Consider the following 72,089-nt stretch of genomic DNA (forward strand, 5'->3'; position numbering starts at 1 on the left):
GAAATATAACCTGTGATAACGCTCCCTGCCGTGCTAAACACACGTTCAGACAACACACTGGCTGCAGGGCAGGCCAGCACCTCCAAGGGGTAAACAGCAAGCTTAGGCCATGTGCCCAATTTGGAGACCCAGAAGTTTCAGGGGCTGACCCCTGTCAGTCAGTTTGTGTAGGCATGTGCACACTTACTGCCCCACCATGTCGCACGTCCTCATGATGTCCACGATCCAATTTGATATCTGCTCTATCAGCTTTCGATGTTCTTTTATGCGCCTACCATGGTGATTACGGGTGGCGGGGAATGAGGGTTCCAGGCCGGAGAGGGAGCCTGAGAAAAAGATGTCACATGCAAGGGAGGTGAATGGATGAAATTAAATGTAATTGAGCGGAAATGTGGGACAAAGTATTGAAGCATAAGCTTCCAAGTTAAGGATGGTGCGCGCGGCAATTACCTACTCCCGACTCGGGGAAGTAGTGACAATAAATAACAATACGGGACTCTTAAGATGCCCTATTATTCGAATGATTAATAAAAAATTATAGGGATTGAATCTGGGGTATTTTGAATTTGTAAACGTTAACAAGGAGAGGCCCTGCTGCTGCTTTGCTGACTCTAGCTAACTTCTGCCTGATCGCACGTCCCTGTAAAGTCCACCATCCATTTGGATATCTTCTCTATCAACTTTCGATGTTTTTTTCTGAGCCTACCATGCTGATCACGGTTATCGGCGAATCAGGGTTCCACGCCGGAGAGGGAGCGTGAGAAAGAGAGACCACATCCAAGGGAGGATTCATTTTTTCAAATTTAAAATTATAGAGCGGAAATATGGGACAAATTATTAAAGCGTAAAAGGGGGACAACTTTTTAAAGTTTAAGCATTGTATGAAAGGATGTGGTGCGCATCAATTAATGAAGAATTTATTAAATATTATTCACTGTCAACTATGCAGAGCAGGGGTTTCTATCCGGCAAAATTTGAAAAATGTCACCTGACAATGTAATTGACAATTTTTTTTTATTTATGTTCCTGTCACCTATGTAGAGGTGCCCCAGTGACATCCACCATCCATTTGGATATCTTCTCTATCAACTTTCAATGTTCTTTTCTGAGCTTACCATGTTGATCACAGTTATCGGGGAATCAGGGTTCCACGCCGGAGAGGGAGCGTGAGAAAGAGAGACCACATTTAAGGGAGATAAATTTATAAAAAAAATTGGGATCGAGCGGAAATATGGGAAAAGTTATTAAGGCGCAAATGTGGGACAAATTACAGAAGCGCAAATGTGGGAAAAGTTATTTAAGTGCAAATGTTGTACAAATTAGTAAAGCGCAAATGTGGTACAACTTGTTAAAGTTTAAGCATTGAATGAAAGGAGGTAGCACGCATCAATTAAAGAAGAATTTCTGAAATTTTATTCCCTGTCACCTATGCAGAGCAGGGGTTTATTCACGTCTAAAATTGTAAAATGTCAACCCAAGAATGTAACCCAAATTACAGAAATTTATTAACCTGTCTACTTGGTAGAGCAGGGGTCTATAACAGAAAAAAATAGTTTATTGTCACCCGAAAATGTAAAAGAAAAATTATTGAAATGTATTAAGCTGTCAACTAGGTAGAGGAGGAGTATATTACACCAAAAAATGTGTGAATTTCACCAGAAAATATAACTGACAATTTTTTTTTAACCTATCTACTAGGTATAGCAGTGGTACATCACACCCAAAAATTGGTGAATTTCACCCGAAAGTGTAACTGACAATTTTTTGGGTTTTACCGGTTTAATAGGTATATCAGTGGTACTTCACACCCAAAAATTGGTGAATTTCACCATAAAATATAACTGATAACGTAGTGAAATTACATAAAATAAAATACGTATAAAGTACGTTAGGGTACTGTACACTCCAAAAGAGTGTGAAATATCCAAAATACAAGAATGAGCAATTCCGCTGCAGTATAACAATAGCTGGTTAAGGCCGGCATACATGTCTGTTCTGCACAAGGTATGGACAAGTCCTCTGGGATCCATGGTTCATTTTAATGAATGTGAGCATGTCCACATTGGCTGTGGACAGGCGACTGTGCTTGTCTGTGATGGCGCCCTATGCCGTGCTAAACACACGTTCAGATAATACACTAGCTGGAGGGCAGGCCAGCACCTCCAAGACGTAAAGGGCAAGCTCAGGCCATGTGCCCAATTTAGAGACCCAGAAGTTGAAGGGGCAGACCCGTCATTCAGTACGTGTAGGCGTGTGCACACATACTGCTCCACCATGTTGGTTAAATGCTGCCTCCTGCTAAAACTTTCCATAATAGCTGGTGGTGCTGGTTGTTGTGGCGTGCTGACAAAGCTTTTCCACATTTCAGCCATGCTAACCCTGCCTTCTGAGGTGCTGGAGGTGCCCCAGCTGCGTTGGCGACCTCTTCCTCTGCCTTCGCCTTGTGCTTCCACTGTGCACCCGCTGTCAGGTGGGAATGTTACCAGCAGTGAGTCTACCAGCGTGCGCTTGTACTCGCGCATCTTACGATTACACATCAGTGACGGAATTAAGGATGGTATGTTGTCCTTGTAACGGGGATCCAGCAGCGTGGCCACCCAGTAATCAGCATAGGTTAGAATGTGGGCAACTCGGCAGTAGTTGCGGAGACACTGCAGCATGTAATCGCTCATGTGTGCCAGGCTGCCCAGAGGCAACAAAAAGCTGTCCTCTGTGGGAGGTGTACCGTCTGTGTCCTCTGTATCCCCCCAGCCACGCACCAGTGATGGTCATGAGCTAGTCTGGGTGCCACGCTGCTGTGAACATGGTTCCTCCTCCTCCATCTCCTCCTCAACCTCCCCCTCGTCATCCTCTAGAACTGTGCCCTGGCTGGACAATTGTGTACCTGGCGTTTGTGGGTGCAGGGAACCAACCCTCGGAGCCACTTGTGAATGACTGGCCGGAAACCCTACGAAATGATCCCTCTTCCTCCTCCTCCTCCTCCTCCTCCTGTGCAACATCCTCTTCCATCATTGCCAGCAGCATTTTTTCAAGGAGGCATAGAAGTGGGATAGTTACGCTGAGAACAGCGTTCTCGGCACTGGCCATGTTGGTGGAGTACTCGAAACAGCGCAACAAGGAACACAGGTCTTGCATGGAGGCCCAGTCATTGGTGGTGAAGTGGTGCTGTTCCGCAGAGCAACTTACCCATGCGTGCTGCAGCTGAAACTCCACTATGGCATGCTGCTGCTCGCACAGTCTGGCCAGCATGTGCAAGGTGAAGTTCCACCTTGTGGGCACGTCACATATGAGGCGGTGAGCGGGAAGGCCGAAGTTACGCTGCAGCACTGACAGGTGAGCAGCAGCAGGGTGAGAACGCCGAAAGCGCACAGACGGCCCGCACTTTATGCAGCAGCTCTGACATATCCGGGTAATTTTTAAGGAATCTCTGCACCACCAAATTCAGCACATGCGCCAGGCAGAGCTGCTACGAGATTTCACTCATTATCGCACACCACCAGGCCGTGCTTGAGGCTGACTTTGTCCCCCAAACAGATACGTTTTAAAACAGCCTGCAGTCATTTACCCCTGGCTGTGCTGAAGTTGGTGCTGAAGGTATTATGCGGACCGGATGAGGAGGGATCGCGGGTGTGTAGGGGGGTACTTTCTCTTCCTCTCCAGTGTTTGGGAGATGGAGAGCTGAACGCTTCCGTGGGACATTGTGGAGATGCTTGGTGACCCAGGTGGTGGTGTTGCTGCAAGATCCTCTGTTTGCGGGGTGGCAGGTGGCACTGTCACTCCAGAGGTGGATGAAGAGGCAGAGACTGAAGCAGAAGAGGAAGTAGGAGGTGCCAGAGACCTTTCTTGGTTTTTGAGGTGTCTACTCCACTGCAGCTAGTGCTTAGCACTTAAATGCCTGGTCATGAAGGTTGTGCTCAGGTTGAGAACGTTTATGCCTCGCTTCAGGCTCTGATTGCACAGCATGCAAACCACTCATGTCTTGTCGTCAGCACATTGTCTGAAGAACTGCCATGCCAGGGTACTCCTTGGAACTGGCTTTTGTGTGCTCGGTTCCATGCTGCGGTGGGCAGTAGCACGCGTACTGTCTATAGGATGGCCGCTCCGCTTTTGCACCCAGCTCCCTTTTCTGGTGTGCTGGTTGCTCTGTGCGACCACCGCCTCTTCCTCCGAACTACATAGGTCACTCGCATGACCTTGATTCCATGTGTTGTCGAGGACCTCATCGTCCTCCACACCATCTTCCACCCAGTCTTCGCCCCTGCCCTCCTTGTCGGTCTGCACACTTCCGAAAGCCCCAGCAGTTGGCACCTGTGTTTCGTCATCATTCGAGACGTGCTGCGATGGTCCTCCCATGTACTCATCTTGAAAGATAAGTGGTTGGGCATCTTCCACTTCTGGGGCAGGGATAGGTGAATTGCCCTGGGAAACCCTGCTAACAGAGTCATCAAAATGCAGAAGAGACTGCTGCATGACTTGGGGCTCAGACTGCTTGGCTGATTTGCAAGGTGGTGAGGTGAAAGACTGATGGACATCGGCTGCAGGTGCCAACTCAGATCTTTCAGCAGGAGACTAGGTAGGAGACAATGTGAAGGAACTGGAGCCACTGTCAGCAACCCAATCTACTATCGCCTGTACCTGTTCAGGCCTCACCATTTGTAGAGCCGTACTAGGCCCGACCAAATACCGCTGCAGGTTCTGTCGCCTACACGCACCTGAGGAAGGGGTTTCACTTGTGCGTGTAGCTGGCACAGATCGACCACCTCCTCTCCCTGCAACAGGAGCTCCACTAGCAGCACCAAGACCTGGGCCACGTCCCTTATTTGAAGCTCTCCTCATATTTCTCGAATTTAGGATCTTGCCCTAAATGGGTGTTTAATTAATAGTAGAATAGAACGACAGTATGTACAGGGTGTATCTCACGTGCCCTGAACCACACTAGGCCTCAGTTAAATTTGTTTGCCAAAAATGGCTGTATTTCAAATACCTGAATAGAACCCTTGTATATAAAGGGTGTATCTCACATGCCCTGATCCACACTAGGCCGCAATTAAAGATTTGTGCCTAAAATGGCAGTATTTCAAATAACTGAATATAACCCCTGTATATAAAGGGTGTATCTCACAATGACATCTGCAGCAAAGGCTGCCAAATTTATATTTTTTTTTGCCCAAACTGGTGTTTGTTTAATAACTGAATATGACAGCAGTGTATAAGCCTGGAATTTCAAATGTCTTGATACTGCAAAAGGGCAACAATTGTGTATTTTACCTAAAAAAGGGTGTTTTATTAATACAAGAATATAACCCCTGTATATAAAGGGTGTATATAACATGCCCTGACCCACACTAGGCCGCAATTAAAGATTAGTGCCCAAAATTGCTGTATTTCAAATAACTGACTATAACCCCTGTATTTAAAGGGTGTATCTTACACGCCCTGACCCACACTAGGCCTCAATTAAAGATTTGTGCCCAAAATGGCTGTATTTCAAATAACTGAATATAACCCCTTTATATAAAGGGTGTATCTCACAATGACATCTGCAGGAAAGACTGCCAAATTATTTTTTTTGCCCAAACGGGTGTTTTGCTTAATAACAGAATTTGACAGCAGTATATAACCCTGGAATTTCAAATGTCTTGATGCTGCAAGGGCAGAAAAATTGTGTATTTTGGCAAAAAAAATGCTTTTTTAGAAACACAGAAAATTACGGCTGTATTTCTAGATCAAATTGCACACCGACTATTTCAGATATTGTACAGGTCCTTCTAAAAAAATTAGCATATTGTGATAAAGTTCATTATTTTCTGTAATGTACTGATAAACATTAGACTTTCATATATTTTAGATTCATTACACACCAACTGAAGTAGTTCAAGCCTTTTATTGTTTTAATATTGATGATTTTGGCATACAGCTCATGAAAACCCAAAATTCCTATCTCAAAGAATTAGCATATCATGAAAAGGTTCTCTAAACGAGCTATTAACCTAATCATCTGAATCAACTAATTAACTCTAAACACCTGCAAAAGATTCCTGAGGCTTTTAAAAACTCCCAGCCTGGTTCATTACTCAAAACCGCAATCATGGGTAAGACTGCCGACCTGACTGCTGGCCAGAAGGCCATCATTGACAAACTCAAGCAAGAGGGTAAGACACAGAAAGAAATTTCTAAATGAATAGGCTGTTCCTAGAGTGCTGTATCAAGGCACCTCAGTGGGAAGTCTGTGGGAAGGAAAAAGTGTGGCAGAAAACGCTGCACAACGAGAAGAGGTGACCGGACCCTGAGGAAGATTGTGGAGAAGGACAGATTCCAGACCTTGGGGGACCTGCGGAAGCAGTGGACTGAGTCTGGAATAGAAACATCCAGAGCCACTGTGTGCAGGCGTGTGCAGGAAATGGGCTACAGGTGCCGCATTCCCCAGGTCAAGCCACTTTTGAACCAGAAACAGCGGCAGAAGCGCCTGACCTGGGCTACAGAGAAGCAGCACTGGACTGTTGCTCAGTGGTCCAAAGTACTTTTTTCGGATGAAAGCAAATTTTGCATGTCATTCGGAAATCAAGGTGCCAGAGTCTGGAGGAAGACTGGGGAGAGGGAAATGCCAAAATGCCTGAAGTCCAGTGTCAAGTACCCACAGTCAGTGATGGTCTGGGGTGCCATGTCAGCTGCTGGTGTTGGTCCACTGTGTTTTATCAAGGGCAGGGTCAATGCAGCTAGCTATCAGGAGATTTTGGAGCACTTCATGCTTCCATCTGCTGAAAAACTTTATGGAGATGAAGATTTCATTTTTCAGCACGACCTGGCACCTGCTCACAGTGCCAAAACCACTGGTAAATGGTTTACTGACCATGGTATTACTGTGCTCAATTGGCCTGCCAACTCTCCTGACCTGAACCCCATAGAGAATCTGTGGGATATTGGGAAGAGAAAGTTGAGAGAGGCAAGACCCAACACTCTGGATGAGCTTAAGGTCGCTATCGAAGCATCCTGGGCCTCCATAACACCTCAGCAGTGCCACAGGCTGATTGCTTCCATGCCACGCCGCATTGAAGCAGTCATTTCTGCAAAAAGATTCCTGACCAAGTATTGAGTACATAACTGAACATAATTATTTGAAGGTTGACTTTTTTTGTATTAAAAACACTTTTCTTTTATTGGTCGGATGAAATATGCAAATTTTTTTAGATAGGAAATTTGGGTTTCATGAGCTGTATGCCAAAATCATCAATATTAAAACAATAAAAGGCTTGAACTACTTCAGTTGGTGTGTAATGAATCTAAAATATATGAAAGTCTAATGTTTATCAGTACATTACAGAAAATAATGAACTTTATCACAATATGCTAATTTTTTTAGAAGGACCTGTATATTGCCTAATATGTGTTTTTTTACTAACAGAATATGAAAGCTCTATATATTAATTTCACACTTGCAGATCTGTAAAATAGTGGATTTGGGCAAAAAAAAGGTGTGTTTCAAAAACCCTGTGAAGGAACTGGAGTCACTGTCAGCAACCCAATCTACTATCGCCTGTACCTGTTCAGGCCTCACCATTTGTAGAGCCGTACTAGGCCCGACCAAATACCGCTGCAGGTTCTGTTGCCTACTCGCACCTGAGGAAGGGGTTTTACTTGTGCGTGTAGCTGGCACAGATCGACCATGTCCTCTCCCTGCAACAGGAGCTCCACCAGCATCACCTCGACCTGGGCCATGTCTTTTATTTGACGCTCTGCTCGTATTTCTCGAATTTAGGATGATGCCCTAAATGGGTGTTTAATTAATAGTAGAATAGAATAACAGTATTTACAGGGTTTATCTCACACACCCTGAACCAGACTAGGCCTCGGTTAAATTTGTTTGCCCAAAATGACTGTATTTCATATACCTGAATAGAACCCCTGTATATAAAGAGTGTATCTCACATGCCCTGATCTACACTAGGCTGCAATAAAAGATTTGTGCCCAAAATGGCTGTATTTCAAATAACTGAATAGAACCCCTGTATATAAAGGGTGTATCTCACACGCCCTGATCCACACTAGGCCGCAATTAAAGATTTGTGCCTAAAATGGCTGTATTTCAAATAACTGAATATAAACCCTGTATATAAAGGGTGTATCTCACAATGACATCTGCAGCAAACGCTGCCGCTGCCAAATTTATATTTTTTTTGCTCAAACTGGTGTTTGTTTAATAACTGAATATGACAGCAGTGTATAACCCTGGAATTTCAAACGACTTGATATTGCAAAAGGGCAACAATTGTGTATTTTACCTAAAAAAGCATGTTTTATTAATACAAGAATATAACCCCTGTATATAAAGGGTGTATATAACATGCCCTGACCCATACTAGGCCGCAATTAAAGATTTGTGCCCAAAATGGCTGTATTTCAAATAACTGAATATAACCCCTGTATTTAAAGGTATGTATCTCACACGCCCTGATCCACACTAGGCTGAAATTAAAGATTTGTGCACAAAATGGCTGTATTTCAAATAACTGAATATAACCCCTGTATTTAAAGGTATGTATCTCACACGCCCTGATCCACACTAGGCTGAAATTAAAGATTTGTGCACAAAATGGCTGTATTTCAAATAACTGAATATAACCCCTGTATATAAAGGGCGTATCTCACAGTGACATCGGCAGCAAAGGCTGCCAATTTTTTTTTTTTTTGCCCAAACAGGTGTTTGTTTAATAACTGAATGACAGCAGTATATAACCCTGGTATTTCAAATGTCTGCAAGGGCGGAAAAAATGTCTGCAAGGGCGGAAAAATTGTGTATTTTGGCAAAAAAGTGCGTTTTTAAAAACCCAGAAAATGATGGCTGTATTTCTAGCTTAAATTGCACACTGACTAATCAAGATGTTGTATATTGCCAAAAAAGTGTGTTTTTTTACTAACAGAATATGACAGCTGTATATAACGTTTGAATTTCACACGTCCAGATATAGCTAGGGATGTAAAATAGTGTATTTTGCACAAAACTGGTGTTTAAAAAAAAAAAGAAGAAAATTATGGCTTTATTTCTAGTTTAAATTGCACACTGACTAATCCTGCAAATGCACCAGATGTTGTATATTTCCCCAAAATTTAGATTTTTTACAAGATTATTAGTGCAGTTTTCCAAGTTTGGATTTCAATGTCACAAAAGCTCAGATGCAGTGCTGGTGCACTGAGCTTGCATAAAATGGCTGCCGCCGCCGCCACCCACCTAACTGACAGATAAAAGTTATTTTTTTTCAGTCACTGGACTCAGGGCAGGGTAAAGAGATTGTGCATTTCACCCACACAACTAAATGTTTGAAATCTCTTTTTATTGAGCAGAGAAACAAAGATCATCGGATAATACAAGCGCAATAAAGCGAGCATCACATCACAATCATGTTCAAGTACAAAGCATCAAAGGCATCGCCTAACAATACAAGCTAGGATGCGATCACCGCTTGTCTAGGGCTAAAAGGCCCTGAAAGCGATCGATCTTACAGAACACATAAACATCAGGAACGTTAGGGAAAAAACAGGGCCCAAACGTTGTGTCAACCCTAAGTATCGTGCAAATTGCTCACATCAGTAGTAAAGGCATGACCTTCTATAATGTCTAAGATATGATATAAACAAATACTGGCTGTGTATCCCCAGGGCAGGTTTCTATAACGGGCTAGACAGAGATCGGGCGGGAGGCGAATGAAAAAATGACCCCACACAACTAAATGTATGTCGATCGCTGCGTTAGATTCACGTTCTGAATCAAGGATTCTCTCCTATTCTCTCCCTGAAATCACCAGCCGCATCCTCTCCCTACACTAGTAACAGCAGAGTGACGTGCATCACTACGTGATTCCAGCTTATATAGAGGCTGGGTCACATGCTGCACTGGATAATCACATCCATATTATTAGTAGGCATGGCTGTGATGGCTTCTAAGGTAACACTGTTAAATGCTTGTTGATTGGCTGCTCTGCAGCCTTTCAAAGAGAGCTAAGAAATTGCCAAACACCGAACCCGAACTTTTACTAAAATGTACAGGTTCGGGTCCAGGGTCCAAAAATCCTAAAGTTCAGTACGAACCCGAACTTTACAGTTCGGGTTCACTCAACCCTTCCCTTGACATACTTGATAGAGCTGACCTCTGGCTTGTGTGTTTTGTTAGATTTACGGTGTCCATTTGCATGAGATGTATGTTGACCAAACATGGAATTAACCAACCATCCAATGTGTATGGGAATGTTCTGGCAGATGTTGAAGTTGGCAATGCATGTTTTAAAGAGGCTCTGTATGCAGGATCAACCCTGTTAAGCCAGGCTTACTGCCTTGTAGGGCTCATCATGCTATTTAAAACTATGTATTTATTTTGTCTGTATGCTAAACCGCTGTAGACATATCTGCACTTTTATTCATGAGCACATTGGAGCACCAAGAGGTGGGGTTGAATCCTTGGTGCACTGGCTTTGTAACACTCCTGTGTTCTGCACTTTCCCCCCTCCGCTTGACTGACAGGTCAGCATTGGGCAGAGCTGTGTCCCAGAGCTGCATCTTAGCATGTGCATTCTATATGCACTACTTACTGTAGCCTTACCATGTTCAGAAGAGTGCATTTGTATGCTTAGAAATCTAATATACATATTATTGCTTTAGTCACATCTACAATATATAATTATAAAGGCACCAATAATATGTATTGGATTTCTAAGCATAGAAAAACATTCTATGTGGTAAGGCTAGAAACGTAGTGATAAGTAGTGAACCTTGCATGTAGAGATCCTATGTTCAAGTCCCAGGAGGGGCTTATATATGCTTTTATATCCTCACTATATTAAGAATTGTTTTTTAACCTTAGAAACCTAAAACATATTATGTGTTTATTAATAGGCACAATATATGATTATATGATTATAAAGAAACCAGCAATATATATTAGCTTTCAGTTTCTAAGCATAAAAAAATTATTCCCCATATAGGTTAAATGGGGGAGAAAAAAATACTTGAAGAAAGAAAATGTGAAAGTATCTCCCAAAATTCAAACCTGGGATCTCTGCATGCAAGGCTGACCACTTAGCACTAAGCTTCGTATAGCATTGCCACATAGAGCAGAATGTTTTTTCTATGCTTTGAGAGCTAATACATATCACTGCTGTCTTTATAATCATATATTGTGCCTGTCAATAAAGCAGTAATATGTATATTATCTTTTTAAGCGTTGAGAATCGATACTTTTTAGGGGCATTCATGTATAATAATTATCTTCAAAGGGGCAGACAGATATCATTATTACATTCTAGAGAGCACAAAGAGGACATTATTACTGTGTGGGGTGCAAAAGTGGTGATTACTATTACTAAGTTGGGTGCAAAAGTGGCACTATTACTGTTTGGAATAGAAAACATGTCACTTTCAATATGTGGTGCACCTTTACTTTCTGGGGATAATATATGTTTGGCACTACCATACACTGACAAATAATCTTTACAAATGCACCAAACTTCTGACTCAAATTGCGCTCGAAAAGTGGCGTGCATAGTCTATCTCAATGAATTATTCTATTTATTGCTATACCTAGCACATTGGACCAAACTTATCATTCTGCAAGAGTCATAGTTACACGTAGTGAATTTTCTCCCATGCTTATCAATATGAGTGCAGATTTTACATGTAAAATGCCATACATTTTATATTTTTCCACTCACATAGCCATATGAGGGCTTATTTTTTGAAGGACAAATTGAACTTTTGAATGGCATCATTTAATTTTGAATACGATGTAATGGGAATCTGGAAAAAAAAATCCAAATGAGGTGAAATTAGGAAAAGTTTTATGAGTTTTGTTTTTACGACTTTCCCTACGCTGTAAAACTGACCTGTTATCTTCATTCTCTGGGTCAGTATGATTGCATTAATACAACATTTATATAGGTACGGCATGTTTCCCGAGTCCTTAAGGACCCATGACGTACCGGTACGTCATGGCTTTAAATCGCGATTCCGGCGCCGCGGGGGTTAATCGGAACAGGATGCCGGCTGAAATCATTCAGCCGGCATCCTGTAACAACCCAGTACAGGCGATCGCAGAAAACCGCAGGTCAATTCAGACCCGATGAACCGGAAAAAGACTGTGATCGGTGGCATGATTACACACCACCAATCACAGTCCGTGCATTTGGAGAGGCGGTGCTGGCCGTGGTGCTGATGCCTGCTGTCCAGGGTGCTGATTGGTGCAGATTCAAACTTCCGACACTCCTCTCTCCCCTCCTCTTCCTGTTCTGCACGAGCACCCTGCAGCACCATCCAGCACCAGCTCCTGCATCCCCCTAATCACCATCCATCACCCTCCTGCACCCATCGCCATCCAGGTAGGTTAGGGTCAGTGAGGGAGAGGCACCGTTAGGCAGGGAAAGAAGGGAAAAGTTAGTTAGGAAAAAAAAAATTAAAAACTTTTATCTAAACTTTCTTTGTTCCATCTTTCAGACCCCAGACCCCCCCCCTCCCCCGCCACTTACCAGTGGAAACCTGTTGCTGGTCAGACATAAGGACAAGAGGGATATCCTTATGCTGTCCACAATCCACGGTAACAGCACCACCCTCGTCTCTGTGCGAGGTACCGCGGCAACAGTCCTCAAGCCCGATTGTATCGTCGACTACAATCGGTATATGGGAGGAGTTGATCTCTCTGATCAAGTCCTCAAGCCATTCCTCCTGTTCTATGAGGCAGTCCTCAAGGCACTGATCTTTTCAGACCAGGAAAGAGCAGGCCGAAGTACCTCGGGAACTGGAGGCGCCCGGATCGTCCCTGGCCAACACTTTCCAGGTGTGGTCCCCTATACTGGAAAGAAGGGACGAACCCAAAAAAGATACAGTGTGTCACAAGAGGGGGATACGGAAGGACACCACCACTCAGTGTGACACTTGCCCCGATCATCCGGGCCTCTGCGTTATTGATTGCTTCAGGGAGTATCACACTTCCATGAAGTACAACATTTTTATAATCACCAACAGTCCACTAGAGAACATAAAAAATATGGCTCTCAGACTTTGGAGACACGGAAACAATTTTTTTTCCCCAAAAAAATATTAGTTTTAGTGCAGGCATCCTAAAACTGCGGCCCTCCAGATGTTGTAAAACTATAACTCCCAGCATGCCCAGACAACCTACAGCCATCAGCAGGGCATGGTGGGAATTATAGTTTTACAACATCTGGAGGGCCGCAGTTTTAGGATGCCTGCTTAGTGTCTCCAAAGTCTGAGAGCCATACATATTGGGCATCGTCGCGTGCGTAAAAGTCGTCGCTACAAAAATAACATTTGACCAAACCCCTTGACCAAATATAAAATAAAAACGGTGCCAAAACACCCATTTTTGGGCAAAATTTTCATGTGAATCCTTTTTTCCGGTAATAAAGCAAGGGTTAACAGCCAAACAAAACTAAATATTTATTGCCCTGATTCTGTAGTTTGCAGAAACACCCCATATGTGGTTGTAAATGGCTATATAGGCGCACAGCAGGGCATATAACGAAGGGAACTCCATATGGTTTCTGGAAGGCAGATTTTGATGGACTGTTTTTTTTTTGACACCATGTCCCATTAGAAGCCTCCCCTGATGTAGCCTAGACTAGAAACTCCAAAAAAGTGACCCCATCTAAGAAACTACACCCCTCAAGGTATTCAAAAGTTACTTTACAAACTATGTTAACCCTTTAGGTGTTCCACAAAACTAAATTGCGAATGTAGAAACAATTTTAGAATTTACATTTTTTGTTACCTTGCCTCAAAAAAGTGTAATATAGAGCAACCAAAAATCATATTTACCCCTAAAATAGTCCCAAAACAACAACCACCTTATCCCGTAGTTTCCTAGATGGGGTCACTTTTATGGAGTTTCTACTCTAGGGGTGCATCAGGGGGCTTGAAAGGGTATAAATAAACCAGTCCAGCATGGTGTAAATAAACCAGTCCAGCAAAATCTGCCTTCCAAAAACCATATGGCGTTCCCCTTCTTCTATGTCCTGCCGTTTAGGCAAATAGTAGTTTATGACCACATATGGGGTGTTTCTGCAAACTACAGAATCAGGGAAACCCATTTTGAGTTTTGTTGGCTGTTAACCCATCTTTTCCAGTAATAAAGTAAGGGTTAAAATGGAAAATTTTCCAAAAAATTGAAATTTCAAAATTGTTTCTCCATCTGCCATTAACTCTTGTGGAACACCTAAAGGGTTAACAAAGTTTGTAAACCCAGTTCTGAATACATTGAGGGGTGTACTTTCTTAGATGGAGTAACTTTTTTGAAATTTCTATTCTAGGGGTGCAACGGGGGGCTTCAAATGGGACATGGTATAAACAAAACCAGTCCTGCAAAATCTGCCTTGCAAAACCCATATGGTGTTCCACTCTTTCGATGTCCTCCCGTTTGGCCAAACAGTAGTTAACGACCACATATGGGGTGTTTCTGCAAACTACAGAATCAGGGCAACCCATATTAAGTTTTGTTTGGCAGTTAACCCTTGTTTTATTTCTGGAAAAAATTTATTATATTGGAAAATTTTCCAAAAAATAGAAATTTCAAAATTGTTTCTCCATCTGCCATTAACTCTTGTGGAAAACCTAAAGGATTAACAAAGTTTGTAGACCCCATTTTGAATACATTGAGGGGTGTGCTTTCTTAGATGGAGTAACTTTTCTGAAATTTCTATTCTAGGGGTGCAACGGGGGGCTTCAAATGGGACATGGTATAAACAAAACCAGTCCTGCAAAATCTGCCTTGCAAAACCCATATGGTGTTCCACTCTTTCGATGTCCTCCCGTTTGGCCAAACAGTAGTTTACGCCCACATATGGGGTGTTTCTGCAAACTACAGAATCAGGGCAACCCATATTGAGTTTTGTTTGGCAGTTAACCCTTGTTTCTTTTCCTGGAAAAAATGTATTATGTTGGAAAATTTTCAAAAAAATCAAAATTCTTACATTTTATGTCCATTTGCCATGAAGTCTTGTGGAAGACCTAAAGGGTTAAAAAAGTTTGTAATACAGTTTTGAATACCCTGAGGGGTGTAGTTTCTAGAATGGGGTCATTTGGGAGGTTTCTATTATCTAAGCCTCACATTATGACTTCAAACCTGAACTGGTCCATAAAAAGTGGGATTTTGAAGATTTCTGAAAAATTTCAAAATTTGCTTCTAAACTTCTAAGCCTTGTAACATCCCCTAAAAATAAAATATCATTCCCAAAATGCTACAAACATGAAGTAGAAATATGGGGAATGTAAAGTCATCACAATTGTTGGGGGTATTACTATGTATTACAGAAGTAGAGAAACTGAAACTTTGAAATTTGCTAATTTTTCAAACTTTTTGGGTAAATATGGTATTTTTTATGTAAAAAAATTAACTTTTTTGACCCAATTTTAGCAGTGTCATGAAGTACAATATGTGACGAAAAAACAATCTCAGCACGGCCTGGGTAAAACAAAGCGTTTTAAAGTTATCAGCACTTAAAGTGACACTGGTCAGATTTGCAAAAAATGGCCAAGTCCTTAAGGTGAAATAGGGCTGAGTCCTTAAGGGGTTAATGCTGAAAAATAAATAACTTTGTTTTTCTGTTTTTTCACAATATTCTACTGACCCCTAAAACATTTTTATAGTTAGGTCTACAGCAGGGATGTCAAACTCATGGCCCTCCAGCTATTGCAAAACTAAAACTGATAGCTGTTGTCTTTCCGAGCATGATAGAAGCTGTAGGTTTGCAAAAGCTGGAGAGCCACAAGTTGGACATCCCTGGTCTATGGTCTCTAAACTAACACCAATACCATAAAACCTAAAGGGCTTATTGGACCACAAGATCATCAGCAAATTATCAGGACATGGGCACGGTAATACTGCCTGGAAAAGACCCTCTATCTCTCTCCCCCTATGTTTTCACTAGATTTGTTTATCCCTACTAATTTGTCATGTTACGGTAGCTGCTATTGACCCTAACCGAAACAGCAGGCTGTGATAAAAAAATATTTTCCTTAGCATGGTAGGGTCAATTTCTAAATGTATAATGGCAGGCTTTAGAAATATCAAGACCTGTCACAGATAGCAGGTTACTTTGTACTACAGGCATTTACGTGATGTATTAAAAAGAAATATACGTACAGTACAGACCAAAAGTTTGGACACACCTTCTCATTCAAAGAGTTTTGTTTATTTTCATGACTATGAAAATTGTAGATTTACACTGAAAGCATCAAAACTAGGAATTAACACATGTGGAATTATATACATAACAAAAAAGTGCGAAACAACTGAAAATATGTTATATTCTAGGTTCTTCAAAGTAGCCACCTTTTGCTTTGATTACTGATTTGCACACTCTTGGCATTCTCTTGATGAGCTTTAAGAGGTAGTCACCTGAAATGATTTTCACTTCACAGGTGTGCCCTGTCAGGTTTAATAAGTGGGATTTCTTGCCTTATAAATGGGGTTGGCACCATCAGTTGCGCTGTGGAGAAGTCAAGTGGATACACAGCTGATAGTCCTACTGAATAGACTGTTAGAATTTGTATTATGGCAAGAAAAAAGCAGCTAAGTAAAGAAAAACAAGTGGCCATCATTACTTTAAGAAATGAAGGTCAGTCAGTCCGAAAAATTTGGAAAACTTTGAAAGTGTCCCCAAGTGCAGTCACAAAAACGCTACAAAGAAACTGGCTCACATGCGGACCGCCCCAGGAAAGGAAGACCAAGAGTCACCTCTGCTGCGGAGGATAAGTTCATCCGAGTCACCAGCCTCAGAAATCGCAGGTTAACAGCAGCTCAGATTAGAGGCCAGGTCAATGCCACACAGAGTTCTAACAACAGACACATCTCTAGAACAACTGTTAAGAGGAGACTGTGTGAATCATGCCTTCATGGTAGAATATCTGCTAGGAAACCACTGCTAAGGACAGGCAACAAGCAGAAGAGACTTGTTTGGGCTAAAGAACACAAGGAATGGACATTAGACCAGTGGAAATCTGTGCTTTGGTCTGATGAGTCCAAATTTGAGATCTTTGGTTCCAACCACCATGTCTTTGTGCGACGCAGAAAAGGTGAACGGATGGACTCTACCTGCCTGGTTCCCACCGTGAAGCATGGAGGAGGAGGTGTGATGGTGTGGGGGTGCTTTGCTGGTGACACTGTTGGGGATTAATTCAAAATTGAAGGCATACTGAACCAGCATGGCTACCACAGCATCTTGCAGCGGCATGCTATTCCATCCGTTTTGCGTTTAGTTGGACCATCATTGATTTTTCAACAGAACAATGACCCCAAACACAGCTCCAGGCTGTGTAAGGGCTATTTGACCATGAAGGAGAGTGATGGGGTGCTGCGCCAGATGACCTGGCCTCCACAGTCACCGGACCTGAACCCAATGCTAAGCATCTCTGGGAACTCCTTCAAGACTGTTGGAAGACCATTTCAGGTGACTACCTCTTGAAGCTCATCAAGAGAATGCCAAAAGTGTGCAAAGCAGTAATCAAAGCAAAAGGTGGCTACTTTGAAGAACCTAGAATATGACATATTTTCAGTTGTTTCACACTTTTTTGTTATGTATATAATTCCACATGTGTTTATTCATAGTTTTGATGCCTTCAGTGTTAATCTACAATTTTCATATTCATGAAAATAAAGAAAACTCTTTGAATGAGAAGGTGTGTCCAAACTTTTGGTCTGTACTGTACGTCCTATTAGCTGTTCTGCTGTGAATTGTGATTGTTATATTTCTTTATTTGGGGTGTATTAATAGGAAAAAGAATACGTCTTAATTGCTGTTCTATGTAGAACATTGTACTACAGCCTTTTTTTGGGTGTACTATTTTAATTAAAATTTTTTATTATACAGTTTGTCAGACAAACAGATGACAGGCCTTTCAAAAGAAAAGAGCAGTGGCCAAAATGATTCTGTCGCAGGCAGAAGTAGCAGCAAAAGAAGAGGGGGCAGCAGGAGTCGCAGCGAGAGGCCTGAGCTCCTGGTGTCATCTAGCAGTCGTGTCTTGACCAGCAAACCAGCGTTGCTTGAATGATTGACTCTGTCTTCAACTTTGTCGCAAGCGATATCAGACACACCCAGCCAAGATTTGGTGGGTACCTCTGACACAAAGCTTAGTTGGCATGGCCCGGGAGCAGGCCCTGTCCCCTCAACTGTCCTCAACCTGACTCTATCATTTCTGTTCCCTCAGCACGAGAAGTATTATATGCCGTAGGCTCGGTTCCACTTTTCAGCAAGGACAACCTAATAGAGGACTACTATTATCCGTGGTGCCACACAAACGAAAAGAGACCTGTTTCTTCTGGCTATCTGCTTCAGCTACTGTTTGGATGCTGCCACCTATCTGATGCCACACCGGCTGCCAGTTGCTCCCACTGCCACCCACCATCTTCATCTGGTACTGGTATTGCACCCCACCTCCCCACTATGCTACTGGGAAACTCTGTGGTCTCCTCATGCTGCTGCCACCTCACCACTCTGTCACTGTGACACTCTGTGGTCTCCTCATGCTGCGGCCACATCACTACTCTGTGGTCTACTCATGCTGATGCCACCTCACCACTCTGTGTTCTCCTCGTGGATGCCACCTTACCACTGTCACTGTGCCACTCTGTGGTCTTCTCATGCTTGCTGCTGCCACATCACCACTCTGTGGTCTCCTCATACTGATGCCACCTCACCACTCTGTGGTCTCCTTATGCTGTATCCACCTCACTACTCTGTGGTCTCCTCATGCTGCTGCCACCTCACCACTCTGTGGTCTCCTCATGCTGCTGCCACCTAACCACTCTGTGGTCTCCTAATGCTACTGCCAGATCACCACTGTGTTGTTTACTCATTCTGCTGCCACATCACCACTTTGTCACTGGGCCACTCTGTGGTTTCCTCATGCTGCTGCCACCTCACCACTATATCACTGGGCCACTCAATGATCTCCTTATGCTGCTGCCACCTCACCACTCTGTAGTATCCTCATGCTGCTGCCACATCACCACTCTGTGGTCTCCTCATGCTGCTGCCACATCACCACTCTGTGGTCTCCTCATGCTGCTGCCACCTCACCACTCTGTGGTCTCCTCATGTTGCTGCCACCTAACCACTCTGTGGTCTCCTAATGCTACTGCCACATCACCACTGTGTTGTTTACTCATTCTGCTGCCACATCACCACTTTGTCACTGGGCCACTCTGTGGTTTCCTCATGCTGCTGCCACCTCACCACTATATCACTGGGCCACTCAATGATCTCCTCATGCTGCTGCCACCTCACCACTCTGTAGTATCCTCATGCTGCTGCCACATCACCACTCTGTGGTCTCCTCATGCTGCTGCCACATCACCACTCTGTGGTCTCCTCATGCTGCTGCCACCTCACCACTCTGTGGTCTCCTCATGCTGCTGCCACCTAACCACTCTGTGGTCTCCTAATGCTACTGCCACATCACCACTGTGTTGTTTACTCATTCTGCTGCCACATCACCACTTTGTCACTGTCCACTCTGTGGTCTCCTCATGCTGCTGCCACCTCACCACTATATCACTGGGCCACTCAATGGTCTCCTCATGCTGCTGCCACCTCACCACTATATCACTGGGCCACTCAATGGTCTCCCCATGCTGCTGCCACCTTACCACTCTGTAGTATCCTCATGCTGCTGCCACCTCACCACTCTGTGGTCTCCTTATGCTGCTGCCACCTCACCACTATGACACTGGGCCACTCTGTAATCTCCTCATGCTGCTGCCACCTCACCACTCTGAGGTCTCCTTATGCTGCTGCCACCTCACCACTCTGTGGCCTCCTCATATTGATGCCACCTCACCACTCTGTGGTCTCTTCATGCTTATGCCACCTCACCATTCTGCTGCCCAAAATCCCTTGAAGAAGCCAGTTATCTGGTGAAACATGTTGGGGGGCAGATTTAGCTTTTAAATCAGCGATCTACTCCACTGTCAGTTAGTTAGCAGTAGTCCGGATGACCTACTTATCAAAGCTAGAGTAGTTTAGCAGTGTGATACGGTATTCAAACCGTGAATGTTATGTATGCAGTGTGCACCACCAAAGGGATAGACAGAGGTCAGCTAACATATGGCATTATCCATGTGCTGTATTAGAAGTGGGAAGAGTGAGTTCAGCTCCCACAAGTTAGCCTAGAAGAAGGTGTCACTGCAAGCGACATGAAGGCAGCTAACTGCCTATAAGTGACAGGGGTGAGAGATAGTGCACGTGCTCTCCCTCCTGACTCACTGATCATCATTTGACCACGCAGTGGAGTGTTTACTGAATTTTTTTATCTTTTTCTATTATTTGGTTCATCAAATAAAATTGAATAAAGGTATAAAGCACGTATTTTAACCCAAATAATAATAAAAGTGAAGTATTACATTTTCACCTGGGACAAGATAGGTTCAACGCCTGCATAGGCATCTGTAAATAAACTCCTCATGCTGCTGCCACCTCACCACTCTGTGGTCTCCTCATGCTGCTGCCACCTCACCACTCTGTGGTCTCCTCATGCTGCTGCCACCTCACCACTCTGTGGTCTCTTCATGCTGCTGCCACCTCACCACTATATCACTAGGTCACTCAAGGGTCTCCTCATGCTGCTGCCACCTCACCACTCTGTAGTATCCTCATAATGCTGCCACCTCACCACTCTGTGGTTTCCTCATGCTGCTGCTACATCACCACTATGTCACTGGGCCACTCTGTGGTCTCCTCATGCTGCTGCCACCTCACCACTATATCACTGGGCCACCTAAGGGTCTCCTCATACTACTGCCACCTCACCACTTTGTAATATCCTCATGCTGCTGCCACATCACCACTCTGTGGTCTCCTCGTACTGATGCCACCTCACCACTCTGTGGTCTCCTCATGCTGCTGCCACCTCACCACTCTGTGGTGTCCTCATGCTGCTGCCACCTAACCACTCTGTGGTCTCCTCATGCTGCTGCCACCTAACCACTCTGTGGCCTCCTAATGCTACTGCCACATCACCACTGTGTTGTTTACTCATTCTGCTGCCACATCACCACTATGTCACTGGGCCACTCTGTGGTCTCCTCATGCTGCTGCCACCTCACCACTATATCACTGGGCCATTCAATGGTCTACTCATGCTGCTGCCACCTCACCACTCTGAGGTCTCATCATGCTGCTGCCACATCACCACTCTGTGGTCTCCTCATACTGATGCCACCTCACCATTCTGTGGTCTCCTCATGCTGATGCCACCTCACCACTTTGTGGTCTCCTCATGCTGATGCCACCTCACCACTCTGTGGTCTCCTTATGCTGCTGCCACCTAACCACTCTGTGGTCTCCTCATGCTGCTGCCACATCACCACTGTGTTGTCTACTCATTCTGCTGCCACATCACCACTATGTCACTGGGCCACTCTGTGGTCTCCTCATGCTGCTGTCACCTCACCACTCTATGGTCTCCTCATGCTGCTGCCACCTCACCACTCCGTGGTCTCCTCATGCTGCTGCCACCTCACTACTATGTCACTGGGCCACTCTGTGGTCTCCTCATGCTGCTGCCACCTCACCACTATATCACTGGGCCACTCAATGGTCTCCTCATGCTGCTTCCACCTCACTACTATATCACTGGGCCACTCAATGGTCTCCTCATGCTGCTGCCACCTCACTACTCTGTCACTTGGCCACTCTGTGGTCTCCTCATGGTGCTGCCAGCTCATAATTATGTCACTGGGCCACTCTGTGGTCTCGTCATGCTGCTGCCACCTCACCACTATATCACTGGGCCACTCAAGGGTCTCCTCATACTGCTGCTACCTCACCACTCTGTAGTATCCTCATGCTGCTGCCACCTCACTACTCTGTCACTTGGCCACTCTGTGGTCTCCTCATGCTGCTGCCAGCTCATAATTATGTCACTGGGCCACTCTGTGGTCTCTGTGGTCTCGTCATGCTGCTGCCACCTCACCACTATATCACTGGGCCACTCAAGGGTCTACTCATACTGCTGCTACCTCACCACTCTGTAGTATCCTCATGCTGCTGCCACCTCATGACTCTGTATTCTCGTCATGGTGCTGCCACCTCACCACTATATCACTGGGTCACTCTATGGTCTTTTCATGCTGCCGCCACCTCACACTCTGTCATTGGGCCACTCTGTGAACTTCTAATGCTGTTCCCACCCTCCCCACTCGACGACTGGGCCACTATTTTGCCTTTTTTATTCTGATCTGTCAGAAGGAAGGAAAAATTTGACGCACAATGGATCCTGTCTATGCAGCAGATGGAAGGCCTGTATGACATTGCCCCTATTTTGCATCAGAATTGGCTTATGATTTGGTAGCCAAAAACAGGAGTGGGTACAAAACACAGAAGACATGCAAATATTCCATTCATGTGTCATCTCTGTTTTGGATCCACTCCTCTTTTTTGGGGGGCTTTAGCAATACTGATGGATTACGGGCCAAATGCTGACTGAGTGAAGGTGGATACTCAATAGACAGGATCAGTTTTTTGGGGGTTAATGTTCTGATGGATCAGAGGAAGGGCAAAATAATCAAATAAATTTTGATCGAATCAAATCTTTTTGGAAAATTCGGTGAACCAACCGAATCGAATTTATGAGAAATTCACTCATCTCTACTGCAGACGTCTCTACATAACGCTGGGGGAAGATAATCCCCTGGCACCCACTATATCCAAAGGACATAAATGTGCCCCTGTTCACAGACTGTATTCCACTGTGGATACGCCATCCATCTCCAGAGCTATTACATACTGTAGCCAAATTGAAAAGGGACAGTTGCACCCCTTGTTCGGTTTGAAAGAATTGTACAGATTGCAAGAAAGGGGCTCATTCTTCCATCTCTCATAAACAGTCTTGGAAAGTGCTTATGCCAACTATGGAAACTGCATTTGATGTACATGGTGCCTATGTGACGTATCCATTGAATGCTGCAGTAAAGTACAGTGAGATTGTTGCAACTGATCTGGCTTCTGTATCACTACTAATAATTAGCGAAGTGAGCTTTGAATCCTAGATCTGAAGTCGCTTCGCTCAAAACTTTGGATTAATGCTGTATAGAGATCTGTCTCCATACAGCATTAAAATAAATGGCCTCCTATGAGGCAAAGTCAGTTATTCTCACAAGACTTTGTTGAATTACTTTGGTAGTTGATTTTTTAAGTGGAGAACTACTTTAAAACTTGGAACCGAACTCAGCTTCGGTTCTAAGGTACCAGTAGGATCTGAACCAGAGTTCGGATCTAAGTTTTAAAGTTGTTTTCCACTTACCAAAGTTATTCGACGAAGTCTTGGGGGACATTTTGAAGTCACCTAGACTTCTTCTTCAGTTGCATTCACATATTATTTATTTGCAGTAGTTTTTCTTTTAAGCAAAGTCCTTTTCTTATTTGTTGTTTGCCCCGGTAAATGAAAATCTTTTAGAAGGCATGGGCTTAATCTCCAATTCAGTGCGCAAGGAGCAGTCTTTCTGTCTGGGAGGGACAGAAAGACTGAAGCATGATTTATCCAAATCATAGACCTAAACATAGCGTAAAAGCTGACAGGCCAAAAAATCTATTCTGCTATATATGTTATGAATATTAGAGTAACCTGTATAGTCTCAATTAATGGTTAAGAACTCGCCAAATATTAATACATTGTAATTTGAAGATTTTTATTAAAAATAGCTAGGTGTATTACCAATATTTGACCTGCCTGAGAGATTCCATAATCTGGTTTAAAGCCAAGTTGATGGAGCCAGCTAAAACAATTATTTTGCAGTATTTTGCTGCTGGTTTCATTACCCTGTACAAATAGCACCTAAAGCACATGTCCTACTATATTTGCCTAGCTATGTACCTAAATACACTCTAGCTAGGCTTTTTACATAGTAATAACACTTCATACTTGTATATGAAGATATTTCATGAGAAGACAAGTTACATACGCAGATTTGATAACATGGATTTGACTGGTAGAGATATCTGCACTTGATTTACTTGTAATCTGTCATTTAATCATAATCAGTCTATGATACTTAAATTAGAACTTTTTTATACCTTGAATTATTAGAAAGTCTTAGCTAGCATTGTAATATATTGAAGTGCCAGGAAACCTGATATGGAGTAAAGTACCCAGTGGTCACTCTTCAGAATCCAATATAACTTAGTGGTGTTGGACAGTAGTTACTTAACTAAATTAACCCATCTAGCCCATTTATTTCCCAATTGGGGCACTGGGAATTCGCCCAGTTGAATACCTTGGCCAGGGTATTTAGATACAAATTTATGGTAGAGAACAGAACAGAATCTTTGCATCAGGCAAGGGAAAGCCTAGCTCTGGTGCTCACCATTATATAACCTATATAATGTCTAAGAGTCTGTGTTCATTGCTTTGGTGGCAATGAAGAATTGAGTGGTTAAGTATACCATTATTGTGTGATCTGTCAACGTCAGACTCCAAAGACCCTATACGGTTAGCAGAATGAAGGGATCTAGTACTTGCTGGAGCATCTCAGCCCCTTCACTGCAGAACCAAGAATAAGTACAGTATTTAACTCATTTAATCTCTTTAAACAAAAATAAATAAAGGCAGCCAAAATGAAAGTTTCTGAGATTAACCTTGTTTTATTTCCTCAGGGTTATATAGTGTTGTAAATGCTTGAGGTTCCTTTGCATGTCTCCAAGATGTTTCTTTCTTGCTTACAGGTTCTAAAGAAAAATATATGCATTAAGTAACCTTGTCTATTAGATTGTTAGAAGGGTCATAATGGTGTCGGAAATTCCTTTACAAAAACCACATTAAAGTGTAACTGCTGTTTCAGATAATTTTTCCGATTAAAGATGTTGTCTGAAATGTTGATATTGATAACCTATCTTTAGAATAGGTCATCAATATCAGATCGACAGGCGTCTGATTCCTGGCACCTTTGTTGATCAGCTGTTTAAATAGGCTGTAGAACTACAATGAGTGCTGTGTCCTCTTCTTAAGCCATTGATGTCATGTTCATCAGTCACATGACGTATGTGCAGCTCTGTTCCATTCCAATGAACGAGGATAAGCTGCAATACCAAGCATAGCTGCTATCAAATGGACGGCGCTGTGTTTGGTAAGCTGCAAGGAGGCAGCGTTGCTCACCGGAGCCATGCAACCTCCTCAAATAGCTGATCGTCAGGGTTGCTCGGAGTCAGACCCCTGACAATCTGATGTCCATGACCAATCCTAAGGATAGGTCATGAATTTTTAACACCTGAAAAACCCTCTTAAACTGCCTTGTGTGTACATGAGGAATGACACTATTTCTGGCCATTATATGACTTTTATCTGACATTTTTGGCAGATTTTCCGCAATCTGTCTGTAATTGTAATATTTTTTTTCCCTGAGCTGGTGTGTGGAAACTAACTGAAATCATGTCTGCCCAGACACAGGACATGGAGAAACAGGATTCTGCTTCCTAGCTCTCTGTACAAGCCAGCAGCAGTCTATGTGTCAGTCTCTCTGCCTTTGCTTGTCTCCATCAGCACCTCCCTTTTCCTCCTCCACCTCCCCTTTCCTTTGACTTCTATGTAATCTGCTCCTTTGGAGCAGTGAATTGACAGCCAGTGAAGAGGAGACGGAGCAGGAGATCCATCTAATAAGAGAAGAAAGAAGTATCTTTCTCTCATAACAAAAAAAATCTTATATTTGACTGGTAGAAAATATTGTCTAAAGAAAAGTGAGGATTGGTATGGAGAATATGTTCTGTGACTGGTTCTACATTCTTAGTTGGGCACTATGGAGACCTTGAACTTACGCTGTTGATCCAGGAGATGTAAGCAGACACTCTGGTGAAAACTGTGGGTTTCAGGTAAGCATTGCATCCAAGGGAAGACACAAAGCTAGTCACACCATGGACTTGGTAGGCACCATTGACAGCGCAGTTCAGAGGTCCACCAGAATCTCCCTATAACAGATAATACATAATAATATTAACATAGCAATAATAAATTCAGTAAATGTCATCCAGATTACCACCAGCCCACACCATTTTGGTCTTAACAGTGCTGTAAATCCCCAATTTAGTAAATTTGCCCAGACATCTAGCCTTTAAATTATATTTCTGCTTTACATTCTTTGTAGTATGCAGATCAAATCATATTTTGCATTCTTTTAACCCCTTTATAGCTAAAAATAATATAGACAACTACAAAAAAAATTGAGAAAGCTTGTTGGAAGAACGAGTGAAACGATTTCAAGAAATCTACAGTAAGTCCAGTTGCCTTGATTTATTCTTTACAGATATACAAAAAAAATGAGAAAATGTCCAGACTTACATTGCACCCAGCTTGTGCTCCGTTACCACCAGCACACACCATGGTGGTCTTCACAGTGCTACCCCAGTAGGAGCTGGTGGAGCAGGTAGAGTGGGCAACGACGGGCAGAGGGGCCTGCTGGAGGATGGATGGCAGAGAGCCACCAGCTGCAATGAAAGAGTCATCATTTTTAGCTTTCTTTGACACACTAGAAACATTTTCAGAGCGTGCCGTAACAGCATTATTCTTTGAAAATCATATTCAGTTTACCAATTCCAGCTGTAGAGCAGTTATAGGAGTAACTTTCTGTTCATGAAAATTTTAAATTATATATATATATATATATATATATATGGGGGAAAAATGTAACCAAAAGGTGTGCTTTTGGTGGGTTTTGAATGATTGTCTGTGGATGACACTATTATGGGGGATCTGTGGATGACACTGTTATGGGGATCTGTGGATTACACTGTTATGGGGGGATCTGTGGATGACACATATAGCAACTTATGCTATAGTGTCATCCACAGATCCCCCCTTAGCAGTGTCCCTGTGTAAATAGGCACCCCAATACAGGGTTGGTGCTACCATAAGGCAGACCAAGCGGCTGCCTTAGGGCGCAGCCTGGGGGAGGGCGGAAAAATGTGACATGGAGGGGAGAAATGTGACATGGAGGGCTGATGTGACATAGGGGGGTGATGTGACATGGAGGGGGAGAAATGTGACATGTGGGGCTAATGGCTGACATGGCGGCATGATGGCTGACAAGGGGGGCTGATCAATGGGGGTTGATGTCTGACATGGGGGTCTGATCTGAGGTATGATTAACATTGGGGGTCTGATTGGGGCTGTGAGCTGAGGTCTGATTAACATTGGGGGTCTGATTGCTGGTCTGACCTGAGGTGTAATGGAAAATATCTTTTTCTTATTATCCTCCTCTAAAACCTAGGTGTGTCTTAGAGGGCGAAAAATATGGTCCTCAAATCAGAGATTGTCTGAAGCAGAGAGAAGATACCAGGACCACACAGAGGAGAAGCCAGCTGCTGCAGACGGGACCAGGGCCAGGTGAGCTGCGAGGGGGGGGGGGGGGTTCCAAAATGTAGCTTCGCTTGTGTTGGCAAAAATCCTTGCAACGGCCCTGCCCCAATACAGAGGGTGGAGGCCGGCAACTGGTGCTGAAATCGAGGCAGGGCCTGGTGCAGTCACCCCGCTCACACCAGTATTCATATGTAAAGTGTGGCCAATCCATATGTAAAGAGTAGGCAAGGTAGCGCAATCACTACTCACTATAAAACTCCCGTACTAGCAGGCACTGCAGGCTGGCCGGTCACTCACTTCCTCGCGTGCATGCTCCTCCCACTTTATTAATGAAGCAGGCAGAGTATGCGCCTTGACGAAGTGAGTGACCGGCCAGCCTGCAGTGCCTGCTAGTACAGGGGTTTTATAGTGAGTAGTGATTGCGCTACCTTGCCTACTCTTTACATATGGATTAGCCACCCTTTACATATGAATACTGGTGTAAACAGGGCCTGGTGTAATAGAGTACAGTGACTGCATCAGGCCTCGCCGCGAGTTGCCAGCCTCCAGACCCTCCTCCCTTCCTTTTGGGGGAAAAAGTACGTCTTATGGGGTGAAAAATACGGTATATATATATATAGTGGGGATTCGCTCTGGTAATCAGGATAAGTATAGAGACACCAACCAGTTCTTAAATCAAACAGATCAGAATTGTTCACAATCTTGGTAAGTTCATAGACAAAAAGTCACATTCAACACAAAAAGTCACCTTGTGGTTTTGTTGTTAGTTCACACCCTGCTGGCAGTTCTGCCTCAAAGAGTCTATGAACAGACTTTAGGCAGCCTGTTTCCCCTCACACTGGTCTCATCCCTCCAAGCCCGGCACAAGCCTCAGCTCCTAATACAGAGATCCTTTCTGCTGAACCCAGATATCTTTTAAAGGCAGCTAGGTGTTGCCAAAACTCAGACCGCCACATAAGATCCAGTCCGGTGTTTGACCCTACCTGGCCGCTAATCAGTCCAGCAGCACACACTGGGAGGAAAATACCAGCCTCCCCATACAACTCCCTTTCCTGTGTCACTATATATATGTATGTATATATATATATATATATATATATATATATATATATATATGTATAATTTATTTATTTTCATGCAAAGTGATACAAACTTCTAGTAATAACACTGATGGAGATTGATCACTATGAATCCAAGAGAAAAGTGGAACAGTTTCCCATAATAGCCAACCAGGTTAATTCCTTCATCTTCTTGACTGCAGACTGATTGGTTGCACTTCTTTTCCCTTGCACTATACTTGCACCCACAATGAACAGGGTCTTTTTGATGTTGACTTTAATCATTTATTTCAGACATACTGGTTTCATAGCTCAAGTTCAAGAACTTTGCCTAAATTAGAACTTACTGCTAGTTCTTCCCCATCCTGAAATGATGCAGGCATGGTTGTGGGCAAGAATGGTACCATCGGCTGGAAGGGTGGCCAGTTTCACGTAGCTGTTTATAGTTGCACTGGATGCCAGATGAAGGACGGCAATATCATAACTGAAAAAGAAAATATTATAAGGGTAAGAATTTGCAGTAAATCTGCCATACTTGGTTGAATGTTGATCCAGACTGATCGTTATAAGAAGATGGGAAGGTATTATTTTCCCTTTTAGGCAGACTCGTTCATACTGTATAGGAATTTTTGCCCTCTTTTACAAGGGCAAAGAACGATTTTCTTTGTTTCCATATTTCTTTTCCCAGTACAGATGTCCACTCCCGTGATTGACATTTATGGACGTATGTCTTTATCCACCATCAACATCAACTATGTAATAATTATACATCAGATCTGATCTGCAATTTATAAACTGAACGTATATTTTCTATGCGTCCTTCATTTCTTTTGATTGCAATGAATTCTCTCCAGCTCCTAGTTTCATCAGATACGTACCCAGCAGCCACATTGTTGGTGTTCCAGCCTGCATTGATACGAATTCCTGACACTGAGATAACCTGTTCGGTGCCATCATTCAGGCTCAGGTTGTGCTCTCCCAAGACCACACGGTAGGTGTTGGCTCTGATTTAGAGAGATGAATAAGTCGAACGATAGAAGTTACTAAATGGAGGCATGCAATGGTTATAAATACAGGTGATAGCACCAGACTTTTTAAAAAGTGGTAGCAGCAGTTAGAATCAGAGACAAATTTATCATATAGACTATAGATATATGTCAACAAAAAAGAATGCCTATAATGCAAACCAGAATATTGTTGATTGAGTATTACCTGTCCACACAGTGAGCAGCAGTCAGCACACGGTTAGCACGGATCAGAGAGCCTCCACAAGTGTGGTACCAGCTGGAGCCTGAGAGATACTGGAGGGATACCTACAAGATGAAACACATTGGGACAGTTTTTCAGAAAGGTCATGAATCAGTTCTATATGTATTCAAACACAAGGTCCAACTGTAACCCTTTTTGTAAGAAACAACTGTCATTAGATGTTGATAAATATGTTGTACAATTCAGTTAACAGCCCTTACTCCCACAGCACTCCTGAAAGGCCTGGACTAGCAATCTGCAAGGCAGGGCAGATTCCCAGTGAGCCGCTCTAGAAGGTCCCAAAGTAGGCCGCTCCGTCTACACTTCTTCAGTTTGACCTCCTGCTGTTAAATTGTATAATAAATGCACTGTGGCGGATCCCTGGCTGCGCAAGGCCATGTTCCCATCTCTTGTCCTGGATGCGAACGCTGGCTAAGCCAGTGGAGTTCAGTACAGATCTCATTGCTGTCTCCTCCTCCCTTTTCCTCTGTGCACTTGCAATCATGGTGCCAGGGTCAGAATCGCTCACTGGAGGATCCTCTGGTGGTCCTCCCTGCTAATAAATGGTGGCCCCTTGCTGGCAAGCACTACGATTGGTTAGTCTCCCTGCAGACTAACCAATCAGAGCGCTTTAGTGTAAAAAATGCTGGTTTCAGGCTGTGATCTCCACATGACTGCCACTGTGCCCCCGTTGATATAATGACCCCCAGTGCACCTAGTAATTTAATTGCCCCCATAAGCCCCCCAGATTCCCCCATTGCCTCCCACCTGCTGGCCTCAGTATGATGACAGCGGCACAGGAACGGAGCCGCTGCCATCAGCAGAGAGAGTGTGCTGTAACTTACAGTTGACACTCTGCTGTTATAGCCGAAATTGTTGCTGGCACCGATCTCGGCCGTTTAACCCCATAGATGCCGCGGTCAGTAGCCATCCACGGCATCCATGAGGTTCAGAAGGAGGGAGCTCCCTCTCGCTTTCATCGGGCCAGCTGACGGCAGCGGCCTGATGGTTGCCATGGCAACCGGACGCCTTACAAAGGCATCCAAGCTGCCATGTACGCTGAGGGTCTGATCAGCCTTAGGGTCCATTCACACGTCCGTTTTTTCTTTCCTGATCTGTTCCGTTTTTTGCGGAACAGATCAGGACCAGATCAGGACCCATTCATTTTCAATGGGTCCTGGAAAAAATCGGACAGCACAATGTGTGCTGTCCGTTTCCGTTGTTCCGTTCCGCATGTCCGTTTAAATATAAAACATGTCCTATTATGTTCCTGAAAAATCGGATCCTGGTACAATGCAAAGTCAATGGTTCCGCAAAAAACGGAAGACATTCGGATGTCATTCCGTATGTCTTCCGTTTTTTGCGGAATCCGTTCCTGGAAACACATAGCAAATAATTTTATTTTATTTTTTTTTTCAAAGAAATCCAAACAACTTTATTTGATTATTGAAATGTATACATGTTTCCGTTTTTTGCGGATCCGCAAAAAACAGATGACATACGGATGACATACGGAAGCATTTTCAGGAACAACGGATCCGCAAAAAATGGACCGTTTTTCAGGATGAAAAAAAACAGGACGTGTGAATGGACCCTTAGTGTAATTGCAGAACTGACTAGATCACTATTGCAATGCACTGTATAGCCATCGGGCCCACTCGATCTTCCAAATCCAAATGGGTCTTGTTAAATAAAAACAAAGTGTAAAAAATAAATAAAAAAAATGTAAATAAAAATTAAATAAAAATTGTCTTTTCTATTATCCGTTTATTTACGTCATTAAAGAAATGAAAAAAAAATAAAATAAATACACATAATTGGTATCGCCACGTCCATAACGACCTGTTCTATAAAAGTATCATGTTACTAATCCCGCGCGATGAACGTTGTAAAGACTAATGTAGAAAACAATGATGAAATTGCTGTTTTTGTCACCTCACCTCCACAAGTGAAATGTTATAAAAAGTGACTTATGTACTCCAACATGATACCATTAAAAACCACAGCACATCCGACAAAAAACAAGCACCCACAAAGCTACATTGGTAAAAAAAATATATATATTTAATTGATGTTAGTGTATGGTGATGCAAAATATCATTTATTTTAAACACAAAAAAAGATTTTATGCTAAAAAAAGTAATAAAACATAAAAAACTATATAAATTTGGTATCGCCATAACCGTATTAACCCACAGAATAAAATTATCATATCATATTTACTGCAAGAGGAACCCCATAAAAAATAAAAATAAAAAAACACTGGCACAATTGCCATTTTTCCCCAATTCACCTCCACAAAAAAATGTTATAAAAAGTGATCAAAAAGACTTATGTATCCCAAATGATACCAATAAAAATGACAGCCCGTCCTGCAAAAAACAAGCCCCCACACAGCTACAATGGTGAAAAAATTAAATTGTTATGGCCCCTAAAAACAATTTCAGCTAATTACATATTAGAAAATCCCGATGCCGATCCTTCCCTTCTGAATGCTGCCGTGTCCCCAAACAGCCGTATTCAGGAAAAAATGAATAACAAATTGTGGGGTCAATTTTCTCCTGATAGCCCTTGTTAAACTAAAAAATGTAGGGCTAAAACAACATTATATTGGAAAGTTCACAGCCATGTGTTTCTAAATTCTATTAAACACTTCACCACTAGATGTATTCCTTGAGGGATGTAGTTTCCAAAATGGGGTCAATTTTGGGGGTTTTCTTTCTAGGGGTACCTCAGGGTCTCTTCAAATGTGACATGGCATCTGAAAATCATTCCAGCCAAATCTGACCTTGGTTAACAATATGGCACTCCTTTCCTTCTGTGCCCTGCCGTGTGCCCATACAGCAGTTTACGACCACAAGTGGGGTGTTTCTGTAAACTGCAGAATTAGGGTAATAAATATTGAGGTTTGTTTGGCTGTTAACCCTTACTGTTTAACAGGAAAAATTTATTAAAATTGAAAATCGGCACCAAAAAATGAAATTTAAAAATTTCCCCTCCATTTTGCTTTAATTCTTTTGGAACACCTAACGGGTTAACAAAGTTTGTAAAATCAGTTTTGAATAACTTGAAGGGTGCAGTTTATAAAATGGCATTATTTAGGGGTGGTTTCTACTATGCAAGTCCCACAAAGCGAATCCATAACTGAACTGGTCCTTAAAAAATGGGTTTAGCTAAACTTCTAAGCCTTCTAACTTCCTGAAAAAATAAAATGACATTTACAAAATGATGCCAACATAAAGTATACATATGGGGAATGTAAAGTAATAACTATTTTATGAAGTATCACTATCTGTCTTTAAAACGGGACAATTCTAATTTTAAAAATAGAGAATTTTTTAAAATTTTTTAAAATTTAGTTTTTTTATGACTCAAATTGACCACTAACATGAAGTATGATGTGTCACGGGAAAAAAATCTCTGAATGGCTTGGATAAGTAAAAGCATTCCAAAGTTATTACCACATAAACTGACACGTCAGATTTGTAAAATGAGGCTCTGAACAGCTGCACAGGTGGTATGTCCGCCCCTGCCACATATGTTGCAACGTTTGCAATTGGCATGCTGACTGCAGGAATATCTACCAGAGCTGTTGCCCGTGCAATGAATGTTAATTTTTCTACCATAAGCCATCTTCAAAGGCGTTCCAGAGAATTTGCAGTACATCCAATCGGCCCAGGATCTCCAGATCCAGCATGTTCACCTCCATGATCGTCTGAGACCAGCCACCCGGACAGCTGCAGCAACAATCGGTTTGCATAACCAAAGAATTTCTGCACAAACTGTCAGAAACCGTCTCAGGGAAGCTCATCTATATCCTCGTCGTCCTCATCGGGGTCTGACCTGACTGCAGTTCGCTGTCGTAACCGACTTGAGTGGGCAGATGCTCACATTTGATGGGGCTGGCACGTTGGAGAGGCGTTCTTTTCACGGATGAGTCCCGGTTTTCACTGTTCAGGGCAGATGGCAGACGGCATGTGTGGTGTTTTGTGGGCGAGTGGTTTGCTGACGTCAACGTAGTGGATCGAGTGGCCCATGGTGGGTTATGGTATGGGCGGGCGTATGTTATGAACAATGAACACAGGTGCATTTTATTGATGCCATTTTGAATGCACTGAGATACTGTGACGAGATCCTGAGGCCCATTGTTGTACCATTCATCCACGACCATCACCTCATGTTGCAGCAGGATAATGCACGGCCCCATATTGCAAGGATTTGTACACAATTCCTGGTAGCTGAAAACATCCCAGTTCTTGCATGGCCAGCATACTCACCGGACATGTCACCCATTGAGCAAGTTTGGAATGCTCTGGATCGGCGTATACGACAGCGTGTTCCAGTTCCTGACAATATTCTGCAACTTCGCACAGCTATTGAAGAGGAGTGGTCCAATATTCCACAGGCCACAATCAACAACCTGATCAACTCTATGCGACAGAGATGTGTTGCACTGCGTGAGGCAAATGGTGGCCACACCAGATACTGACTGGTTTTCTGACCCCCTAGTAAGGCAAAACTGTGCACATTTCAGAGTGGCTTTTTATTGTAAGTCACACCTGTGCAATATTTATGCTGTCTAATCAGCACCTTGATATGCCACACCTGTGAGGTGGGATGGATTATCTCGGCAAAGGAGAAGTGCTCACTAACACAGATTTAGACAGATTTGTGAACAATATTTGAGAGTAATGGGTATTTTGTGCATGTAAAAAATGTTTCAGATCTTTGAGTTCAGCTCATGCAAAATGGGAGCAAAACCGAAAGAGTTGCATTTATATTTTTGTTCTATATATATATATACACAAAGTCTGCTTTATAAATATCTGAGCATATTGATAAGTACATAAATAATCCAGTAGGGGTCTTCTCTGGATAGATGGTATAGATAGATGTTATGCAGGGGCGTAGCTATAGGGGAAGCAGCTGATTTGGGGCCTGAACCCACCCAGGAGGAGGACTAAAAGATTTTATTGTCAGGTCCTCCTCAACAGTTTTATTAAATTACATTATATCTAGAGACAGTACATACAGTGACATGACATACAGTATATAGTTGTACTAAACAAGTGGAGCAGCTGCCGGGCCTCGTCTAAGAGAGCGATCTTAACTAGTCACAGGAGTGAGAGTTGCACGGGAGGAGGAGGTTGCTGGGGAAGGGGCTTGTTCAGAAATTTGCTGTGGGGCCCAGTCATTCCTATTTACACCACTGATGTTATGTCATGTGATTGGGAGTGAAAATCATGTCCTGATGCTGGAATCATGTGCCTGCAGATGCGGACATGTGACTTGGAGTGAGCTATGTCATTGGTAAATGCCGTTTGGTCAATCGGTAATGATGTGAACAGGACCCTTATAAAGTGCGCACAGCCATTTTGATTAGGTGCTACATCTGGAAGCGTCCCAATTCCCTGATGTCGCTGCTAATGCAGATAAACATGTTTTGGGGAATTTTATTTAGCCGTGTGTGTGGCATGATTAATATATTAAGACAGGTTTCTGGAGACCTAGTCCCTGTATTAAATGCTACAATAGTGGAGAATAGCTTTCAAATGTGAATACACACGCACTGACTCTGACACTGACTCTTTGTTTTTAAAGCACCTTCAGTACAATTGTTTTATGATTTTTTAGCATGTTAACAGTTTAATGTTATTAGGCTGATAGTATAGGATCTGTACACGATTTGCCACAGTGTGCCCCTCAATATTTTGTGTTATTGAAGGGGGGTCGATATTGTATGTGGGCTGGTGGGGTTTGTGTGCCAGGGCTGCTTTTCAGTACCAGTCCAGCTCTTACTTTTGCCATACCCTTTTGGAAAGACAATACTAGAAAGTTATACCAAGGAAATGGTGTTGGATGGGAGAAATTTTTTTTATAACTGTAGTCTCAGACTACACACAGTGTTTCTTTGTAGTCTGTTTCCATGGATACCATGTATACACAAAATAGTTTAGTTTTTGTCAACACTATTTAGAAAGTTGCAACACTTTTTAATTCAAATACTTTGGAGCAATGTACAAATTAGTTACAAAAGTGCACATAGCCTTTATAAGGAATTAATTGGCTATTCATGTAGTACATGAACATGGCAGATCTGCTTTAGCAAAATATATTCTTTGTCAGTACAGTTGTAGCTATGCATTTTGAGCCATAGATGACCATATGCTCTAACAGGGCATAGTGAGATTGGGTTATGACTTAGAGGCAGGCTCGGACTGTCCCACAGGGGTACAGGTGAATTCCCTAGTGGGCCCCTGAGCTAGGTGGGCCCCTAGAACTCCACCACCTGCACAAGTCGCATATAACACAGTAGACTTACTGCACTACATATAGATAGACAGTGTGCAGCATCTCAACCAGCCTATGTTCATATGAAACACTGTGTAGATAATTTAACAAAGTAACTTGTTTTTTTATTATAGACACAATGGGTGGCTGAGATGACATCTGGCTACAGAGTGAGGCTAGCCATGTCCTCTTTCTCCAGGGACCTGCCCTCTCAAAGACACTGCAGGGGCCCCCATAATCAATCCTCTTGTAGCATGTTGCTGCTGTTCTGCTATATGAGGGAGGATTAGTATTTAGCTTTACAGTGGGCCCCCAGAATGAATTTTACTGGAGGGCCCTAGGCACCCCAGTCCGACTCTGCTTAAGGGTCTGAGGGCCCTTCCAGCATAGGTCTTTGGGATCTGCCAAGACAAATGGTAGGGAAGACATGATATCTCAGTAATAAACTGCTGCTTATTACTTAAAGGGGTTTTCCCAACTAAACATTTGTAGCATATCAGTAGGATATGCAAATGTTAGATAGATGCAGGCCCCACCTCTGGAACCTGCTCCTACAGTAGCTTGATAACAGGACTATTGAAGTGAAGGAGAGCACACAGTGTATGCTTTGTGTTCTCTCCATTCACTGCTATGAGATTTTTGGAAAATACAATAGCCGAGCTTGTGCCTTCGGCTGTTTTTGAAGGCAGTCTATGGGACTGACGGAAATAGCCGTGCCATAACTCGTGTCTTTTTGAAACTCTCATAGAAATGAATGGAGGGTGACCAGACATGCAAGGCTCCTCACCCTTCACTTCAGAGGTGGTACCTATCTCACATTTGAGCCATATCCTAGCGTTATGCCACAAATGTTTAGATGGGAATACTTTAATTATGCAAAATGGCATATTGTAACTGTATTGTCTTGCAGGGGCTAATGGTGGTGGTCTGACACCTAAAAACAGCTTCAGGAAACTGCCCTTAAAGGGTTATTCTGGTAATGTCAATTATCACCTATCGACTATATGCTAACTGCTAGATTCATGGGGGTCTCATGTCTGCAGTTTGTACTGGCAGTTCCAGTTTGATTGGAATGACAGCATGTATGTTCAACCATTGCTCCACTCAAATAGCGGACAAGACACCCCTATTCTGGCAGTCAATGGTGGCCCAGTGGTCAGACACCTACTAAGTTACAAGTTATCACCTATCCAGTAGATAGGTGATAATTACTTCTTACTAGCATGAGCGTAGCTATAGGGGGTGCAGAGGTAGCAGTTGCTACCGGGCCCAGGAGCCTAAGGGGCCCAAAGACCCTTGTGCCGCATAAGGCGACAACGGTATTATAGAAAGTACATACTAGTTCAGCAGTTACACCCCTGGCTGGAGGGAAGGGTTTAGGTCAAGAATTTGGCATTGGGGAGGTGCCGTTTCAATTTTTCGCACGAGACAGCACGAAGGCTATGTTTTTCCATGCCCCTGGCCACAAAGCACTGAGGGAAGGGGGGCCCAAGCTGAACGCTTGCACCAGGGCTCATGAACTTTCAGCTGCGCCCTTGCTTACAGGCATACCTTTTTAAAGGTACACCCCAGGGGAATCGATGTCTGCTATCCTTGTAAATTACTGTTGATTTGAGCTCATTTAATCCGTTATGTATTTTACAACAATAATTTCTGTTTTGCCTCATGCATTAGCAATATTATACCCATAAAAACTGTAACATCACTTACCTGCCATGGCCAGGCATTTTTGGCTGAATTTGTTCCTCCTACAACACGTGCATTGTCTTCAATGTAGCGAAGCTTATCATTGCATTGCCCTTGAGGTAGAGTTAAAAACAAAAATGATTTACAAATGTTACCTTTTTTTCAGTATATTTGCCCTAAAATAAACTTAGTAAACGTGGCCATATTGTACTTCCCTTTTTAGCAGTGTGAATGGGATAAAGCTCTAAACACCAACGATTATAAAGCTATGGCATATTTTAGCTATGTGCTACCACTTTTTGAGATGATAATAACCCCTTTTAACGAAACTGATGATAATAAAATGATGTTTTCTATTATGTGTTGAAGGCTGAAATGAGTAAAATAAATTTTGGGTCTTTAAACCACTGATTGCATAACTCAACAATAACATAAGATACTGTAATTTAAATATCATTGATGGGTCTTACTGAGGCTACTGAGTACAGCTGAAGAGTGCAGTATATTAAAGGGGATACTTTACAGCAAAATGAAAAAGATCTTTTCTTTTTCCTTACCTCCAAGGACAAATGCAGCAAGTAAAAGGAATATTAACATCTTGGATGAAATGTAGTTTGGCGTGGAGTTACAGTGATTCTGCACTCCCCTTTATAGTGCATATAGCTAGAAGCTTTATGTGGTGGGAAGGTTCTCAGATGTTATATTACCAATATTTACTATATGTTTATCTGGCAATGTATTTTCATCAAGGATACTTGGAATAATGAGCAAGCAGTAATCATTAAACACAAGTAAAAATATACTAATGGAAAATGAAGAAAAAAAAAAACACTTGGAAAACTTTTTTTAATATAAGCAGTTTTAAGTTTACATATACATTTTTATTAGTATTTTTTATTTTGTTCTGTAAATTTGTTTTCCAATAATTACCTTTGCTGGGAGCACCTCTATAGTGTAGTCAGTGCACGACACACGCGCACGCACGCACGCGCGTTACGACAGACATAGGACATGAGAAACAATAGACAGGAGCGTACCCTATGTCCTAGGCTTGCCGTGTACTAAATGTGAACTGTGCATACTCTGTGGCATGTGCAGTTCACCAGTTCACGTGCATTGCAGAGAGGAAGGGGAAGGTTGGTGCCATTATACTGGAGTCTGGAAGCTGGACTTGGACACACACTGCTGATAAATTCTGGTGCAGTACAGAGCAGGGAGTATCTGCAAATGGTTTGTAAATTAAATGTTGTTATAAATTGTTATCTATTTTTATGTCAGGTATTACACTCAGTATAGCTGTGGTTGGATGGAACAACCAGGGTAAGTAACCCTCGCTCAGCCCTTTGCTAGAAGAGTGTGGAGATAAAGGATTTGCCCAGGTAGGGAGTCCTAGAAGATAGAGGAACACTTAGAATCTTTATGGCCAAACATAGGAGTCAGTAAAGTAATCTGTGATCAGACTTTACTGCTGCAGGGAAGGGGGGGTCTGGTTCACAGGAAAAGGTCAGAAATTGATGGAAACACCACTGAAATGGTTCAGGAACAGCATGGGGAGGATGTCTGGATGCATCTTGGACTCCCAGGTCACTGCTGGGAACGATGTTGTCCGAGTAGTACGCCACTTTTACAGACTGACAATAATATGCACTAAACCAAAGATAAAATCGATTTTAGAGGAAAGATTGTTAGGGAACATTCTTTCCTGTATATTTACTTGTATATAAAGTGCAAGTGCTGCCAAAAATTACAAGGATGAAGCACGCCGATACAACCTGTATATCACATAAAGGAGGGCCTCATTCCCATTGTGGTACAATTGTTCAGGTAGTGGGACTCCTACACTCATAAAGCCTATGCACTAAGTGAAAGGGCTGCCAAAAATTACAAGGAAACGGCACTCCAATACACCCGTTATTACACATAAAGGAGGGTATCATACACACCCTTGAAAAATTATGAGTGATGGCATGCTGGTGATCCTCAAAAACATTAGGAGCAAGGGCCTGTTGGTTACCCTCTAAAACATTAGGGGCGACGGCCTGCTGGAGGAGGAGGATGAGAAAAGGAAGCTTGAACCATATACCCTTTTTTGTGGTGAAAGGGGTGCATGGGAATACAGTGTATTCAATACACCATAAAAGCCACATTTAAAGTGCCTTTATGTTCAGTCGCTTTCCTCTGATGGAGTAAAGAAGTCAGGGGGCAATCCAGGCCTTGTTCATTTTAATAAGAGTCAACCTATCAGCATTTTCAGTTGACAGGCGGATGCGCTTATCAGCTATTATGCCCCCAGTGGCACTAAATACCCGTTCTGACAAAACGCTGGTGGCAGGGCAGGCCAGCACCTCCAAGGCGTAGAGTGCCAGTTTTTTCATAAGGACCGTCTGGTATTGCACCATTTTGGAAGTCCTCTCCACCACAGGAATGAGAGATAAGAAGTTCTCTTTGTAGTGGGAGTCGAGAAGGGTGAACAACCAGTAATTGGTGTTGGGCAAAATGTGTATAATGTGATGGTAACGGGAGAAGCAGCATAACATAAATTCAGCCATGTGGGACAGAGTCCCAACAGACAAGACTTTGCTGTCCTCATCAGGAGGATGATTCTCAATCTCCTCATCCTCTTCTTCCTCTTTGGCCCATCCACGCTGAACAGATGGAATAAACCTGCTATGGGTACTACCCTCTGTAGCGGAGGCAACCGTCTCCTGCTCATCCTCCTCCTCATCATCCAATTCGCGCTGAGAAGACAAACTGAGGGTAGTCTGGCTATCACCCACCCTGTGTACTGTCTTCCCCCATTTCCACATGCAAAGCAACCGCCTTCATTGTGAGCAGCGAGCTATTCAGTAGACACAGAAGTGGGATGGTTACGCTGATAATAACGGTATCGCCGCCCACCATCTGTGTTGATTCCTCAAAGTTGCGTAAAACCTCACAGAGGTCAAACAACCATGACTGGAAAGGCGACGACCATGTTGCAGCTGGTATTCCACTACTGCCCTCTGCTGCTCACACAGCCTGGCCAACATGTGGAACATGGATTTCCAGTGCACAACAGTTGGTGAGCTGGCAATTGCAAGTGCTGCTGCAGTGTTGCCAGATCGGCGGCAGCTGTAGATGACTTTCGGAAATGGGCACATAGGAGGTGCATCTTCACCAGTAGCTCAGGCAAATTGGGGTAGGTTTTGAGAAACCGCTGAACCACTAAGTTGAACACGTGGGCTAGTCATGGTATGTGTGTGAGCTTACCAAGCTCCAAAGATGCTACCAAGTTACGGCCATTATCAGACACAAACATGCCTGGTTCTAGATTGAATGGCGAGAGTCACAGCTCAGTCTGGTCCCTTATACCCTGCCACAGCTCTGAGGCGGTGTACTGTTTGTCACCTAAGCAAATTAGTTTCAGAACGGCCTGTTGCCGCTTCCCCAGTGCTATACTGCTTCCAGCTACTGACTGATGGCTGACTCGTGCTGCAAGATGAGAATTCAGAGGTGGAAGTGGAGGAGGAGGAGGAGGAGGGGAGGCTGCAGCCACTAATGTAAGTGGTGGCGGAAAATCCTGATGGAAGTAGGGCCTGCAATCCTTGGCGTCGGTAGCACCTGTGCCATCCCAGGGTACGACTCGCTCCCACCCTCCACAATGTTCACCCAGTGTGCCATCAGGGAAATGTAGCGTCCCTGGTCAAAATAACTTGTCCATGTGTCAGTCATTAAGTGGACCTTCCCAATAACTGCATTGGTCAGGGCACAGGTGATGTTACGGGACACATGTTGGTTTAAGGCGGGGACAGCACACTGGAAAAACAGTGGCGGCTGGGGACTGAGTAACGAGGGACGGCCACCGCCATCAGGCCGCGGAAAGCCTTAGTGTCCACAAGCCTAAATGGCAACATTTCCAGGGTCAGCAATTTGGAATTGTGCTATGGCCTGTGGGTGGGTGGGTGGCTGGGTATTTGCGCTTTTGTTCAAAGGCCTGGGGTAAAAAAAATCTGTACGCTGGAATGGGACACAGAAGTGGATGTGTTAGATGATGGTGCTTGCGAAGTACCAGGTGCAGGGCGGGAGGACCTGCGTCTTTGACAGGGGATTGGCAAGCACGTAACACGGGGAAGAGGAGGCAGTGGTGTGACCGACAGACACTGATTGTGGACCCAGGCGTTCCGCCCACCTATTAGGGTGCTTTGATGCCATGTGGCGGATCATGCTGGTGGTGGTGAGGTTGCTAGTGTTCAATTCCCTGCTCATTTTGGTACGGCACAGGTTGCAAATAACTGCAAAGAAAAGGGGGTTACTCAGCACCTCCCAATGCGCAGGTGCATGCTGCCATGGCTGAAAACATGGCATTCAGGACCAGGGATCGGGGGTGGGTAAGGGGGGTACTTCCTTTTTTGCTCCAGTGTTTGGGAGATAGACAGCTGAACGCTTCCATGGGACATTGTGGAGATGCTTGGTGACCGAGGTGCTGGCGTTGCTGGCACATCCTCTGTTTGCAGGGTGGCAGGTGCCTCTGTCACTCCAGAGGGGGATGAAGAGGCCGAGACTGCAGCAGAAGAGGAAGCAGGAGGAGCCAGAGACCTTTCTTGGTTTTTGAGGTGTCTACTCCACTGCAGCTCGTGCTTTGCACTTAGATGCCTGGTCATGCAGGTTGTGCTCTGGTTTAGAACGTTTATGCCTCGCTTCAGGCTCTGATTGCACATCGTGCAAACCACTTGTGTCTTGTCATCAGCACATTGTCTGAAGAATTGCCATGTCAGGGAACTCCTTGGAGCTGGCTTTGGTGTGCTCGGTCCCTTGGTGCGGTGGGCAGTATCAGGCGTACTGTCTAGGGGATGGCTGCTCCGCTTTTGCACCCTGCTCCATCTTTTGCTGTGCTGGTGGCTCTGTGCAACCACCGCCTCTTCCTCCAAACTACACAGGTCACTCGCATGACCTTGACTCCATCGTCCTCCACATCATCTTCCCCCCAGTCTTCACCCCTGCCCTCCTTGTCTATCTGCACACTACTGAAAGCCACAGCAGTTGGCACCCGTGTTTTGTCATTATCCCAGACATGCTGCGGTGGTCCTCCCATGTACTCATCTTGAAACATAACTGGTTGGGCATCGGTGCACTCAATCTCTTCCACTTCTGGGGGAAGGGCTATGTGGCTGGCCCTGGGAAACCCTGCTAGCAGAGTCATCAAAAAGCAGAAGAGATTGCTGCATGACTTGGGGCTTAGACTGCTTGGCTAATTTGCAAGGGGTTGAGGCGAAAGACTGATGGCCATGGGCTGCATGTGCCAACTCTGATCTTTCAGCAGGGGACTGGGTGGGAGACAATGTGAAGGAACTGGAGGCACTGTTAGCCACCCAATCTACTATCGCCTGTACTTGTTCTGGCCTCACCATTCGTAGAGCGGCATTCGGGCCTACCAAATAATGCTGAAGGTTCTGTCGCCTACTCGCACCTGAGGAAGGTGTTGCACTTGTGCGTGTAGCTGGCACAGATCGACCACGTCCTCTCCCTGCAACAGGAGCTCCACGAACAACGTCAGCACCACGACCAGGGCCACGTCCCTTATTTGATGCTCTCTTAATTTTTTGCGGTCACCCACCGAAGTAACAGACGTTTTTACAAAATTTAGTTCCCTGTCAGCAATGCAGAGCAGGGGTTTTTCAACTGCAAAAATGGGTTAATGTCACGCACCAATGGAACAGATGATTTTTTGAAATTTAGGTCCCTGTCACCTATGCAGAGCAGGGGTTTTTCAAGGGCAAAAAAGGGTTAATGTCACCCACCAATGGAACAGACGATTTTTTGAAATTTCGGTCCCTGTCTCCTATTATGAAAATATATGATTTTTTTCACCCACAGTGAAACAGATGGATTTACTGATTATATTTCACTATCACAAATGCAATTCAGGGCGCAAATGTACTTTTTAGTAAAAGAAAATAATTTTTCCCCCCAGAATCTAACAGATGGATTTACTGAATTGATTACACTCACATATGCAGCACAGGGGTACTTTACAGAAAAAATGTGAATATGTTACCCCCTGGGTCCCTGAACTCACAGACGGATTACCTATATTATTTTTCCTTCCCCTGGCACATATGCAGTGCAGGTGCACTTAAAAAATGGGTATATGTTGCTCACTGAACTAAAAGAACAGGATTAAATGATTGTCCCTGGCACATTTGCACAAAATGGCCGCTGACGCCCACCTAACTAACAGACGGATAAAACATATTTTTCTGTGTCACTGGGCTCAGGGCAGGGTACAAAAATGTTGCATTGCACCAAAAAAATAAATAAAATAAAAATCGCTGTAGATTGCAGAGTTAACAAGTTCTGATATCAGATTCTTTCCTATTCTCTCCCTCACAGCAGCAGCATCCTCTCCCTACACTAGTAACAGCTGAGTGACGTGCGGCGCTACATGACTCCAGCTTATATAGAGGCTGGGTCACATGCTGCACTGGCCAATCACAGCCATGTCATTAGTAGGCATGGCTGTGATGGCTTCTAAGGGCACATGAGTTAAACGCTTGTTGATTGGCTGCTCTGTAGCTTTTCAACATGCGGCATTAAATCGCCGAACACTGAACTCAAACTTTTACTGAAATGTTCAGGTTCGGAACCGGGGTCAAAAAATGGTAAAAGCGGTACGAACCCGAACTTTACAGTTCGGGTTCGCTCAACCCTAGTTAAGACACCTTTCACACATCCTGGGCAAAGCTGCCTTCAAAACCCTGCATCCTGCAGCGGAAACTACATCCACAATTGCAAGCGTAGTATTGCCCACCATAGTTTCTACTGAGAGATACTTTAGCAGGATAGTATTCAAAGATGGCCATAACTCTCATCCTTGCCTAACTATGTATCACTATCTGGGAGAGATTTGCCCAGTGTACACTGGAACTGTATTAGTTGGATGTATTACTACTCCTATTTTCCATTACAGTAAAGAGACACGTTTATTCTTCTATCTCTGCCCTCAGGGACATAACGATCGCGGTCGCAGAGGGTGCGACCGTGCCCGGCAGGGGGAGGGGGCCCGCTGTACTCACATGTAATGGGAGCACTCTGATGGGGCCCAGCATGAACTACAGTTAGAATGCCGGGTCCTGTCAGAGCGCTCTTCAAACATGAGTGGGTGCAGAGACGAGGAGGGGGGGGGGCGCACTCACCCGCCCCAGCAGTGACAAGAACTGTTCGTTTTCAGAGTGAAACAGGGAGACCTCTCCGCTCCCTGCTTCACTGTTTTTCAGAGCTCAGGCAAGGAAGACATAACTATTTTGAAGGGACCACAAGGTGGGCTTAATTACTGTGAGGGGCCACAAGGCGGGCATTAGTACTGTGAGGGACCACAATGTGGGCATTAGTACTGTGTAGTAGCACTTAGGACAGTGGCGTAATAATGCCCACTGTGCCCCCTTCACAGTAATAATGCCCATTGTGCCCCCTTCACAGTAATAATGCCCATTGAGCCCCTTCACAGTAACAATTCCCATTGTGCCCCCTTCACAGTAATAATGCCCACTGTTCTAGTAATGCCCTCTGTGCCCCCTCCATAGTAGAAATCCCCATTGTGCCCCCTCACAGTAATAATGCCCACTGTGCCCCCTTCATTGTAGTAATGCCCTCTGGCTCTGTGCACCCTCCATAGTAGAAATGCCCATTGTGCTACCTTCACATTAGTAATGCCCTCTGTACCCTCTTGATAGTAGCAATGCCCTCTGTGCCCCCAGGTGTTTGAAGAGAGGGCAGCGCTCATATGAGAGCTGCTTTCTCTGTTCTGTTTACCTGCTCATCGTAGCATTTGCAGTGGTGAGCAGATAAACATAGCTGAGAAGGCAGCGCTCATACAAAAAAAAAGGGGCAGATGTCAGTGGCTTAAGGACCAGCGCCGTACATGTACGGTGCAAGGTCCGCGAGGCTCTTGAGAAGGATCGGAGGGGGAATCGCGGCACAATGCCTGCTCTTACCGGCAGGCAGCCATGCCAGGTAAGGGCAGCATGGTGCTGAACCGCCCCCCTGCAGACCCGAACGCTGCTATTGGCTGTATTCTTCAGGCAAGAGCATTGCAGCTCTGGCTGCGATACAGAGCTGCAGGGGGAGGGGGGGTCATCTGGAGGTGACCTGTGCTAAACAAGTCAGCACCTTTCTCCTACTAGGCCAGGCAGGGGACACCAGTGTTTTGGGTCCCCTGCCAGCGCTGCTATTGGCTGGAACAACGCTCCAGCCAATGGCAGCGCTATAGCTGCACAAGAAGATGCAGAACTTCCCTTATGCAGCCATTCTAGCTGGTGACTGCATGCAGAGAGGTTCTGTGCTTTTCTGTGCTGCTTGTGGCTTGCTGGGAATTGTGGTGCACCACCACAGCGTTTTAACTCCTTCCCTGCTGAAAAGAAGAAGAAAGAAAAGAAAACGAAAGAAGAACATCTGAAATAGCTGCACAGATTTTGTTTTTCATTTGCAGCTGTTCCAGATCCCTAAACCAACCTCCGTCCCTGTACTTTTTTTTACAGACGCCATTTTGTCCGTGCACTTTTTGGGGTATTTTTAAATATATTTTTTTACCATTTTCCAGCTCTGCACCACTTTTTCTATGTGCAAACTGTGACCGCCAAGTGCCGTTCAGTGCGCACCTGCCTGATCAGCACCTGCGGATTATTTGTGCTGATTTTTTGGCACATTTTTCATTTTTTTGGGTTAAAAAAGAAGAAAAAAGGAGTTAGGGCTTTATATAAATATATATAGAGTTCTATATATATAGATATACAGTGTTCACTGTAGTGAATTTTTATACTACAGTTTTTTGCATGCACTATGTGTGTGTGCGTGCATGCTGAAGAGCACCGATCAGTAGAGTGCTCATTAGCATCTGCACATTTTTTTTGCTGTGAAAAAAGAGCTGCCGTTAGTGGTAGTAAGTTAGATATAAATTTCAGTTAGGGCTCGTTTACACAAACTTTTTTTGCGTTCTGTATACAGGCCGTTTTTTGGCGTTCTGTATACGGAACCAATCATTTCAATGTCTGTGAAGGTTCTCATTTATCCAGGTCATGGTATATCTGTAAAGAAAATGGAATGGTTCCACAAAAAAATGAAATGTAATCCGTATGCATTACGTTTCCGTATTTCCATTTTTCCGTTTCGTTGAAAGATAGAACATGTTCTATTATTGCCCACAAATCACGTTCTGTGGCTCCATTCAAGTCAATGGGTCCACAAAAAAAACGGAACACATACGGAATGTACTCCGTATGTCTTCCGTATCTATTCCGTTTTTGCGGAACCATCTATTGAAAATGTTATGCTCAGCCCAATTTTTTCTATGTAATTACTGAATACTGTATATGCCAAACAGAATGGAAACGGAAACACTACTGAAAAAGAATGGAAAACGGATCTGGAAAACTGGCCCGCAAAACACTGAAAAAGTGATGCGGTCGTGTGAACGAGCCCTTAGTGTGAGTTTCGTTTTTTGCACGAACGCACCATGTGCATGCGTGTATTTTGCAGAGCACTGTAGTGAATTTTTATACTAGTTTTGGCACACACACATGATCTGTCAGAGTGCGTGCTGCAGAGCACCGATCAGTAGTGTGCTCAGTAGCATCTGCACATTTTTAAGTTTTTTTTTATTTTAAATTTATTTTTATTTTTTTAGGTTTTTGCACGAACGCACCATCTGCATGCATTCATTTTGCAACCACTGAGTACCGATCAGTAGTGTCCATTACTGATCGCGTCTGCTCAGTTTGCACTGCAAGTTTTTTTTTGTTTTGTTTTTTGCAGAAAATACTTTTTTGTGTAGCAAAGACTTTTTTTGTGCAGGAAAGCCTTTTTTTTACAACTTTTTTTCTCTACTCCTTTTCTCTATATTTCAAATTTATTACAAGCCCCTTCATGTGTTAAAACACTACATACACACCCCACACACTAAATAAAGCTTTAAACGTTTCACAAGTCACACCCTAATAAAATAAAAATGGCGGTCCATCCCGAGTGCACTCAGCTGAAGAGGCATACGCCATTGCTTGTAAGTGAGGGAGAAGAGGATGCCACTTTCCTCTACTCTTCTACCCCCACATCATCATCATCATCCGCTGATGAGGGACCCTCTAGAAGGCACCCCAGGGTAGCAGAGGAGGTAGCCCCCCAGAGTGATCCCATATGGACCCCACCCACTGACGAATATCAGCCCCAAATTCCTGAGTTTGTGGGCACCTCAGGAATTCTGATAGATTGTGCGGGCTTCACTGAGCTAGATTTTTTCAAAATCTTTTTCTCTGAAGATTTTGTAAATTTAATGGTGGCACAAACCAATTTATGCGCCCAACAATTTACTTCCCAGAACCCTACTTCGCCAGACTCTACACGCTTAGGTTGGACCCCTGTAGATGCAGAAGAGATGATGAAGTTTTAGAGACTCGTGCTGCATATGGGCGTAGTAATAAAAACAAACGTTAGGCAATATTGGAGTTCGGACATTTTCTACCAGACTCCAATTTACAGTCAGACCATGACTGGAAGCGATTTTAGTCCTTTTCTACACTACAATGACAATGCACAGTGCCCACCCCAAAACGACCCAACATTTGACTGTCTGTTCAAAATTAGGCCTGTCATTGACCATTCAGCACCAAGTTTGCTGAGGTGTACAACCCAGAGAAAAATGTAGCCGTAGATGAGTCCCTATTAATGTTCAAAGGAAGGTGTCACGGTCCCTCAGGTGACTGATGTCAAGAAATCAAGGAGATTGGCTGAGTGTGGAGGAATCTAACAGCCTCCTTGATTTCTCTTGATTCAGTGTTGATAGGGTTAATGACCACTTACCTTTTCTCAGCTGTTGCTCAGTGGTCATCACTTCTATCCTTTATAGTCTGACCCCACCACTATGTGGTAGATAGATTAATTTGGATTTGGCTGAGCTGGTGTGAGTTTGTCTCTGGTGTTCCTGCTCGTCCGTCTCTACTGAATTTAAGTGTCGCGTTTGTTTGTGTTTGTTATATTCGCTTTTGTTTGTATCTGGGCCTGAGACAGAGACTTCCATTTGTCCATCTGGGGAGGAATGGGTTGTCTCTGGTCCTAACCTTTTTCCAGGGCCTTATAGGGATATAAAGGCCTAGGTATCCTGCATATGAATATTCCTACCTTCAGGGTCTATTCATATTGATAGATAGTTAGGGCCCTGATTAGGAGAGGTTAGGAGTGACCTGTTTCTTCCCCAGTTTCCAGGCCCAGTTACTGTTTCCCTTCCCTCCTGTGTTCAGTGTGGAATTTTCCACCCACACTGATCGTGACAGGAGGATTAGATTCCGCCATTACCTGCCTAACAAACGGGCAAGGTATGGCATAAAAATTTACAAACTCTGTGAGAGTTGCTCTGGGTACACCCACAAATTACACATTTATGAAGGGAAAGATTCCAGGATATAACCCCCAGAATGCCCGCCCGTCCTAGGAGTTAGTGGGAAGATTGTGTGGGACTTACTGCACCCACTGCTGGATAAGGGTTACCACCTCTATGTGGATAACTATTATACCAGCATACGCCTATTCAGGTCCCTAACTGCCAGAGGTACTGTGGCTTGCGGCACAGTGCGCAAAAATCAGAGAGGCCTCCCTAGATCCCTGGTAGTGCAACCACTGAGAATGGGCAAAAGTAGGGCTCTCCGCAATGAGAAAATGCTGGTGGTTAAGGGAACCTGTCACCTCTGCAAACCATCTGAAGCCGCCAGTAGAGTGTTTCTGATGATTGTTTTGTTCCTGAAGGCAGATGCGGCAAAAGCTCTAAAAACACTCCTTAATACCCTACCGGCGCTCTTCTCTAGACATGCTTGAAGTCAAGGGGGAAGCGGCCTCCTTGCTTCAAGTCAAGGTAACCATGCCCCCTTCCCTGCCCCTTTGCTGTGACTGACAGCCGGCAGTTTGGCTGGCTTTGCCAAACTCTCTGCATAAGCGCTGTCAGCCACAGCAAAGGGGCAGGGAAGGGGGCATGGTTACCTTGACTTGAAGCAAGGAGGCTGCCGCCCCCTTGACTTCTAGCATGTCTTTATCCCCAGCAGGGGATAAAGGAATGTTTTCCCCCTCGCCCAAGACAGCACCATAGACAGAGGGATCCACCCCCAAGATCAGGAAACCTACAGAATAAAAAGGTGGAGCCTCTCTACCCTGTCAGTGGTTTCCTGTCCCTGGAGTGGGAGACCTACAGTTTATTTTGCAGTTTCTTACTATCGGTCTTGTATTCCTAGGGGGGCCCTAGAGGGCTGACGCTATACTGCCAGGGTCCATCGCACTGCAATGGCAGGCTGGCAGGACCCAAGGATACAGAGGTGCTCCAGGGGCCCTCCATATCTTGCAGCAGTTTTTGCGTGGGTAACTTTCAGGAAAAGCTCTGTCCCGCGGGAAGCATCATCCAGGCAGGATCGGGGTGGCTCCGGCCCTGGTACTAGAAATATTTATGACACATCTATGGTTCCCTTTTTCTCACCTTAGTCCTTTGTATTGTCTTTTTCCAGTCAAATCCCAAGAAGATGCTGGGAAAAAGAAAAATCAAAGAATGTGCTATATGCAAAACAACATTTTCATCTTCTTATGAAAAGAGGTTATGCCAAAGCTGTATTGACAAGACCATCTCAGATGAATCACCGTCACTTTTAGAAAATATAATTGCTGATTAAGAAACAAGTGAAGAATTCCTTGAAACCAAGCAAAAAATGTAAGGGTTCAGAAAGGGTCAAATGCTCTCTGATTAGCCTATCCCAGGTTCCTTCCACTGGTGACAGTGATTCCCCTCAGGATACCTCTTCCTCTGATTCGACCTCTGATGATGAAGTTATGAATAGAGCCTTTTTTCCCCTGGAGGACACTGATAGATTGCTAAAAGTCATAAAATCTACCATGAATATTGAGGATGTTAAGGAAGATAAGTCAGTGGCGGACTCTTTATTTGAAGTGTTACAGTAAAGGAAGGGCCGGTGTTTTCCTGTGCATAGTAGTATTCTTTCTCTAATTAAAAGGGAATGGAAAAAGCCATGTAAGAAGGTTTTTATCACTAGGTCCTTTAAGCGAAAATACCCCTTTGAAGAGGAGACTTCATCTGTGTGGGGAATAACCCCCAAGATAGATGTTGCCATTTCAAAAGTGTCAAAAACAATCCTCTCTCGCTTTTGAGGATACTGGTGTTCTTAGGGACAACCTGGATAAGAAAGCTGAGTCCTTCCTGAGAGGGGCATGGGAAGCGTCCACTTCCTCATTTTGTCCTAGCATAGCTGCTACTGTGACTGCCAGAACCTTAGCTCTTTGGTTACAACAGCTCAAAGTCCAGTTGAAAGATAGGTGCCCTAGAGATCAGATTTTATCCTCTCTGCCCACTTTACAAAAAGCGGCTGACTTTTTGACAGACGCTTCTGTTCAAGCAGTAAAACTTAGCGTTCAGTCCCCATCCCTTACTAACGCTGCTCGTAGGGCGCTTTGGCTTAAGAGCTGGAGTGGAGGGGATGTGGCCTCAAAGCAGAAATTATGTGGTATTCCCTGCCAGGGAGAGTTTGTATTAGGTCCTGACTTAGATGATTTGATGGAGAAGGCAGCAGATAAAAAGAAAAGATCTCCTACTCCTAACCCTTCTGGAATTTTTTCTTCTAGGAACAGGCAGTCCTTTCGTTCCTACGGCGGTAATTACTTTGTAAAATAGGAGACTGTTTAGTGACAACGATCAAAGACAAAGGTCCAGAAATTTGGCAGGGAAAGGTTTCTTGTTCGGAAACTCTTCCTCGTCAAATAAGAAGCAGTCACAGCAATGATGCCAGGCTAAAAGTAGATGGAAGACTAAAATTCTTCCTTCCTGCCTGTGAAAAAATTGCAGCGCCATGGGTTTTAGATATTATTCGAACAGGCCTAAAACCAGAGTTTTGCAACTTGCCACATCAAAAGGTTTGTTATTACAAAAAATTGTTCTGTAAAAGGTTCTTTTCCCATAATAAAGGAAGTGCAAAATGTTATAGAAAAATATGTCCTTCTTCCTGTTCCATACAAAGACGAGTACAAGCGTTATTTTTCCCCACTTTTTCTGGTAACCAAGCCAGATGGTTCCCACAGAACTATTATCAATCTGATGGGTTTGAACAAGTTCTTGGTGTTCTAAAAATTCAAGATGGAAGCAATGAGGAACACAATACAGCTTCTGTTTCATCAGTGTTTCATGGTGGTAATAGATCTGAAAGATGCCTATTTTGACATACATATGCACCAGGAATTCCAGAAGTATCTCAGGGTTGCAATCTTTATGGATGGTCGTCTGCAGTAGTATCAATTCCAGGCATTACCCTTCGGTCTGTCTATGGCCCCAAGGATCTTTACCAAAGTGGTAGCAGAAATTATATCGTTTATAAAACTAAAGGATGTGTTGCTAATACCGTAACTGGACACCTTTTTAATCATTGCAAAATCCCGCAACAGTTGCAGGGAGGCAGTTCAGATAGTGATTGAAACCTTTCAGGAGTTGGGCTGGATAGTGAACAACAAAAATTACAGGCTAAAACCAGTAAGGCAGCAGAGGTTTCTTGGTCTAATCTTGGAATTAGTGACACAGAGAGTATATTTCCCAGAAGAAAAACTTTCAAGGATCTCAAATCAGATCCCTTTATTCTACATAACTGACGATTCGGAAGGTTATGTCTGTCCTGGGGTCCCTGGTATCTTGTATCCCGGCGGTAGAATGGGTGCAGCTACATTTTCGTCAGTTGCAGTTGGAAATTTTGGCAGCATTCAAGAAGTACAAAGGAGCCCTGGATGTCAGGATAAAAATATCGAAAACGACCTTAAGGGGTCTCTCGTGGTGGTTTGACAGAGAACATTTGATTCAGAGTATTCCGTGGGCATATCCAGATCCAATTGTCCTAACTATGGATGCAAGCCCCTGGGGGTGGGGAGCTCATGTTCAGAGGTACAGCTTTCAGGGTCAATGGTCCCAGAGTCAAATACTTTTTTTCCTCCAACCGGAAGCAGTTGGTGGCAGTGAAAATGGCACTGGAGGCTTCTCATTCCTTTCTAGGCTCAGGTCATGTAAAGATATTATCAGACAATCAGGTGACAGTAGCCTATTTGAACCACCAAGGGGGAACAAAGTCGGTAGCCCTGGGTTGGGAAACAAAGCAGTTATTGACGAGATTGGAAAAGCAAGTCTGTCATGTTTCAGCTCTCCATATAAAGGGAAAAGAAAACGTGCAGGCAGACTACCTAAGCAGATGTCCCCTAAGACAGGGAGAATGGTCCTTGAACAGTTTAATATTTTCCAAGATCACAAGGTTGTGGGGTGTGCCAGTAATAGAATTGTTCGCCTCGAGCAAAAACAAGAAGGTAGATCTGTTTTGTTCATTAAATCCAAGGGAGTCCCCTTATGGGGTAGACGCCCTCCTACTGAAATGGGACTTTTCTCTAGCTTATGCTTTTCCCCACTTTCAATTACTGCCAGTAGTTCTGAAGAAGATCAGGAACGACAGAGCGAGAGTAATCCTCATCGCTCCTTTGGCCGAGAAGGGCATGGTTTACTCTTCTCAGGATAATGTCCTGGTAGAACCGTGGATTCTTCCGGAGATTCCAGATCTACTATCCCAGGGTCCAATCTTCCATACAGCAGTAGATGGTCTACACCTAACTGCTTGGAATTGGAAAGGAACCTATTAGTCAGGAAGGGATTTTCTCAGGAACTTATTTCCACACTGATTAAAAGTAGAAAGCCAGTAACAGTCTCTATTTATGCTAGAACATGGAAAATATTTATAGATTTTTGTAAACTTAACCCTGAAAAATTACCTCTTTCAGTCCCTATTTCTTAGGTTCTGGAATTTCTGCAGAAAGGTCTGACCATGGGGCTGGCAAAGAGCACCTTAAAGGTGCAGGTCTCAGCCCTGTTGGTACTATTTGAATTTTTTTTTATGCGGATCCTTGGGTCCTTAGATTTTTTTAAAGCAGTGGATAGGATAACTCCAGTTTGGTATCCAAGTCCCCCCATGGGATCTAAATATGGTGCTTAATTCCTTAACTCAGCCTCCATTTGAACCCATTGAGTTGGCTACGGTTAACTATCTTACCTATAAAATGGTTTTACTGGTAGCACTCACCACAGCTAGGAGAACTAGCAAGCTACATGCTATTTCTATAAATCCTCCCTTTACCACGATTCTTGAGGCTAGAGTCATCATTCAACCTGATCCGGCTTTCCTGCCTAAAGTCACCTCAAAATTCCATAGATCTCAGGAGATCATTCTTCATTCTTTTTGTGACCATCCTAAAAACTCTAAAGAGAAAAAGTTTCATACTCGGTGTTAGGAGATGCTTGTTGCATTATCTCAAAATTTCTGAAGGGTGGAGCAAGTCTTCTGCCTTGTTCAATCTTTTCGCTGGACCGAATAAGGGTAAGAAGGCTACCAAAAATACCTTGTCTAGATGGATTAAACTTGGTATTTTGCAAGCTTACTGGGAGGCTGGTCTTTCACCTCCAATCTCGGTGAAGGTTTACTCCACTCGTTTTGTTTCCACTTCTTGGGCTGAAAGGTCGGGTGCTTTCATAGAACAAATCTGTAGGGCTGCCATCTGGTCTTCTCTCTGTACTTTTATACGACACTATCATTTGGATCTGAACTCTTCCTCTGATCTTTCTTTTGGTAGGAAGGTTTTTACAAGCGGTGGTCTCTCCCTAAGGAAGGGCGTTCGCCTCTGTAATTCTCTCTGTGGTGCTGTGGTGTTTGTTTTGGTTATATTGATGTTATTGCTTGATTAATTGGCTTAATATAAATAGGAGTCCCTCTCTTGCTCTGAAATCCACTGACAGGGTAGAGAGGCTCCACCTTTTTATTCTGTAGGTTTCCTGTCCCTGGGGGTGGATCCCTCTCTCTGTGGTGTTGTCATGGGGTCTGGAAAATTTGATTACCGGTAAGTGTAATCAATATTTTCAGAGCTTTTGCAACATCTGCCTTCAGGAACAAAACAATGGTCAGAAACACACTGCTTGCTACTCTCGGGTATTGGTAGCAGCTTCAGATGGTTTTTGGAGGTGACAGGATCCCTTTAAAGGGAACCTGTCACCAGTTTTATGGTGTCCTAACTAAGGGCAACATAAATAAGTGACTGATTTGCTTAGCAAAATGCTGGGTCACTTTCTTTAATTGACCCAGTCAATCTGCCAACATCTTGTATTGAAAAGCTCCATCTGATAATGATGAGTCATGAATATTTATGAGCTCCTGACTCTCCCCGCCCACCTGCTGCTGAATGACAGTTTGTTTCCATAGGAATCAGCAGTAGGTGGGCAGGGGAGTGGCTATAGCTCTGAATTAAATATACGCTGGACTCAATGACATCACGCCGGACTCCAATCAGCTCATTAGCATGCGGCATGCGGCATCTTTGTGTGTATATTATGAGGTAACTATCTGTCACACCAGTAAGTGAATACATCTAAGGTACTTTTTAGTAGTTAATATAATTAGTTAGATTATAATCAAATATCCACATGACAGGTTCCCTTTAAGTACAAGGACAAGAGGGACGTCCTTGTACTAACCACCATTCACACTAATGCCAGCTCCCCTGCTCCTGTACGTGGTACCACAACCACTACCCCCAAACCAGTTTGGATCCTGGACCTAGACTACAACAGGCTCATGGGAGGGGTTGATCTTGCAGATTAACTTATGAAGCCTTACAGTGCCACACAAAAAACGAAAATGTGGTACAAAAAGCTGGCTGTACACATTGTACAGATGGCAATGTGCAATGTGTACGTGCTATTTCCTTCTGCAGGCCACAGAGGAACTTTCCCTCAGTTCCAAGAGGTGGTTATCAAGGTCCTAACTTTTCAAAGCCAGGCCTGGGAGGGTCCCAGTACTTCCGGAAGTTATGGTGCCCGTTTTGTACCAGGGCAACATTTTCAAGGTCAAGTCCCCCAGACAGCAAGGAAGTAAAGGACCCAAAAAAGATGCAGGGTGTGTTTCAAAAGGGGGATAATGAAAGACACAATTTACCATTGCGAAACCTGCCCTGAAAAACGTGCATGCAGGAGTGCTTCAGAATCTAGCACTCATCCATGGAGTATTAATTTAATTTCATCCACGATGTACCATGTAGTTTTAACACCTTATATCTACGATTTAGTCCGCATAGCTTACATGTCCACTTTCCCCAACCACTACATATTCATTTCTGTGAAACACCTGTAAGGTCAAAAGTGCCCTTTCCACCCCTTAAAATGTTCGTACGGGGGTGCTTTTTCCAAAATGGGGTCACTTCTTGGGTTTTTTCTATTTCTGGGGACCTCAAGAAATTTATTTAATGTGACATGGCAGCTAAAATACATCTCGGTTTATTCAGGCCTGCAAAAAACAGTTTTTGCACTTTGCCTCTAGAGACCTGCTGTGCACCAATACAGGAGGCTACAAGCATATATGGGGTGTTTGCAAAAGGAGGAGAAAATGGAGAACATATACTGCGGTTCATTTTCTCCTTTAACCCCTTGTGAAAGTAAAAAATTGGGGTCTGCTAGTAATTTTTCATTTTTACAAATGTGTGCTTTGAAATCCTTTGTCTAGTATTTCTGCCTTCTGTGAGACACCTGTTTGCTGAAAAGTACCCTTTCCACCAATTAAAATGTTCGTACAGGACTGCTCCTTCCGAAATGGGGTCACTTCTTAGTGGTTTTTTTATTTCTGGGGACCTCAGGAAATGTATTTAATGTGACATGGCACCTAAAATACATGTCTATTTATTCAGGCCTGCAAAAAACATTTTTTGCACTTTAACTCTAGAGACCTGCTATGCGCCCATACAGCAGGCTACAAGTAGTGATGGACGAACATCGGCCGGGAAATTTGCTAACGCACTTTTGCGATCAAATGTTCGTGAACCGCGGGCCCCATTTAATGACAGGCGAACCTGAAAAACCTTCAGGTCATATTTGCAGCCAGCAAACACTTACTAGAAGTACACAAATAGTCCCACAACATGGACAGTGATATACCAGAGGGGAATCACTGGCAAAAATTCCCACAAAAAAATATGTATTTTAATCAAGGGCCATTTTTATGCGTCTTAGGCCTCATGCACACGACAGTATTTTTTCATGGTCCGCAAAACGGGGTTCCGTTGTTCCGTGATCCATGTCCGTTTTTGTTTCCGTGTGTCTTCCTTGATTTTTGGAGGATCACCAGATATGAAGGAGATAGAAAAAAAATCTAAGTCAAGTTTGCCTTGCAAACGATAGAAAAAAACGGACACAGATCACGGACGCGGATGACAATCTTGTGTGCCTCCGTGTTTTTTCACTGACCCATTGACTTGAATGGGTCAAAACCATTTGACCCAGTGAAAACCATTTCAGGTGACTACCTCTTGAAGCTCATCAAGAGAATGCCAAGAGTGTGCAAAGCAGTAATCAAAGCAAAAAGTGGCTACTTTGAAGAACCTAGAATGTGACATATTTTCAGTTGTTTCACACTTTTTTGTTATGTATATAATTCCACATGTGTTAATTCATAGTTTTGATGCCTTCAGTGTGAATCTACAATTTTTATAGTCATGAAAATAAAGAAAACTCTTTGAATGAGAAGGTGTGTCCAAACTTTTGGTCTGTACTGTATATCATGAAATTACCGGAGAAGGTTAATACTGAAAAGATGGGCTATCAAGCCGTCTATATAGGAAGAAATAGAGATAAGTTCCCATAAGGAAACAATGTCTCTGTTAGATAGGGATAATAAGAGAGAGGGTGCGGTTTGTGTGGTTATGTCACTTTAGTGATCACTACCACACACCAATTATGGCTCCCAGGTGTCAAGTGCATCAGCAGCCAACATCCTATGAGCCAAGGTCCACCCTTTTTCCCTCATCGTAATACTATGTGACAAACTTCCATTCACAACTTATCCACAATACATTTGTCTCAATTTATAAATTACAATTCCAATCATGCTCCCTAATATGGGACTAGAAACACCGTAAATGGCCGCCATCATTTTCCATTGCTGTGAAGAGCTTGAAAAGGTCTATCAGATCTGATACAATCTGAAATGAAAAGAAAACATGATAAGTAAAATGTATGACACCATAGGTGATCACAATACCAGAGTACCGAATAAATGAGAAAAATCCACAAGATGAACGGATCCCACAAAAAGCATTACATTATATTCCATTTGAACTCGACATTCAGACCCTGTGGTTTGAGAGTCTGAAGACGATGTATCCAGCGCAGTTCCCTCTGTTTAAGGGTCAAAGTGCCATCACTGCTTCGTCTAGCCCTAGGAACTTGATCAATAATCATGCATTTTAGGCCTCTTTCACACTTGCGTTGTCCGGATCCGGCGTGTACTCCACTTGCCGGAATTACGCGGCGGACCCGGAAAAACGCAAGTGTACTGAAAGCATTTAAAGACGGATCCTTCTTCAAAATGCTTTCAGTGTTACTACGGCACCCAGGACGCTATTAAAGTCCTGGTTGCCATAGTAGTAGTGGGGAGCGGGGGAGCGGTATACTTACAGTCCGCGCGGCTCCCGGGGCGCTCCAGAGTGACATCAGAGCGCCTCATGCGCATGGATGACGTGCCATGCGATCACGTCATCCATGCGCGTGGGGCGCCCTGACGTCACTCTGGAGCGCCCCAGGAGCCGCACGGACGGTAAGTATGCTGCTCCCTCGCTCCCCGCTACACTTTACCATGGCTGCCAGGACTTTAGCGTCCCGGCAGCCATGGTAACCACTCTTAAAAAAGCTAAACGTCGGATCCGGCAATGCGCCAAAACGACGTTTAGCTTAAGGCCGGATCTGGATCAATGCCTTTCAATGGGCATTCATTCGGGATCCGGCCTTGCAGCAAGTCTTCAGGATTTTTGGCCCGTTTTCCTCGGCCCCAAGAAAGTTAGTACCTTTCTTTTAATGGGGCCATCTGCCCTTACCAGCTTGTCACGCAAGTTGGCAGGACGCCTGTGTCACAGAAGTGAGGGAGAGGAGAAGGTCTCTACCAGTGGAAAATTACTCTTTAAGATGGGCCAATGCTTCTTCAGGATAATGGCCACGTCTTTACTTTGTTCTGAATATGTTGTGAGAAATGGACTCTGTCTAGGTTTAAGTTTCCTCTCTCTAGCCTCCATTCCCTGGGGATTTTGCATCTTTCTCAGATGTTTATGAATGTTTCATGTACAATCCTCTTTACACGCAGCGATTGGCTACGCAGTAGGGATTCAATGGTGGGTCTGGGATGACAGCTTTCATAATGTAACAAAGTGTTGCAGTCAGTCGGCTTGGTGAAAATGTCCGTAGACAATTTATCACCAACAATAGACACCATTGTGTCAAGGAACTGTACCTGTTTATCAGAATGTGTGAGTGTAAAGGCAATTTCACTGTCCAATTCATTCAGGAAGACTAAATCTCCTTGCCAAATGAGGAAGATGTCGTCTATGTATCGCCACCACCCCAGCACTTTGCTGAAGTGGTGGGACACATAGACAAGATCCTCCTCAAAAGCCGCCATGAAGACATTTGCATACGTGGGCGCCACATTTGACCCCATAGCGGTCCTACGTAATTGCAAAAAGAACTGATCCCCAAACATGAAATACTTATGTCTCAGGACCAGATTCAGTAGTTCAATGATAAAGTCACAACATTCTGTCGAGAAATCACTATACTCCAAACATCTCACGACCGCATTTACTCCCCATGCATGATCTATCGAGGTATAAAGGCTGGTGACATCGAACGATGCCACCAGACATTTATCAGGCAATGTCACAGTAGAGATCTTAGACAAAAAATCCTCTGTATCCCTGATATAGGATTTAGTGTTGATAGCATACATGCGAAGTATGCTGTCAAGGAAGATGGAAATATGTGAACAAACAGAGTCAATACCCGACACGATGGGTCGCCCAGGAGGGTTCGTCAAGGACTTATGTATTTTAGGTAACACATAAATGATTGGCGTACGTGGACATTCTATCAATAGAAAGGAATATAACCCTTCATCGATAATGCCCTGATCTCGTGCCAAATCCAATACATTCTTGATTTTTTTTTGATATATTCAAATTTGGGGTCACCAGATAGTTCCCAGTGTACATTTTGGTCACTCAGCTGTCTCCTTATTTCTCCCATATACCATGATGTGTCCATGACAACAACCGCCCCGCCCTTGTCGGCCGGCTTAATGGTAAGGCTGTTGTCATGGCACAACTCCTCCAAAGCCCCAATACCAGCAGAGGTCATATTGGGGTATTTTAATGGTGTGTCCAAGACCCTAGATTTGAGTCAATATCAAGTGCCACAGCTTTAGTAAATGTGTCCAAGGTATGAGAATTAATTTGTGGTGTAAAGTCACTCTTAGGCATCAAATTAAATTGTCCAAGAGTGAGTTCAGACTTTCCTGCAATCGATGAGTGGTCAGCAGGAGGTGGCTGCTCAGAAAACCAAATCTGTAATTTGATATTCCTGAAAAGCCGCTGCATATCCATCTCCAGCTGAAACCAATCAATTTTGGTAGACGGACAAAAAGATAACTCTTTAGACAATAAATACATTTGTGCATTAGACAAAGAGACAGAGGACATATTTACCACAGTAGGCTTTTTTACAGAAAACTCATCCACCCCTACTGATTGCCCTTCTTGCGAAGTGCCATTTGTTTCAGAGGCCACTTGTGTTGCCTTCTACCTCCTCATCTGGTTCTTTTAATACAGGCCCTTGTCCCAAAAAAGGCGATAAAGATTAAGAGGTATTGGCTCTGGACGTAGTACCAGTATATGCTGGGGTTGTGGAGATACATAGACGACGTCTTCCTCATTTGGCAAGGAGATTTAGAGTCTTTAGAGAAATTTCATTGCTTCCTGAATGAATTGGACAGTGAAATTGCCTTTGCACTCACTACTTTGAAGAACCTAGAATATGACATATTTTCAGTTGTTTCACACTTTTTGTTATGTATATAATTCCACATGTGTTAATTCATAGTTTTGATGCCTTCAGTGTGAATCTACAATTTTCATAGTCATGAAAATAAAGAAAACTCTTTGAATGAGAAGGTGTGTCCAAACTTTTGGTCTGTACTGTATATATATATATAAGTACGAGACAATTTTATCATGCCCCATATGTGACTTTCTATTCCCCTCCTATGTCTGTCTTCAGCGGTGCCCTGTTTGCCTTGGGTGGCTGTGGTTTGCCGGACCTTGGGACGCCTTCCAGTTGCCGGGTTACGGCTCATGTGATGCGTTCATGTGACCTTGTGACTTGGTAGCTGGGGCGCCTCCTTCTGGCGTGTCACGTGCACCTATGGTGGAGGCAGGTAGCCTGTTCACGCCTCGCGAGTGACGTCACTGATCACGTGTGGTCAGGGGACGGATCGGGTGATTCAGTGTGTACTGGTATCCTGGTTACAGGGCATGCGCATTGACAGACCGGGGACGCTGAGGTTGGCGCCATCCAAGTACACTGCTGTGTAAGGCTACTTTCACACTAGCGTTCGATCGGATCCGTTCTGAACGGATCCGATCATAATAATGCAGACGGAGGCTCCGTTCAGAACGGATCCATCTGCATTATATTGGCATATAAAAGCTAAGTGTGAAAATAGCCTCGGACGGATCCGTCCAGACTTTCAATGTAAAGTCAATGGGGGACGGATCCGCTTGAAGATTGAGCCATATTGTGGCATCTTCAAACGGATCCGTCCCCATTGACTTACATTGTAAGTCTGGACGGATCCGCACGCCTCCGCACGGCCAGGCGGACACCCGAACGCTGCAAGCAGCGTTCAGCTGTCCGCCTGTCCGTGTGGAGGCGAGCGGAGCGGAGGCTGAACGCCGCCAGACTGATGCAGTCTGAGCGGATCCGCATCCATTCAGACTGCATCAGGGCTGGACGGAAGCGTTCGGGTCCGCTCGTGAGCCCCTTCAAACGGAGCTCACGAGCGGACAGCCGAACGCTAGTGTGAAAGTAGCCTAAGTTGTTTTCTGCATAATTTATGCGGCCGATTGGCCATTTATTTAAACACATACAGGTGATCACTTTGACTAATGCACATGTCACTTTATATGAATATACAATGAAGTATATGTTTTTTAAAGATTTATAATCATGGTTTCACAAGATGTATAATAAGTTGTTGTATCACTGATTCGATTATATATTTTGTATCATCTTTTTTATGTATTTTATATTATCTTTTGTATTTGATTATGTAATTATCACAAATTGACTCACAAAGTATTGTGGGTATGAATGTGAATGTTTTGGCACCAGTTTGTATGGATTGATAGATGGATCAGATAAGATGGATTGTTCTATCTTTCTGTAGGGGGGTGGGGGGCAGACGCTGGCTACCTGCTGCCAGCTAAGCAAATTACTAATGCTGGTGGATTTTAAATAAAGCCTGCACTCCTCTGGCTGGTGAGAGGGAACTCCAGTTCTAAATTCTCTCTTCAACAGTATGCATGGCTATCGGGTCCCAAAAGAGAAACCCTCTCCCCTCCATGGACCAGCCCAGCCTTAATGCTTAGGTAGAGTTTTAGCAGGGCTACCATTGGAACTCAAGATGCTGGCTCTGCCTGATGCACTGAAAACAACATGGAAGGACTGCACGCCGTAGGGGGAGGGGCTATAAGAGGAGCAGATCACATGACAGGCAGTTCTTCCCGACCTATTACTGCTATTACTGTATCTAGTATGGCTCTGGGCCCCTTCATAGCTGGGGCCCGGAAGCAGCTGCTTCCTCTGCTTCTCTGATAGCTAAGCCACTGATAGCACACCTATACCAGTCCTTAAAAGGACTTTTGTGGCCCTATTAGCTGGCGTTTGGTGTCCCAAACAGTCTGTCCCTGCTCCAAAATGCAATGGCTGCCAGATCGGGTTCTGTTATAGGGTTGGGGGTGTGTCCATGTGCTGAAACGTCTCAATTGGCTGTCCTGTCCCACCTGATGGATGTGTCACGGGTCAAAGTTCGGCGCTATGCAAAAAAATATGGCTCATGCGAATATCGCCATATGTTCGGCGAATCGCAAACGAGCAAAGTTCACTGCGAAACGACCGCCAGGCGAAACGCAAGGCCATCTGTAGCTACAAGCACATATGGGGTGTTTCCTTAATGGGGAGAAAATGGGGAACACAACCTGGGGTGCATTTTCTCCTTTAACTGTTTGTGGAAAATAAAATTGGGGTCTGCTAGTAATTTTTATTTTATTTTTTACAAATTTGTGCTTTGAAATGCTTTCCAAGAATTTCTGTCTTCTGTTAGACACCTGCTTGCTGAAAAGTACCCTCTCTACCACTTAAAATGTTTGTACGGGGGTGCTATTTCTGAAATGGGGTCACTTAATTTCTGGGGACCTCAGGAATTTATTTAATGCGACATGGCACATAATACCCATGTCTGCCAATTCAGGCCTGCCAGCAAAATTCATATTTTGCCATTTGCCTGCTGTGCTCCCATACAGCAGGCTACAAGCACATATGGGATGTTTCCTGAATGGGGAGAAAATGGGGAACACAACCTGGGGTGCATTTTCTCCTTTAACCCCTTGTGGGAAAAAATTGGGGTCTGCTAGTAATTATTTTATTTTCACAAATATGTGCTTTGAAATGCTTTCTTAGTATTTATGTCTTCTGTGAGACACCTGTTTCCTGAAAAGTACCCTTTCTACCACTTAAAATGTTCGTATGGGGGTGCTCTTTCCGAAATGGGGTAATTTTTTATTTTTATTTTTATTTCTAGGGACCTCAGAAATTTATTTAATGCGACATGGCACCTAAAATACATGTCTGCCAATTCAGGTCAGCAAAATCCATATTTATCTGTTTGACTCTAGAACCCTGCCATGCGCCCATACATCATTTTTTTGAGCACATATAGGGTGTTGGCGTATACGGGAGGAAGTGGGGAACAAAATGTGGGTTGCATTTTGTCCTGTTACCCCTTGTGAAAGTGAAAAATGTGGTTGTAAAGCAACTTTTTCTGGAAAAAAATTTAATTTTTCATTTTTACAGCCAAGCTTTTCCAAATTCTGTGAAATGCCCGATAGGTCAAAGTCCTCACTACACACCTTGAAATATTCCTTGTGGGGTGTAGTTTCTGGAATAGGGTCACTTTTTGGGGGTTTCCACTGTAGGGGTACCTCAGGGTATGTTCATTTGCAATATGGCGCCTGTCAATTATGCCGGTGAAATCTGCCTCCCAGAAGCCATTTGGTGCTCCTTTCCTTCTGACCTCTGTGGTACGCCCATATAGCAGTATACAAGCACATATGGGGTATTGCTGTAATCAGGAGAAAATAGGCAATAAATTAGGGGGTGCATTTTCTCCAGTTCCCCCTTGTTAAAGTGAAAAATTTGGGCCTAAATTCCATTTTTCTGGAAAAAATTGTAACTTCATTTTCATAGCCAATTCCATGAATCACTTTAATATATCTTGAGGGGGTAATTTCCAGAATGGGGTCACTTTTTGGGGATTTCCACTCTAGGGGTACCTCAGGCTGTCTTTATATGCGACATAGCTCCCAAAAGCCAATCCTGCAAAATCTGTCCTTCAAAAGCCCTATTGCGCTACTTCCATTTTGAACCCTGCCATGCATCCATACATCGTTTTTTGAGCACACATGGGGTGTTGGTGTATTCGGGGGGAATGGGGAACAAAATGTGGGTTGCATTTTGTCCTGTTACCCCTTGTGAAAGTGAAAAATGTGGTTGTAAAGCAACTTTTTCTGGAAAAAAATTTAATTTTTCATTTTTACAGCCAAGCTTTTCCAAATTCTGTGAAATGCCTGATAGGTCAAAGTCCTCACTACACACCTTGAAATATTCCTTGAGGGGTGTAGTTTCTGGAATAGGGTCACTTTTTGGGGGTTTCCACTGTAGGGGTACCTCAGGGTATGTTCATTTTCAATATGGCGCCTGTCAATTATGCCGGTGAAATCTGCCTCCCAGAAGCCATTTGGTGCTCCTTTCCTTCTGACCTCTGTGGTACGCCCATATAGCAGTATACAAGCACATATGGGGTATTGCTGTAATCAGGAGAAAATAGGCAATAAATTAGGGGGTGCATTTTCTCCAGTTCCCCCTTGTTAAAGTGAAAAATTTGGGCCTAAATTCCATTTTTCTGGAAAAAATTGTAACTTCATTTTCATAGCCAATTCCATGAATCACTTTAATATATCTTGAGGGGGTAATTTCCAGAATGGGGTCACTTTTTGGGGATTTCCACTCTAGGGGTACCTCAGGGTGTCTTTATATGCGACATAGCTCCCAAAAGCCAATCCTGCAAAATCTGTCCTTCAAAAGCCCTATTGCGCTACTTCCATTTTGAACCCTGCCATGCATCCATACATCGTTTTTTGAGCACACATGGGGTGTTGGTGTATTCGGGGGGAATGGGGAACAAAATGTGTGGTGCATTTTGTCCTGTTTCCCCTTGTGAAAGTGAAAAATGTGGGTGTAAAGCAACTTTTTCTGGAAAAAAAATTATTTTTCATTTTCACAGCCAATAATTTCCTAATTCTGTGAAACGCCTGATGGGTCAAAGTGCTCACCACACACTTTGAAATTTTCCTTGAGGGGTGTAGTTTCTGGAATGGGGTAAATTTTTTTTGGGGGGTAAATTTTTGGGGGGTTTCCACTGTAGGGCCAACCTCAGGGTGTCTTCATATGCGACATAGCTCCCAATTACCATTCCAGCTAAATCCGCTCTCCAAAAGCCATATGGTGCTCCTTCCACTCTGAAGCCTGCTGTGCGCCCATACATCAGTTTTTGAGCACACATGGGGTGTTTCTGTAAACTTCTGATTCAGGGTAACACATTTTGAGTTTTGTTTGGCTGTTAATCTTTGATGTGTTGCCGAAAAAATAAATCTAAAAAAAAATTCAGCTAAATTTTTTTTTAAATTGAATTGCCATTTTCATTTAATTATCGTGGGGCACCTAAAGGGTTAACAAAGTTTGTAAAATCAGTTTTGAATACCTTGAGGGGTGTCGTTTCTAAAATGGGGTGATTTATGGGTGGTTTCTAATATGTAAGCCCCAGAAAGTGACTTCATAACTGAACTAGTCCTGAAAAAATTAGGGTTTGGAAATGTTCTCAAAAATTTTAAGATTTGCTTCTAAACTTCTAAGCCTTCTAACGTCCCAAAAAAATATAATGTCTCAAAATGATATGGATAAGTAAAAGCGTTTTAAAGGTATTACCACGTAAATTGACACGTCAGATTTGCTAAAAACGGCCTGGTCCTTAAGGTGAAAAATGGCAGGGTCCTTAAGGGGTTAAAGGGGTTGTCTCATCATGGACAATGGGGGCATATCACTAGGATATGCCCCCACTGTCTTATAGGTGCGGATTCCACTGCTGGGACCCGCACCTATATCGAGAACGAAGCCCTGCAAGTACAGGAGGTCGCACTGTGCATGCTCAGACGCCCTCCATTCATTTTCTATGGGGCCGGCGAAAATAGCTGAGCGCTGGCTCGGCTTTTTCCGTCGGTCCCCATAGAAATGAATGGGAGCTAGGGCCGCGCATGCGCTGTACGCTCCTATTCACTTCTATAGGAAGCCGGCTTGGGGAGCCGGCTTTGTGGTGGCTGGACCAGAGTCCTCCAGCCACCACCTTGCAGAGCTCCGTTCTCTATATAGCTGCGGGTCCCAGCAGTGGAACCCCCACCTATAAGACAATGGGTGCATATCCTAGCGATATGCCCCCATAGTCTATGATAAGACAACCCCTTTAAAGACATACTTGGAAAACATTACATACAGCTCTACAGAACAGACAGGGTCATACAGCCCCACATATGTACCTCTTACATCCAGTGAATTCTCTTCTCTGATGTAGATATTCTCTTTCCTCTTTTTCTCCTGTTAGACCAGACCACCATGGTGACTTCTTTCAGCCACGCCTGGTCTCTGCAGAGTTTAACAAACAGGCATCTTATTTTCCTACTTTTACATCATCCTCCCACCTTCTCAACACCCCATTCTGCCACCCCCAATACTGTGTCCACTGTAATCCCCAATCCCTTTCCAGCAGAAACTGTTCCCCTGAAAATACTGGTACCACACAGATAGTGCGTCAGTACAAAAACACCCCTTTATATTGTGCGCTAATAATAAATAAAAAAACACCTTCCTTTTAGATCAGACCCCCATATAAAACCCTAAATGAGATCCCCCAATCCAGACCAAGCCCCCTTTTAGACCTCTATGTAAGACCCCATATAAGACACCAGTTTTAAACCTCAGATCAGACCACCATTAGATCTCCATATAAGACCCCGACCCAATATCATACCTCAGATAAGACCCCCATTAGACCTCCAGACCCACATATCAGACCTTAGACCAGGCCCCCATATCAGACCTCCAGACCCCCATTAGACATCCAGACTCCCACTATACCTCCAGACCCCCATTAGACCTCCAGACCCCCATATCTGACCCCCATTAGACCTCCAGACCCCCAAACAGACACCCATACCCCCAATCAGACCCCCATTAGACCTCTAGATGCCCCATTCAGACCCCGATTAGACCTCCAGACCCCCAATCACACCCCTATTAGACCCCCAATCAAACCCTCATTAGACCTCCAGACTCCTAATCAGACCCCCCCCCAGTCAGACCTCCAGACCCCCAATCAGACCACCATTAGACCTCTAGAGCCCGCAGTCAGGCCTCCAGACCCCCATTAGACTTCCAGACCCCCAATCAGACCCCCATTAGACCTCCAGACCCCCCAAACAGACCCCATTAGACTGCCAGACCCCCAATCACACCCCCATTAGACCTCCAGACCCCCAATCAGACCCCCCAGTCAGATCCCCAATCAGACCCCCATTAGACCTGCAGACCCTAAATCAGACCTCCAGACCCCCAATCAGACTCCCATTAGACCTCTAGACCCCCCAGTCAGACCCCTATTAGACCTCCAGACTCCCAACCACACCCCTATTAGACCTCCAGACACCCATTAGACCTCCAGACCACTAATCAGACCTCCAGACCCCCATTAGACCACTCCAGACCCCCCAATCAGACCTCCAGCCCCCCCCGTCAGACATCCTGACCCCTCCAGTCAGACATCCAAACCCCCATTAGACCTCTTCAGACCCCCCATTAAACCTTCATATCAGACCTCAGATCAGACTGTAAAATAATAAAGTCACTTACCTATCCTGCTGCCACTCTCCCTGTTCTGGCTGTCTTCTCTTCTCAGGGCCCGAGCTTCAGTCACCTGACCTCCTGCAGCGTCAGGTCAGAGTGCGCTCTGTACGTCCTGACGCTGAGGCAGCCAGGACACAGCAGCGCGGACCCTGAGAAGAGCGAGCAGGAAGAGGGGTAAGTACTGGACAGGACAGTGCTCACAGCGTTTCACTCCCCCTCCTCCTGCAGACTAGTGAGCGCTTCCATTATGGAAGTGCTCACTAGTATTGACCAAAACAAACAAGTGGAAATAATGTATCAAAATATCATTTATTAATAAAATACAACATATGGGGAGACAGTATCCTCAATATCCCTAGTATCCTCAATATCTGAAGAAGAATGTGGCGCGTCTTTTTTAGAAGGACGTTCGGCCACGGTACATGGCCCGGATCCCGAAAGGGCAGGGTACAACCTACGTACTCCAGCACACAAGCGGAAGCATTGGAACGGGAATGGCCGAGGGAGGAGAGCAAAGAATTAAAGGTAATTAACCTTTCTACTATTTGTCTCACCCCAGCACAACAGCAGGTTTTGCAGAGGGGCTTATCCCTTTCCCCGGTGGGTAAATTCGACTACTTTGAAGTGGTCAAAGATCTAGAATTATTTGCCCGGAAGCTCCTTTTTAAAAAATATTTTAGTCGTGGCCATGAAGCTACTGCCTGTATGTCACCAGCTGAAAGGCAGGCGATCCGTGACCTGGAATCTCTTTTAGACGATCAGGTGGCGACCAAACCTAGTAGATCTCCCATACATCTGCACAGGCGCTCACATACGTTTCCCCCCAAAACACTGTGCCCCGCGGTGGATGTCTTTGTGAAGCTAGTCAAACGAGATCTCAATATAGATCACCCATATATTAGGGGAGACAATTTGACTCGCCCACAGAGACAGGCACTGCGGGAGCTACAAGAACTTAGAGAGGTGGTGATTAAACCAGCCGATAAGGGGGGCAATGTTGTGATATGGCCTGTGCAGATGTATGAAAAAGAGGTTTTCCGGCAACTCAACAACAAACAATGTTACAGAAGAATTGAGAGGGATCCTACTCTACTCTACAAGAGAGAGTTGGACGACATTCTGATGGATGCCTGCGATCAGGGTATTATCACCCCCAAAATGATGGAGGGTTTGCGGGTTGACTTTCCGGTCAAACCTACCCTTTATTTGCTCCCCAAGGTGCACAAAAGCCGCACCCATCCCCCCGGACGTCCGATCGTTTCGGGGATTGGGAGCCTGTGCACCAATGTGGGGAGGTTCATTGATTTCTTCCTTCAGAAGAGTGTAGAAATCTTTCCCTCTTTTGTGAAGGATACCACCGATATGCTGAGACGGCTAAACGGTATCCATGTTGATCAGGACGTTGTTCTGGTTACATGTGATATTGAATCATTAGACACGTCTATATACCATGACCAGGGAGTGCGTGCATCCAGATCCTTTTTGGTTATGTCCGATTATGCATAATCATTTTTTGTTTAAGGACCGCCTCTTCCTACAGCTCCAGGGGACAGCGATGGGGGCATCTTGTGCCCCCTCATATGCTAACTTATTCCTGGGGCTGTGGGAGAGGGAGATTGTTCAGGACACACCTGGATATGATGCCGCACTCCTATGGTCTAGGTATATAGACGATGTGTTCTTTCTGTGGCAGGACACTATTCCGGCCTTAGAAAACTTTCTGGCTTGTTTAAATATCAACACACGCAATATTAAGCTTACCTGGAAGTATAGTCTCACGAATGTTGAATTTTTGGACATTATGATCACAAAGGGGCCTGATGGATATCTGTCCACCGATCTCTTTAGGAAGTCCACGGCCGTCAATGCCCTTCTACACGCCTCCTCTGCTCACCATCCGAAAACGATACAGGCAATACCCACAGGGCAATTTTTAAGAACTCGCAGGATCTGCTCCAACGACGAGCAGTTTGAACAGCAAGCATCTGCCCTGACGCAGCAATTCCTTGAAAGAGGATATCAATACAATACTATACAGCGGGGCTATGAGAGAGCCAAAAAAACAACACGTGACTCCTTGCTGGTTAGTAGAATCAAAAATAGGGAAAGCCGGGATACAGGTGTGAGATTTATCACCCCATTTAACAACAAATGGCGGCTTATCCAGAACATTTTGTGCAGACATTGGCCGGTATTACACACGGATGGTGACCTGGCGGTAGGCCTTCCCGCATACCCTCAGATCACTTGGAGGCGGTCACGCAATTTGCGTGACATCCTTACTAAAAGCCACTATGTCCCTAAACCTGCAGAAGGCATTTTTGGGAGCAAGGGCCCCATATGGGGGTCTTTCTCTTGTGGCTCCTGTGCCGCGTGTAAATATATGGTCCGTTCCACTGCCTTCTGTGATTCTTCCGGCCGGAAGAAATTCAAGATTGTACATAATATAAATTGTAACACAGAGGCAGTGATATACTTGATCACATGCCCATGTATTTTGTTTTACATTGGCATGACAAAGAGAGCTCTCAAGATACGGGTCTTAGAACACATCTGTAAGATTCGATTAGCCGCAGAGATACCAGAGAGGGATTGGGAATCACTACAAGCTGTCCCACGACATTTTTGCAAGTTCCACGGGTCTGATCCAGGGGGTTTGACAGTGAAAGGTATTGACAGAATCCATCTGGGGTCTAGAGGTGGGAACATCAAAATGGCTCTACTCCGCAGAGAAACTAGATGGATAGTCACCCTGGATACGGTTACTCCATACGGCCTCAATGAATCCAATAGCTTTTCCTCCTTCCTATGAATATTGCGCAAATTTTAATTGCAGGGTATAATTCTTTTTACTTTTATATGGAATTTTCTATTACTATAATATTGTTCTTCTTTCATTCTTTTTGAGATCAATTCATCCAGTTTTCTTGGGGATTTGGCGATGATGGACACAGTAACCAACCAAGGGAGGATATGATCGATGTAAGGGACGAGATCCGCCAAGATCTTCTAGCAACATGTGTACATGTATTTGAGAGAATACATTTGACTGTTTAGATATGTTGGGTACTCTACTATCATATCACAGATGCTAGTGATCTCTCTGGCCTAATGATACCATTGTGTCTTACATCTGTGGTGATCCATTGATGGACCGTGTGCTCTATAGGTCAGGTCGTTTTGAATTTATCCCTCCTTGTTGGGTTGGGAGTGCCTCGGTCGACCCCGCTGATGGCTTTTGCCGCCTGTGGTGCCGCCCCTGTCACTCCCACCCCACACTTTTTTTTATTATTGATGTTGTTACCTTATCATTTTATTCCTCCCTGTTGGGTTGGGAGTGCCTTGGTCGACCCCGCGGGCGGCTTTTACCGCCCGTGGTGCTGCCCCTACCACTCCCACCCTATATTCCCCGTATTATGGATGTTGTTATTGAAATATTTTGCTTTCTCTCTGTCGGGTTGGGGGGGCCTTTGCCGCCCTGGTGCCGCCCTGGTGCCGCCCTGTCACTCCCACCTTATATCCTTGTCATTATTGACATTGTAATTTAAATAATTTCTTGGGGCATTTATCATGCGATCTTTATGAGCACAATGAAATTGTTTTCACTTATGTATTAGGACAAATGTCCCTATATTTTATGAATTGTCACTCTACTTATCACTTTTTATGTCCATATGATATGTTTTTCTTCCATCATGAATACATGATTTGGTTTTGAAACTATAGCGACCATGTTTGGATGAATAGTTATATTATTATGTTTCTTCCCAGTGCTATACGTATCTTCAACCATTGATCCATCTATTATGTTTGATTATGCGGATATCACTGTATCGAGTGTATATCCATTACAGATGGTAGCATTTTATCTATTATAGATCGATATGGATTGCGCTTTAATCATGTGTCAAATTGTTCTGTAGTATACATTATATTGTCAATCATGAACATTCTAATTATGTCCTTTTGATCATGGATTTTATCGATTATATACATATCATAGATGGTACATATATTTATCATTAATTACACTATTCACTTAGGATGTTTAGCATTTATTTTTCCTTTTGCACTATTTATATATACATATTTTTTAATGATTCATGTTTAGTATCTTGATTTTACTCACTATGGTTTCTCTATATACCACTTTTCTTTTAGTGGATGTCCCACTATGTGGGCGGGCCTTAGCCCCATTTTATATACTGCTATATAAATGGATTAATTCCATATATACATACTACTTTTCACATCCACATTTTCACTTGTCCATTTTATTTTTT

The 72,089-nt window shown here is 43.9% G+C and overlaps 1 protein-coding gene across 1 annotated transcript; it reads right to left on the reverse strand.

Annotated features, from left to right (window-relative positions):
• Positions 1-23,413: 23,413 nt before the first annotated feature.
• LOC122931379 (chymotrypsin-like elastase family member 1) lies at positions 23,414-38,219 on the reverse strand. The gene is made up of 9 exons (XM_044285451.1): positions 38,180-38,219; positions 37,647-37,735; positions 29,610-29,710; positions 29,276-29,401; positions 28,745-28,881; positions 26,323-26,468; positions 25,792-25,952; positions 25,147-25,230; positions 23,414-23,501 (listed from the first exon to the last, which is right to left on the reverse strand). The coding sequence occupies exons 1-9, from the start codon at positions 38,217-38,219 to the stop codon at positions 23,414-23,416; spliced, it is 972 nt and encodes a 323-aa protein (XP_044141386.1).
• Positions 38,220-72,089: the final 33,870 nt, after the last annotated feature.

This window comes from Bufo gargarizans, chromosome 3, assembly GCF_014858855.1.
Source record: "Bufo gargarizans isolate SCDJY-AF-19 chromosome 3, ASM1485885v1, whole genome shotgun sequence".
Lineage (NCBI taxonomy): Eukaryota > Metazoa > Chordata > Amphibia > Anura > Bufonidae > Bufo > Bufo gargarizans.

Coding starts and splice junctions, on each gene's coding strand:
- LOC122931379 (XM_044285451.1), bottom strand. CDS start 38,219: ATGTTAATATTCCTTTTACTTGCTGCATTTGTCCTTGGAG. Junction 29,711..37,646: donor AAAATGCCTGGCCATGGCAG/GTAAGTGATGTT, acceptor TTCATCTTGTAG/GTATCCCTCCAGTATCTCTC. Junction 25,231..25,791: donor ATCAACAGCGTAAGTTCAAG/GTCTCCATAGTG, acceptor ACCTATCCTTAG/GATTGGTCATGGACATCAGA.